Raw genomic sequence first — 63,573 nt, 5'->3', positions numbered from 1 at the left:
CATCATTTACGAAAGTTTGAGGAAGGAATGCTGCCTACTTATCTTGCTTGTTAACAGACCAAGGCCATGACTGGAACATCATTTCTCATCAGATCCCTCACATTTACATAGATGAGAGGCCCATTTGATCAGTAACCCGCTGAGTGTTACCTATGATTTTCCATTCTTGTCCCTGGGCAGCCTATAAAGGTTTTGGGGATGGGTTCTCTTCTGGGCCACATGAATCATTCAAGCGGTCCAGAACAGACCGTGGTCCTTTTTTCCTTTATCTTCATAAAACACTAATTATTATTATTTTTATAAATAAAATACAAATAAATAAATTTCTTGAAATTTTTATTTTTTTAAATTAAAAAAAAAATTTTGCTTATCTAAAAATTTTTTTTTTCTTTCTAAAATTGTTTAGAATCATAAATTACCGAACAACTTTCTTCTTATAAAACAATATACATAAAACAGTTTTTGTTCTCTGCGTTGAAAACAACCTCATGAAAATTAAAAAAACAAAGACACATAACCAAACTGGTCCCATGTTTTTTTAATCAAAGTCTTATACCCTGCCTGGACTTCTAAGCTATATAAAAAAATTGAAGGAAATTTTTTGGATAAATTTAACCTTGTAAACAATAATTAAAGGCAATTTTTTTACTGTTTCGTTAAAAATAAATATTAATTTTTTCATAATGTCTTATTGGTTTTGAATATTTTGTAATGTTATCTGGTTAATGCAATAAAAAAAAAAGTAAGTGAAAAAACTTTTAATATGATGAAACTTCCTTAAAAAAGTCAATTTCTAAATTTGCATAGTACTACCAAGTATTTCTAAATTTTAATTTTGACTTTTATTGTTTTTACAATTTATTTCTGCATTTACATTATTCATGGATATTGATTACTTGAAGTTTTGTTTTGTTTTGTTTTGTTTTTTTTGGTTGTTGTTGTTGTTAGTAGCCATGGATATAAAACTTTTTGATTATTTTTGGATCTTGTTTATTTTGTTTTTATTTTTAAATGTAATGTAATGATTCTTGATAACGTTTTAATTTATTTCCCACGACTCAATCACTGTATTTGCCGCTAAACTGTTCCATCACCAAAGATTCCTTTTTCTACAAAGAGCCCATATCTATTCTTCCTTTTTTTTTTTTTTAAGTAAAGAAATTGTACCATCACTTAAGTTACATTAAATTTCTTTTAATATTTCATATCGTTATTTTTACACTTTCAATAAATTTCGAAATTTCGTTCAATTATTTAATCAAAATATAATAAATAGGTTAGTAAAAATTAGTGGAAAAATAATACGAAAAGAAAAGAAAGGTAAGACCATGATTCAAATGTAAAGCCCACTAGGACGTGTATAACCACTTTTCCACCAAAAAAAAAAAAAAAAAGGGGGAGATGAAGAAAGATTTTAAACCGTAATCTATCATTAAAAAATAATTTGTTATTACAAATAGAGTTAAGACAAGAATCTTTACATAGAGGACTTTTTTATTTTTTATTTTAAGAAATTATATAGAGGACATAGACAAACAAAATTGATTATTCATAAACAGAGAATTATCATGAATGGATATGAAATAAATTTGTAATAATATTTAATAAATTATAGTATCTAAATAACTCTGTGAAGGGGAGAAATTCACAATTTTGGGTCATTTTTATTCAATAAAATTATATTTTTTTATGAATATTTTATTCTCTTTTTGGGAAATCCATAAATAGGACAAAAAAATACTTGATGAAAAAAAAAATATATATATATATATATAGAAAGAAAATTACGGAAGCTCTACATTTATATGTCCTGAATATATTTGATGGCTTGAAGATTTTACGCAAACTAGTGGAAATCTTCTGGCAACCACTTGGAAATACCATAAAAAGAAGAGTTAGATTACAATTCAAAAGTTGACATCAAGACGTTTCTATGGCTTTTTTCAAAATGTTAATAGTGTGATGTTGCTATTTTATTTATTTATTTATTTTTTCCACAAAAGTTGACATCGATAATTCTGGTAGATGTTGATATGCCATTGTGGTGGAGCTCCCACGCTTTGCCACTACAAATAATTGTACGTTTCTTCGTCAGAATGTCAATCATCTTCATCTTCTTCTTCTTTATTTATTTATTTATTTATATATATATATATATATACAGTCCGTGCGGACGGTCCTCAAAATATGTTTTGAATGACATTGTGACATCGTAATTTATTTTTATATTGACATAATCTTTTTAAAAGCATCTTTATTTATAAATGTTATTTTGTTATTATCATAAAAAAAAAAATTGACACAAATATGAACTCTCGTATAATAAAATATCAATTTCAATATTACATTCACTGCCCCTTAATTTACCAACTTATTCTCCGATATAATAAAGTGGGAACAGAGGAAAGGAGGAAGAAAATAAAATATCAGATGACCTTTTCTTGCATCAAGAAAAATATAGGATTGCCATGCCACCTACCATTTTAATGTAACAAATCAGAGTAAGCCACGACAAAACAACAATCTAACTTGCAGGCCACTAGATATAGTTCTTTAATTTTCTGCTTCCCCATTTTCCATTACCTTTCTTTCAGTCCGTAATTCCCTGCTGACATCGCTGTTGCAAATCAAGAAGAAAACATGGCTGGAGCATTGGTGGGTGGAGCTTTTCTCTCTGCTACTCTTCAGGTGCTGTTTGATAGGCTGGCTCACCATGAGGTCCTGGACTACCTTCGAGGAAAGGAATTCAACCAAAGGCTGCTCAGCAAGTTGGAGATGATGTTAGTATCTGTTAATGCGGTGCTGAATGATGCAGAGGAGAAGCAAATGACAGACCCGGCAGTGAAGAAATGGCTGGACAAGCTTGAAGATGCTGCTTATCGTGCAGACGATCTGTTGGATGAGATTGCAGCTGATGCTCTGCGGTACAAGTTGGAGGCTGAATCAACAACTGGCACAACCAGTAAGGTGAGAAAAATGGCCAATCTCATTTCTCACAATTCCTATGTTTCTGATATGGAGAACAGAATGAAGGAGATCCTTGAGGGGCTAGAATTTATTGCAAATCAGAAGGATCTCCTAGGTCTCAAAGTCAAAGAGGGTACTGTTGGTGAGAAACCAATACCAAGATCACAAACGACATCTTTGGTAGATGAATCTGAGGTCTTTGGTAGAGACAGGGATAAGAATGCTATAATCAAATTGTTGCTATCAGATGATGATCAGGAGTGCAGCAATAATCAGGTGTCCGTGATTCCAATAGTAGGCCTCGGAGGGGTTGGTAAAACCACTCTTGCTAAATTAGTGTACAATGATGCGAAAGTTGAGGAGCACTTTGATCTCAAATCATGGGTTTGTGTTTCTGAGGAGTTTGATATTTGCAAGGTAACAAAAACAATCCTTGCTAAATTAATTCCATCAGATTCTAATTATGATAGCATAGACTTGGATTCCCTTCAAACGAGGCTAAAAAAGGAGCTGGAAAGAAAGAAATTCTTGATTGTTTTGGATGACATTTGGAATGAAAATTACAATCGTTGGAAGGAACTGAGCATGCCTTTTAACTACGGGCCTGAAGGAAGCAAGATTATTGTAACCACACGCAACGAAAAAGTTGCAGCCATCGTGAGCACTGTTCCAACTTCTTATCGTCTTAAGCTCTTAAAAGATGAGGATTGTTGGAAGCTCTTTGCAAAGCATGCATCTGATAATATTAGAGACTGTAGTGCACATCATGTCCTGGTAAAATATCGTAAAGATATTGTCAAGAAATGCAGCGGACTACCCTTAGCTGCAAAAACACTTGGAGGCCTCTTGCGCTCAAACGAAGTCAGAGAATGGGAAAAAATATTGGAGAGTAAGATTTGGGATTTACGGGACAAAGAGAGCAAAATTCTACCAGTTTTGATGTTAAGTTACCACTACCTTCCCCCACACCTAAAGCGGTGCTTTGCTTTCTGTTCAATATTCCCAAAGGATTATGTGTTCCAAAAGGATGAATTGACCTTGTCGTGGATGGCAGAAAACCTTTTGCAGAAATCAAAAAATAAGAGAACGGAAGATGTTGGTGAGGAATATTTTAGTGAGTTGGTGTCCAGGTCGTTTTTTCAAGGATCAACTAGTGCAGAATATTCTCTTTTTGTCATGCATGACCTTGTTCATGATTTAGCCAGATATGTATCAAGGGGATATTGTTTTACAATAGATGATATCAACTCGGAGGAAGTTGTGATGAGGAAGGTGCGTCATCTATTAGTTCTAAATGATACTTGCCATGAGAGATTAGAATCTATCTTCGAAGCAAGACATTTGCGCACCTTTGTAGTAGGTAGATTTGGTCTTTCAGCCACTAACTTATCCAATGGATTATTGAATGGGGTAGTCATGAAGTTGAAGAGGTTGAGAGTATTACGCTTCTGTAGATGTTATAATTTGGTGGAGTTATCTGAATCAATTGGTGAACTAAAGCATCTTCGTTATCTTGACCTCTCTTGCACTAGGATTATAAGATTACCCGAATCTATAAGTACGTTGTACAACTTAGAGGTGTTAAATGTGTCATTTTGTTCTAAGCTGACAGAGTTGCCTAAAGATATGCATCATCTCGTTAGTTTGCGGCATCTTGATATCAGTTGTACTAATATAGTAGAGATACCAATAGATATATCTAAGTTGAAAAGTCTTCAGAGATTAAGTTATTTCATTGTGGGAAAAAAAAAAGGGACCAAGATAGTAGAGTTGGGGGAGCTTTCAAATCTTCGTGGTGGACTTGAAATTAAGAATTTAGAGAATGTTGCAAGTGCCAAGGATGCATTAGAAGCCAAGTTGATGGAGAAGAAGTATCTGGAAGGGCTGGTGATGCGTTGGAATGGTGATACTGATGATTCAAAACATGAAAAGGATGTACTTGATAAGCTATTTCCCCATACAAACTTGAAGAGGCTTTCCATCAAGGGATATGGAGGTACGGCATTTCCAAATTGGTTAGTAGATGGTTCATTCTGATTGTAAATTTTGCACTTGTTTGCCACCAATTGGACAACTACCCTCCCTTAAAAATCTTAAGATAGGAGGACTTGAAGGAGTAGTGAGTGTGGGTGCTGAGTTTTATTACGGAATGAATAATAATGGTTCTTGTATGAGAAATGCTTTTGAATCGTTAGAATTCTTGAGCTTTGAGAGGATGTCAAACTGGGAAGAATGGTGTAGAGTTGAGGTTGAAGGTGGAAAATTTTTCCCTAAGCTGCAACAACTCAAAATAAGAGATTGTGATAGGCTAGTTAGGATTGAATTGTCTCACAACTTTCCATCGTTAGAATTCTTGAGCTTTGAGAAGATGTCAAACTGGGAAGAGTGGTGTATAGTTGAGGCTGAAAATGGTGAAGTTTTCCCTAAGCTGCAGCGACTCGAAATAAGAGATTGTGATAGGCTAGTTGGGATTGAATTGTCTCATAACTTTCCATCTTTAACAGAGCTAATAATTGATGGGCATAACGTTGCTGTTTCGTCGCTCCCGGCGACCCCCGTCCTTCGTGAGTTGAGGTTAGGCGGCAGGTATGAGAAACTAAAGCTACAGGATCCGTTCCTGCCACAAACACTGAAAATTATTGCGATAGGAACCCCTGGAGTTAAGCCAAATTCGATAGTAATCCAAAATAATAAGAACGTAGAATTCCCATTGCCCGACTCACTCAGAAGGTCATCCATTGAAAAGGTTCGGATATGGAATAGTTGTGGTTCACTTGATTGCTTTCCTCTGGATTTCTTTTCCAATCTCAGGAACCTTTTAATTTCAAGGTGTGAAAATCTAGAATCACTGACGGTCACAGAGTCGTCGGATGACATAATCCCTCTGTCACGACTGTTTATACTTGATTGTCCCAATTTTATAAGTTTTCCACGTAACGGCAGATTGCACGCCCCCAATCTGACTCATCTCAAATTAGAAGGTTGCCAGAAATTAAAGAAGCTGCCAGAGCAAATGAGTAACCTCCTCCCATCTTTGAACTCCTTGATGATCTCTAATTGTCCAGAGGTGGAATCATTTCCTGAAGGCGGTCTTCCTTTTAATCTGTCTCTTCTTAAAGTTGGCTGCGAGAAATTGAAGGCATTTCCTGAAGTCGATCTACTTCCTAATCTGGCTAAACTGATAGTTTGGAAATGCATGAGATTAAAGGCACTACCAGAGCAAATGCGTAACCACCTCCCATCTTTGGACCTCTTTGAGATCTGTGATTGTCCAGAGGTGGAGTCATTTCCTGAAGGCGGTCTACCTTTGAATCTGCATACTCTTCGGGTATCCAACTGCTCTAAACTGTTTGCACAGCGAATGAAGTGGAATTTGCAAACACTCCCGGCTCTTACACGCTTTTCAATCGTAGATGAAGGTGGAATCATTTCGGAATCATTTCCGGAGGTGGGGTTGTTGCCTTCCACTCTTACCACTCTTAACATCATTGGACTTGGAAGCATTAAGATGCTGGGGGAAGGTCTTCAACATCTCACATCTCTCAAAGAATTGGTCATCGAGGGGTGCCCTCAATTGCAAGAGTTTCCAAAGCAAGGCTTGCCTACCTCTCTTGAAAGATTAATGATCGAAAAATGCCCTCAATTGCAAAAGTTGCCTCAACAAGGCTTGCCTATCTCTCTTACTTCTTTAGATATCTATGAATGTCCTATACTGGAAGAACGGTGCCAGCGGGAGCAAGGCCAAGACTGGAACAAAATTTCTCACATCCCCAACATTAGAATCCGTTAACTTATAGGAGAAAGCCTTGCATGTGCCTTGGTAACATATTTTCCTTACTTTTCAACGCTTTTTATTTTAACTTATTACCATTTCCATTGTTTATTATTATTAATAGTAATTTAAATATATTTTCTGTTTGTTTTCTGTTAATTTCTATTTGGATTTCTATCTCCCTCCATATTCTCCAGAATTTTGCCTCCTTTTATCCTGTATAAATTCTTGAACGGAACATCAAAAATATTTCAATGTCAAGGTGTCAACCAATTAATTAGAATTAGGCTATTTTCTTTGTCTTTTTTTGCCCTTTCCGATTTATATATGGAGGATAGTGGTGTGTGTTTGACTTGTATAAATGAATGTGATTGGGAACTAAAACTTGAATATGCATTTTGATATTCATTCGTCTCTATTTTTGTGTTGTGCAATGCTATGCGGAGCTGATTGGTTTAGTCCCTCATTTTCTTTTTCAATTTCTAACTATTTTAATGATGTGCATTTAATTTAGCAGGAGCTTGCTGATGTATAGATTGTGTTCACTATGTATTAATTGGTAGTGCTATTGTGGAGCCAAATTATTGCTGTCTGGTTAAATAAGAAATTTATTGGGAAAACAATCTTTAAAACTGCATATCAAACTAATAATAATAAAAGCGATGATTCTTGATTTAGTGTTCTTTGTTTAAAATAAATAAATAAATAAAAAGAAAAGAAAAGAAAAAGCCTGTCTTTTATGTTTGTCTCTTTAAAACTGCATATCAATGACGAATATAGTTTTTTCTTCCCCTTTATGTTAGGTTTGGCTTGCATTGGTTGTTTCTTAAGCGCAAAGTACCCTTGAGATATATATAAAAGCAATTTGAATTTGAAATTTGGCATTGTATTCTATTAGATTGTGCAGATAGTATTTTTATAGCCCATGTTTGGCCATGAAGAACAAAATCTAACTTTTCTAATTTTAAAACAATAAATTATCAAGAAATGTTGTTTTTAAAAAAAATGAAATTTTTTTTTTTTTTTTTTTTTTTAAGTTGATGGACGAATAAGCTCTTAGCTTTCTGTAGCCTATTTATTTGTTCAGAAAATCTGTTTGGTACCCATAATGGTACTTTCTTCTTGTTCAACCAAGCAAGGAAGTTGCTTTTATTTATTTATTTTTTTTTTGGCGTCCCTAACATATTATTCATATGACTCTTTGTTATCACATTTCATGTGATGTTAACAGTCCCTCATGTAAAATGTCAAACTTATGGATGCAGGGGATATCAAGATTTGGATGCGGATTTCACAACTGAGCTTTTCTGGACTTGCTTCCAATTTTCCTTGGCTTCATGGCTTCAGAGATCCTGCAAGATGGCAACAAATGCAAATAAATTTCTCTCATTTTCATTATTTTATTTGTTTTGGGATTTTTAATGTTTGTTTGTGCTTGCTAGCTGCCATGTATTTCTACATCTTACTTCTGTGTTGTATGGACAATGATTTTCTACATTTACATATATCATGGATTTTGATGGCTTAAAGATTTTAATTCATTACTTATCTTATTAGAAATGGATAAAAATTTTAAAACCTGGTTTTGTGTTAATTTCGATGTGCTTAACTTAAATTAATTTTTTAATGGTATGGAAATATTCACCTTCCAATAAAAAGTTGTATTCTCTTCTAAAATTGTACAAAACTGAAATAATTAATCATATTTTATATAGCCATTGAAATTGAATTACTGCCTTGCAAATCTTCTAGTAAAGCAATTTGAATCATTGGAAACCGTACAGTTGGTTCTCAATTGAAGTCAACGTTGATGATGTGCAGAATGTTCCCTAAGCTCCAATAACTCAACAACTTTTTCATGTGAGAGGTTAAATTCTGTTAACTTCCCTCTCAAGTCGCAACTTTCCATCTTTAGCAAAATAGGAATCTTGTTTAATTTTTTCACTTCCAAGGTCGACTCCAGAGAGCCTGAGAAGAACAGTTTCCAATTGCATCTGTGTGTTTTTTTTTTTCCTCTTCCGAAAAAAGGATTAACATTTTTATATTTTGCTCCAACATGACCGAAACAGTGTAGAGGAGGACAAAAATAAAAACTAGACAACGTTATTTTGCAACAAGGGATATAAGTACAACTTAAAAGTTGTACCATTAGAATAACTATGTTTTTCTTAAGGTTTGATAATTCATTTTGGTCGTCTGGTCCACCATAAAGACCAACCAATCAAATCCAATCTTCACCAACCCTTTGATGCAACAAATCAATGTGTGAGTCATAAATTCTGTAAGCAGTAATCAGCAAGGGAAGAAAAGACTCTATCCATTGACTTATACTGATCTTGAGCAAATCATGTGCTACTGGTTTTATCCATTGCCATTAGCTTTTTTTTTCTCAATCTCCAAACTCCCTGCTGTGCAAATTCTTAGAAAAACATGGCTGTAGAAATGGTGGGTGGAGCTTTTTTGATAGGCTTGCTGCACGTGAGGTGGTAGTCTCCCTGAGAGGAAACAAACTCAGATGAGCTGATCAACAATTTGAAGACTATACTATCAGCTGTTAATGCAGTACTCGATGATGTGGAGGAGAAGCAAATCACCAACCCAAACATCAAGCAGTGACTGAACGAGGTTGAAGATGATTCTATGATGCTGACTATCTTTGTGCGAGATTCCAACTCATACTCTCAAGTTGAAAGCTGGATCAGTAACTTCCTACACAAGTAAGTCAATGATTAACTTCTTTTACGTTGTTCTCATTAAACATGATCGAAGAGATACAAATAACAAGCCTGAAGAGATTCTTAAAAGGTTGAAATTTCTTCAAGAACAAATATATGTCCCTGGCCTCATTAAGGCTGCTGGTGAGAAACCATCACCAAGAAAAACAACCATATCTTTAATAGAAGAATCTGAGGTCTATGGTTGAGATGGGGATAAGGATGCTATAACCAAGTTGTTGTTAACAGATGATGACCATGAGAGCAGCAATGAGGTTTTTGTGATTCCAACAGTTACAAATCAAAAGTTAAATTAAAACATTGAAAAGGAGGAAGAAAATAAAATATAGGATGACTTTATCCTGCAAGAAATAGTTGCAAAGTTAAAAGTTGATCCATCAAATAATTAAATATATTAACAAATACCAACTTTGTTGATATGGAATCCAATTTTTTTTGGTTACAAGTCAATGTGAACCATGACACCGCAGACATGTGAAAAGCAACCAAAAAGTGGAGAAAAGAGAACACTCAACCAATAGTTACATCTAAAATAATAATCTTAGTTACAGGCTATAGTTCTTCCGCATTTGTCAATTTGTAAATTTTCAGTATCTAAACTCCCTGCTGTTGCATTTGAAGAATAAAATATGGCTAGAGCATTGGTGGGTGGAGCTTTTCTCTCTGCTATACTTCAGGAGCTGTTTGATAGGCTGGCTCATCATGAGGAAAGAAATTCAATCATGGCCTACTTAAAAGGCTGAAGATAATGTTATTATCAGTTAATGCAGTGCTCAATGATGCAGAGGAGAAGCAAACGATAGACCCAACAGTGAAGGACTGGCTAAATGAGCTTGAAGATGCTGCATATGATGCAGACGATCTATTGGATGAGATTGCAACTGGTGCTTTGCAGTATAAGTTGGAAGCAAAATCAAAAACTGGCACAAGCAAGGTAAGTAACATGGAGCTCGTTGTGTAGGGTGTAAAAATGTAGTATCTCTGACACTTATGATCATAAGGCATGGCATGTTGAGGATACAAGTATAACACCAAATCTATCACTATCACAACTGCTCATATGTGGCTGCCCCAAATGTACATGCTTCCCCAAAGGGGGATTGCATGCCTCCAATCTGAGTTGGCTTGTGATTGATGATTGCAAGAAATTAAAGAACCTGCATGGGAAAATGCATAACCTCTTCCCATCTTTGAAAGGCTCGAGTATCGTGGATTGTCCAGAGGTGGAGTCTTTTCCTGAAGGTGGTCTACACATAATCTTGCTCAACTGCTGTAAACTCATTGCGCGCGAATGAAGTGGAATTTGCATACACTCCAAGCTCTTACACACTTTACAATCAAAGATAAATATGGAATAGTTGTAGAATTGAGGGTTTGCTGCCTTCCAATCTTTCCTTTCTTGTGATCAATGGAATGGCAGGTCTTAAGAAGTTGGACATAGATGGCCTTCAACAACTCAGCTCCCTCAAAGTCCGACACATACGCATGCAGGTGTGCCCTCAATTACAAACTTTACCACATCAAGTACTACAGCTTCAAATAAAACTCAACTATGACTGCAATCCATATGGAAGCTCATGCCTAGACAGGTGTTCTGACTATATATGATCCATACGCTGTTCTGACCATATGCATCGTGGGTAAGATATTCTTCACCATTTTTATTGTCTTTGAATCTATATGATTATTTGCGTAGGATATCTCCTTTTATTCCATTAATACACCCTAACAGAGTTCACTGCCATCTTATACAATGTAGTGCTTTGGATTTTTTTTTTCCTTATTTAAAAAATCGGTGCCATGTGGTAGAAATATTGATAACATTTTTCTCTTGTATAGGGAAAGCATGGATGAGGATTTCACAATAGTGCTTTGCAGGTCTTGATTCCAATTTTTTCTTGGCTTCATGTTAGAGATCTTGAAGATGGTAACAAACCAAGTAAATTTTTCTCATTTTGACTTTGTTTTCTTTTTGACATTTCATAGTTGTATTTGCAAGCTAGGTACATCCATAGCAGAATATAAATTGTTCTATATCTTAGATTAGTTGAAGTTGCACAAAATATATGACAGTTTTTACGTCTTTATCTCACAGAATAATCCAGTATTTATGTACTGCATTCCAATATGAGACAGGATAAGTAAAAATTATACGCATACATAATCCAGTTTTATTGTCTGGCATGAAGAAATTTGCTAACAATTCAAAAGTTGTACTGACCAACCACCAGAATAGCAAGAGCTGTATCAGAAACAAAAGTAACAAGTGAAAGATTCCAATTGCCATTAGCTTTCTTTCAGTCTCTCCCTTCTGAGCTAACTGCCAATTGCTAATATTGGCCGCAGAATTTGGTGGGTGAAGCTAGCTCTTCTCTCTGCTTTATTCCAATTTCACGCACACTTTTATGTTCTTTCAATTTTATTTCAATCTCATCACCATATTTTTATTAACTTTATTTCAAATATAATAAAGTGAGTGAAGCAGAGGAAATGAGGAAGAAAATGAGATATTATATGAAAAGGAGGAACACCATTTCTCAGTTTCCTTCCATCCGTATCAATGATGAGCAAACTTGACTATCAAATCTATTAATTCCATTGTTTATTTTTTCTTTCCAAATTTTAAATAGATGTCATTTAGCATTCATTTTCTCCTTTCCTTCATGCAGTACCACTTTGGATGTTAAATTAAACTTCTTCTAATACAATTGAGGATTTAATAGTATATTTGTAACATCTTTTTTTTGAACATCTTCTTGGGTTTTATTGTGATAGATGTGGTTTTCTTCTTGTTCATTAGTTTCCCTTTTCTGATTTTAGTATGGAGGATTGTGATGATATGTTTGCCATGTGTTAGAGTTTGTGACCCGAATTCTTGTTGACCCGACCCGAAAAGCTCGCGGTGCGACCCATTTGGTGAAACTAAATTTTGGAGAAAAAATTGGGGCTGTTCAATTTTAGGGTTTCTTCTGTACTATATATATTTCTGTATTTTTTGTTCGGCCGTCATTGGGGTTTTTTAGGGTATCTCAAAATTTGGCTCACCTTGTACAAATCTTTCGATATTGGATTTGCTTCTCCCTGCCCGTGGTTTTTCCCGTCAAGGGTTTCCACGTTAATTGTGTGTTTGTTCTTCGATTTCTTTGTTTCTGTTGCCATTTGTTTTTTCTCCCAATTCCGTAACAAGTGGTATCAGAGCCGCGTCGATCTATTTGGGAATTTTTTTTTTTCTTTGTCTTTCGATCATGGCAACAAAGTTCGACATTGAGAAATTTGAGCGCAACATGAGTTTCTCCATGTGGCAAGTCAAGATGAAGGCGATTTTGACACAGAACGGTTTACACAAGGCGTTGGTTGGCAAGGAGCAGATGCCGTCTTCGTGGGATGCCGAAAAGAAAGCCGAGGTTGATGAGCGTGCCCTATCCACCATTCAGCTATGCTTGTCCAATGAAGTTTTGAGGGAGGTCCTTGATCAGAAGACAACAAAGGACTTATGGGACAAGTTGGAATCTTTGTACATCACAAAGAATCTCACAACGAAACTGATTGCGAAGCACCGTTTATACACCCTTTCTATGGTTGAAGGTACATCTATTAAAACACACATAGATGATTTTTCTACTATTTTGTTGGATCTGGCGAACATGGACATTAAATATGATGATGAAGATCAGGCCCTAATGCTACTGCGTTCCTTACCTCCATCGTATAAAAATTTTAGGGAGACTTTGATTTACAGTAATAAAACCCTAAAATTGGAGGACGTGAAAGCTTCCTTATATTCTAAGGAGTTGTTTGATAAGGAGTTGACCAGCAGTTCGGATAACAATAATTTTGGGAGTTCCGGAGGAGAGGGTTTGATTGTTAGAGGTAGAACATCATCTAGAGATCAAAATAACAATGGTGGTAGTCGGCCAAGATCGAAGTCAAGGTTCAAAAACCTTATTTGTCACTACTGTAAGAAAAAGGGGCACATCAAAACTGAATGTCATAAGCTTCAGAATAAAAATAATGAAAAGAGTAAGGAACATGCCGAAGCCAGTGTCGCACATGAGGAAATTGAAGATGGAGATGTTTATTCAGTGACTGAGGATAGTTCGGGCAAGCAGGGATGGATTTTGGATTCAGCCTGTTCGTTTCACATCTGTCTCCATAGGGATTGGTTCTCTTCTTATGTTCCGGTGGATAAAGGTGTTGTGCTGATGGGAGATGATCATCCTTGCTATGTCATCGGCATTGGAACTGTAAGGGTGAAGATGCATGATGGAATTATCAGAACACTATCTGAGGTACGTCACGTTCCAGATATGTCTAAAAATTTAATTTCTTTATCTGCTTTGGACAAGTCTGGTTGTTCTTTTGCTGGTGGAGGTGGAGTTTTGAGGGTTCTGAAGGGTGCTTTGGTGGTGATGAAAGCTAGCCTGGTTGGTACATTATACAGGCTACAGGGTTCTGTGGTAATGGGGTCGGCTGCTGTTTCAGTGTCCATGTCAGATTCGGATGTTACTCGTTTGTGGCATGTGAGATTGGGCCATATGAGTGAGAAAGGTTTGGCGATGTTGAGCAAACGGAGTTTGCTTGGTGATCGGAGTATCTCGAAGTTGGAGTTTTGTGAACATTGTGTGTTTGGGAAGCAGAAGAGAGTTAGCTTCAGTACTGGAATTCACAAAACCAAAGGTACTCTAGACTACATTCATTCAGATCTTTGGGGACCCGCACGTACTGCTTCTAAGGGTGGTGGCAGATATATGTTGACCTTCATTGATGATTTCTCCAGGAAGGTCTGGGTATATTTTTTGAAGCACAAGAATGACGTATTTGCTATCTTCAAGCAATGGAAAGCTTTGGTAGAGAAGCAGACAGAAAGAAGGGTGAAGCGCCTTCGTACAGATAATGGATTGGAGTTCTGTGATGGTGTTTTCAATGAGTTTTGTAGAAATGAAGGGATCGTTAGACATCTCACAGTTAGAGGAACTCCGCAGCAAAATGGTGTGGCTGAGCGGATGAACAGAACTCTTATGGAGAAAGTCCGATGCATGCTGTCGAATTCTGGGTTAGCACAGGACTTTTGGGCAGAAGCAGCTGCTACAGCTTGCTACTTGGTGAATCGTTCTCCATCAGCAGCAATCGATTGCAAGACTCCTGAAGAGGTATGGTCTGGAAAACCTGCTAATTATCTAGATTTGAAGGTATTTGGATGCCCTGCCTATGTTCATGTTAATGATGGTAAGCTTGAGCCTAGATCGAAGAAGGGCATATTTCTTGGTTACCCGCAGGGTGTAAAAGGATATAGAGTTTGGCTTCCTGATCCAAAGTCATCTAAGGTTGTGATTAGCAGGGATGTTGTGTTTGATGAGATGCCAATGCTGCATCCAAAAAGGGAGCCCGTTGTTTCAGACAGTGTGCCAAAGCAGGTGGAGTTTAGGGTGGAGGAAGTAAGTACTTCACAGAATGGTTCAGTTTCAGGCCCATTTGAGACACCCACTCATATGGAAGAAGAGAGAATTGAGGAGGTGCAGGAGCATTCGATTGCCAAGGATAGACCTCGCAGGGAGATCAAGAAGCCCTCTAGTTTAGCTGACTATGTCACTTTTGCTTGTGTTGCAGCACAGGAGATCGAGAGTCCCAGTGATCCTCGCAACTATTATGAAGCCATTTCATGTGAGGATTCTGCAAAGTGGTTAATTGCTATGCAGGAAGAGGTGGAGTCGCTTTATAAGAACCACACTTGGGAGTTAGCATTACCTCGAGAGGGTAAGAAGATTGTGGGATGCAAGTGGGTCTACAAAAAGAAAGAAGGCATCCCTGGTGTTGAAGATTCGAGGTACAAAGCACGTTTAGTAGCGAAGGGGTATTCGCAGGTACAGGGAGTTGATTTTAATGATATATTTTCCCCTGTCGTTAAACATACTTCTATTCGTGCTTTGTTAGCGCTAGTTGCTATGCATGATTTAGAGTTGGAGCAACTAGATGTGAAGACCGCTTTCTTGCATGGTGAGCTTGAGGAGACAATTTATATGCAGCAACCCGAAGGTTTCGAGGTTGAAGGAAAAGAGGATCATGTGTGTTTGTTGAAAAGGTCCTTGTATGGTTTGAAGCAATCCCCTCGTCAGTGGTACAAGCGGTTTGATGGGTTTATGTTTAGCCATGGCTATTCTAGAAGCCAATATGATAGCTGTGTGTATTTTAGGAAGTTGGAAGATGGCTCATTTATCTATTTGTTGCTTTATGTTGATGATATGCTGATAGTGGCCAAGAAGAAATCCGATATCAACAGATTGAAAGCATAATTGAGTGGTGAATTTGAGATGAAAGATTTGGGAGCGGCAAAGAAGATTCTTGGTATGGAGATTGAGAGAGATAGATCTGCAGGTAAACTTTTCTTGACTCAAAGATCTTTTGTTGAGAAAGTTCTGGAGCGTTTTGGAATGAAGAACGCTAAACCTGTAAGTACTCCATTAGCTACTCATTTTAGATTGTCTGCTGATATGTCACCACAGTCGGATAGAGATATTGAGTATATGTCACATGTTCCTTATTCTAGTGCTGTTGGTAGTTTGATGTATGCTATGGTGTGTACCCGTCCTGACATTGCACATGCTGTTAGTGTTGTGAGCCGGTATATGGCTAATCCTGGCAAACAACACTGGCAAGCTGTCAAGTGGATTCTAAGGTACTTGAGAGGCACTACTAACACTTGTTTAGAGTTTGGTGGAAGTAAGGAGGGTGTACGTGGATATGTTGATGCAGATTTTGCTGGGGACCTTGATAGAAGGAGGTCCACTACTGGTTATGTATTTACTCTTGGAGATACTTCTATCAGTTGGAAGTCTATTTTGCAAGCAACAGTTGCACTATCAACTACAGAAGCTGAATATATGGCTATAGCTGAAGCGGTGAAAGAAGCTATTTGGTTAAGGGGGTTGATAGGTGAGTTGAGCTCTGAGCAGGAGAGTACGGTTATCAATTGTGATAGTCAGAGTGCTATCTATCTGACTAAGGATCAGATGTTTCACGAGAGGACAAAACATATAGATGTTCGGTATCATTTTGTACGTGATGTTATTGCTCGTGGAGATATTGTTGTCAGCAAGGTGAGTACTCATGATAATCCTGCTGACATGATGACTAAGGCACTTCCAGTAGCCAAGTTTGAGCATTGCTTGGACTTGGTTGGTGTTTGTTGTTGAGCTTTGCCTTTAGGGGCTTTTGTGGAAGAGGATGGCAACTTTTATCGAAGATTGGAGTTTTGTATGTTTTTCATTCCTTATATGGAATTCGTGTCAAGGTGGAGATTGTTAGAGTTTGTGACCCGAATTCTTGTTGACCCGACCCGAAAAGCTCGCGGTGCGACCCATTTGGTGAAACTAAATTTTGGAGAAAAAATTGGGGCTCAGTGGTGGAAGCGGAGGTCTCGGGTTCTTCTGTACTATATATATTTCTGTATTTTTTGTTCGGCCGTCATTGGGGTTTTTTAGGGTATCTCGAAATTTGGCTCACCTTGTACAAATCTTTCGATATTGGATTTGCTTCTCCCTGCCCATGGTTTTTCCCGTCAAGGGTTTCCACGTTAATTGTGTGTTTGTTCTTCGATTTCTTTGTTTCTGTTGCCATTTGTTTTTTCTCCCAATTCCGTAACACCATGTATAAATGAAAGTGAGTAATTTTTGTTTCCAAACAACATGTTAATCTTCTTTCCTCTGTATTTTTGCGTAAGGGAGAACTTTTACTCTGTTTTCTGTGTTCTGCCGAGCTGATTGGTTTGGTTTCCTATTCTAATGGTTTGCATTTATCTAGCACGGGCATGCTGCTATATAGATTGTGTTGGTTATGTACTAATTGGTATGCTATTGTAGAACCGATATCTAATAGTTCCTCAGATATGCTAAATATTGTCTCTTTTTAAATAAGGAATTTTGGTTTTCTAGTACGATGTTCTTATGTTTAGAGATAATTACTTGCTAATTTAGTTTAAAAAAAATTACTGACTAATTTAGTCTACTTTAATTTGTTTTTAAAAAAACCTAAAAAAACAAAAAAATTACAAACAAACAAACAAACAGAGCGTTGTTTTCTTTGCTTGTCTTTTCAAAACTGCGTATGAATGAAGAATATTGTTTTTTTTTTTTTTTCATACTTTGTAACGTTAATCTTTGCTTGCATTAGTTGTTTTTTAGTACAAAGTACCACTGAGATAAATATAAAAGTGATTTGTATTTGGAGTTTGGCATCATATTATCTAGATTGTGCAGATGGTACTTCTAGAGCCCTTGTTTGGCCATTAAGATCAAAAACTATTTTCTCAGTTTAAAAACAATAAATTATCAATAAATCTTGTTTTTAAAACTTGAACATTATTTTTTTTTATGTTCATGGACAAAGATAAGGTCTTAGCTTTTCTGCAGCTTATTTATTTGCTCAGAAAATCTCTTTCGAACCCACTGCATGGTACTTTCTTCCTGTTCAAGAAAGCATGGGTGACGGTTTCACAAATGAGATTTTTCTGGTCTTTGCTTCCAATTTTTCATTGCTTTAGAGATCATGCAAGATGGCAACGTTTGCAAATAAAATTTTCTAATTTTCATTCTTTTTTTTTTTGGGAATTATCAATATTTGTTTATGCTTGCTAGCTAAATATCATATTCAAGATGAGGCTTTTTTGAAATTTTCCTTTAATTTTCTATTTTATGGACCGTCGTATCTACATTTATACATATATACTCATGGATTTGATGGCATGTAGATTCTTAATTCATTCTTACATTATTAGACATTGATGTTAATTTTTTTAAATTTACTCCAATTTACCTTATCTATGTTAATTTTGTCATGGTACCCAATGATTGTTGACCCTAATTTGTATACTCCTTCCAACAAAAAAGTTGGATTCTTGGCAAGAAGTTATACAGAACTGAAATAATACGTTTTTTGGCCACTTTATTAGCATGTGTTTCCTAATCTGACTTGGGCCTTCCTCCTCTGTACTTTCCAACATTGTTTTCCATTATTATTTTTATTTTTTTACTCCATAAAAATGTTAAACATCAAGTGGATACTTTTTCCTCTTTGTCGTTTCAAAGCTTATAGCTTCGTCGTTTCAACTCTGCTACTTTTGTAACCGTTGGTTGCCGAGTTTAAATCTGATTGGCTAATAAATGTAAATGTAAAGAAACAACTGTCGTGTAGTTGGTTTTGTTGCCCGGTTTGGTTTGGTCCTTGAATCTCTAGTAATACGGTGCGTTTAGTTTAATAAACATTTGGGAGGGCTGACGTGGTTTAGTTGGTTGAGTGAAGCTGTGCGTTTCAGACACAGTAGACACCATGTGGCTCAGTTAGTCAAGCAGGCTATACGTGGTTTTGTTTTTAAAATGTAGAGAATGAGTGCTTTAATTAGCTTTGAATATTATAGAGGATATAAAAGCAAGTCTCACATTGGTTTTGTTCGATAATGCTTAATTGCAATATTCTCCTTTTGTCTTCTAGGAACTGCAGTAAGTTTCCTCATTATCCTTTAAAGCATTACTCTGCAGTGTTTTGACCGGTTGAAAATCATAACTTATTATCCTCCTAAAATTTGGATAACTAGTATATACCATCTTATAGGTTGGTTTTTGTTAAAAATAATTTATGAAAAATCTAATTTTATTTTTACATTTCAAAATAAATATTGCATTAATCTAGCATTTATTTTATAATAGTATATGTTATACCTAAACAAGTCTCCCCATTCTCTTTTTTGTTTCTTCATTTATTGTATCATTCTTTATCATTTGTTCACATTAGCTATTCACAATTCACATGCTGGGTCTTCTTATTCTTTTCCACATCCATGACACCTTTGGAAGTATTCGCTAAAAATTTAAAAAGACTCCTTTGGAAGTCAACTTTATACACACAACCCGTTGACTCTTACCAGACGTGTCCTTCGGTCGATCGGTTTCTATTCCAAAATGGCAGGCTTGCAAATTTATTGTTTGTGGATGTGTACGGACCAAATTGCCCTTATCCTGCTGTATGACCGCTTTGCCCTGAATTGGTGGCTTACGTGTCTTACCTTTATTGGGCCCGTAAATATGGGTGATAACATTGTGTGTGTGTGTGTGTGTGTGTGTGTGTGTGTGCATATCTATATATATATATATATATATATTTTTTTTTTTTTGGCTATGCTCCAGGCATCCCTTGTCCTCGGATAGACTCGAATCCCGATCAGCAGTTTTGAATGATGATGCTCGTGCCAACTGAGGTATCACACTGGTCAGATAACATTATATCATTTATGCTATAATTTTCATTATGTATAATGACAAACAATATAGTTAAAAAATAATAAGCAAATTTTTCTTAATTAATGTAATCTTTTTATTTCAAAAAAAAAAAATTAAAATTTTTGATATATGTTATTATATAAAAACATCATATAATAAGGATTCGATTTTTATTTTTAAAACTAAAGGACAAAATAGATTTTTCACAAATGGATTTACTCAAAAATCACTTTACGATGAAAAATAATAATTTTTCCAAATCCTTTAAATGTGAATAATGATTTTTTAGATCTTAGGGATGTAAATAAATTTTTATGTATACTTGAAGAGCGTTGATGAAATTTTTCCTAAAATAAAAATACAATAGTAAGAGAAAAGAAAGAAAGCAAACAAAAGTGAGAGCTAAGTATGAAAATCTTGAAAGCTTCCATCTAGAAATCGTTTTTCTTTTTCTTCTCTGAAGTCTTATCCTATAAAAGCCAGTGTATGCTTAATCAATCAACTAAATCCAACGTCCACGATGATTAACCAATTCGTTGACTTGCAGCAAAACAAACCAAGCTCTGGATTTGTTGTCCCCATTTTCATAAACTAGAGATATAGAAAATCCATTTTTATGGACGTAGTTGTTACTGGCTAGTTCAACAAATTGATTACTAGCATTTTCATTTTTTTTTTTTTTTTCGGATAGCAAGTTCATAATTTTGTACTAGGACCAACTTAAATGATGGAGAAGAACCGAGAAATAAATAAATAAAAGAACGTTAATTTATAGCTCAAAGGTAATTAATTTCAGGTTAAGTGGATGTATAAATGTATCACAATTCAAGTTAGCTGCGTTCACCATATATATATATATATATATATATCTTTAGATAATAACGGAGGGAAGAAGGGGCAAGAATAATCTCTTTCATACATTACTCTGATTGACTTGTATAGATTTAAATAGTAAGGAAGAAAAGATCAGTTTTTGAGAATGAGAAAGGAAACAAACATAAAATCAGAGAATCAGTGGTAAGAATTGATATCCCTTTATTTTAGGGACAGATTAAGCTAAAATAAGCGAATTATTACAGCTAAATCCAGTTAATAATTAATAATTAAATTCCTAAAAATCAGACTGTAAATCACACTCATTCACTGACACTCCCCCTCAAGTTGGTGCAAAGATGTCTCTCATGCTGCCTAACTTGCTAACTGGGAGTTCAAAGGGCTGTCTCAACAAGTCTTTGGTTGGAATATATCTACAACCTGCAGTGTTGTTGGAACAAATGGTGTACAGATGACCCCTCCTTCAAGTTTTTATTTTATAAAGATCTGTCAATCTCAACATGTTTTCGTCCTGTCATGTAAAATTGGATTATTGGCAATGTTGGTAGCTGCTTAATTATCAGAGTACAACTTCATAGGAAGACTAACTAGCCTCTTAAGATCTTCTAATACCCTTTTAAGCCAAAGTACCTCACAAATCCCGAGCCATTAACCTATACTCAGCTTCATCACTACTTCTAGCAAAACACTCCTGTTTTTGCTTCTCTAAGTGACTAAATTACCCTATATGAACGTACATTATCCTGATGTTGATCTTCTATCGAACCTGCCCAATCTGCATGGGTATACACCTCTATTCCTCTCTTCTCATTCTTTTTGAAGAACAATCCTTTCCTTGGTGTGCCCTTTAGATATTGAAGAATTCGATACATACAGCTTCAAGATATTTCTCATATAGGGAATGCATAAATTGACTCACCATCCTCACAGCGAAAGAAAATATATGGTCTAGTGTGGGATAAGTAAATTAACCTCCCAACCAGCCTTTGATATCTATCCGTGTCAACTGGAACACCATCTTTTACCTTTCCAAGCTTAGCATTAACTTCTACTGGAGTCTTAGATGGTTTGCGTCCACCAATTCAAGTTTCTTTCAAGATGTCTAAGATATGCTTCCGTTGTGACACTACAATACCCTTCTTTGTTCTTGCAACCTCTATTTCAAGAAAATATCATAACTGGCCCAAATCTTTAATCTCAAACTTCTTGGCCAGACTTTGCTTTAATTTACTCATCTCTTCTACATTATTTGCAGTCTAAATTATATGATTTACGTAGACAATCAAAATTGAGATATTGTCTTTAGCATAATTCTTTGTGAAAAGAATACGATCAGATTGTCCTTGACTATAGCCTTAGCTCTTAATAAACTTTGTGAATCTCTCAAACCAAGATCATAAAATAAGTTTTGATTTTTATTTTAAAACTAAAGGACAAAATAGAGCTTTAACAAATGAATTTACTCAAAAATCAACATTTCCGTGAAAATGATGATTTTTCCAAATCCTTTAAGTGTAAATATTGATTTTTTAGATCTTAGGGGTGTAAATAAATGTTTATCTATACACGACGTTGAATTCTCTTAAAATTGCACGTTGTGAGAACCTGAAGAATCTGCCGGAGCAAATGCATAACCTTCTCCCACGTTTGGAACACTTGTGGATCAGTGAATGTCCAAAGGTGGAGTCATTTCCTAAACGAGGTCTGCCCTCTAATCTGAAAGGACTTTCGGTTGATAAATGCAGCAAACTGACTGCAAAGCGAATGGAGTGGAATCTGAAAACACTCCCTGCTCTTGAATGCTTTGAAATCAAATATGCAAATATGGAGTTGTTTCCGGACAAGGGTTTGCTGCCTTCCACTCTTACCTGTCCATCGGTCCACTCCCAAATCTTAAGAGACTGGATAAGGAGGAGCTTCAACAACTCAGCTCTCTCAAATCCTTAATCATCAAGGAGTACCCCAACTTAAAGAAGCTGCCGCAATTACCTGCCTCCCTTACTTGTTTAACTATCAATGAATGTCCTGCCCTCAAAGCAAGGTGCCACAGGAAGAAAGAGAAAGACTGTGAAAATATCTTGAAAGCTTCCATCTAGAAATTGTTTTTGTTCTTCTTTTATGAAGCCTTTTCCTATAATAGCCAGGGTATGATTAATCAACCAATTAAATCCAAAGTCACACGATGATTAACCCATTCGTATATTTGATGGCTTGAAGGTTTTACGCAAACTACTGGAAATCTTCTGGCCACCATTTGGAAATGCCATAAAAAGAAGAGTTAGATGCTTTATTATTTTGGATGAAGAAATTTGGTTACAATTCAAAAGTTGACATCAATAATTGTACGTTTCTATGGCTTTTTAAAAAAATTTATAGTGTGATGTTGCTATTTTATATTTTTTACAAAAGTTGACATCAATAATTGTGGTATATGGTATGCCATTGTGGTGGACCTCACACGCTTCGCCACTACAAACAATTGTACATTTCTTCGTCACGATGTCATTCATATATGTTTTAAATATGTTTTGAATGACATTGTGATATTGTGATTTTTAAAATTTTATATTGGATAATCTTTTTAAAAGCATCTTCATTAATAAATGTTATTTTGACATTGTTATAAAAAAAATAGACATTTACATGAACTCTTACATAATAAAATATCAATACCAATATAAAATTTTAACAAACTTTAATGATAAACGTTAAAAAAATAACAATGTCAAATTTTAAATTTTATTTAATAGTAATTGGGCTTGCTTTTTGATTAACCTTTACAAAAATAACAATGTCAAATTTTATTCAATTTTGGTTTGAGACTTTTAGAATTTGTTTATGCTCAAGCAGAGTCTCAGTTAATTATTTTCATTCACTGCCCCTCAATTTTATTTCAATCTTTTTTATTATAGTTGTACCAACTTATTCTCGGTTATAATAAAGCGGGACAGAGGAAACGAGGAAGAAAATAAATTATTTGATGACCTTTTCTTGCATCAAGAAATAAATAGGAATCCGATGCCACCGACCATTTTAATGTAACAAACCAGAGTAAGCCACGACAAAACAACCTCTGGCAATTAAGCAATGGAGCTATAGCTCTTTACTTTTCTGCTTCCCCATTTTCCATTACCTTTCTTTCATTCTGTATTCCCTGCTGACATCGCTGTTGCAAACCAAGAAGAAAACATGGCTGGAGCATTGGTAGGTGGAGCTTTTCTCTCTGCTACCCTTTAGGTGCTGTTTGATAGGATGGCTCACCGTGAGGTCCTGGACAACCTTCGAGGAAAGAAATTCGACCAAGTGCTGCTCAAAAGGTTGAAGATAATGTTAGTATCTGTTAATGCGGTGCCGAATGATGCAGAGAAGAAGCAAATGACAAACCCAGCAGCGAAGGAATGTCTAGACGAGCTTGAAGATGCTGCATATCATGCAGACGATCTGTTGGGTGAGATTGCAGCGGATGCTCTGCGGTACAAGTTGGAAGCTGAATCAACAACTGGCACAAGTAGTAAGGTGAGTAACGTGGACCTCATTTCTCACAATTCCTATGTTTCTGATATGGAGAACAGAATGAAGGAGATCCTTGGGGAGCTAGAGTTTATTGCAAATCAGTAGGATCTCCTAGGTCTCAAAGTCAAAGAGGGTACTGTTGCTGAGAAACCAACATCAAGATCACAAACGACATCTTTGGTAGATGAATCTGAGATCTTTGGTAGAGATGGGGATAAGAATGCTATAATCAAATTGTTGCTTTCAGATGATGCTCACCAGGGTAGCAAAAAGGTGTCTGTGATTCCAATAATAGTCCTGGAAGGGGTTGGTAAAACCACTCTTGCTAAATTAGTGTACAATGATGACAAAGTTGAGAAGCACTTTATGCTAAAGTCATGGATTTGTGTTTCTGAGAAGTTTGATATTCGTAAGGTAACAAAAACAATCCTTGCTGAATTAATTCCATCAGATTCTAATTATGATGGCACAAACTTGGATTCCCTTCAAAGGATGTTAAAAAAGGAGCTGGCAGGAAAGAAATTCTTGATTGTTTTAGATGAAATTTGGAATGAGAATTACAATGATTGGAAGGAACTGAGCTTGCCTTTTAACCACGGGGCTCAAGGAAGCAAGATTATTGTAACTACATGCAATGAAAAAGTTGCAGCCATCATGAGCACTTTTCTAACTCCTTATCGTCTTAAGCTCTTAGAAAATGAAGATTGTTGGAAGCTCTTTGCTAAGCATGCATCTGACAATACTAGAGACTATAGTGCGTATCACGTCCTGGTAAAATATCATGAAGATATTGTCAAGAAATGAAGTGGACTGCCTTAGCTGCGAAAACACTTGGAGGCCTCTTGCGCTCAAACGAAGTCAGGGAATGAGAAAAAATATTGGAGAGTAAGATTTGGGATTTGTGCAGATAAAGAGAGCAAAATTCTAGCAGTTTTGGATGTTATGTCAGGACCCATCCAAGATCCTTCATCGAAACTCTAGACAAGTCTCGATCCCAGAAAAATCCTATCGGATCCTCCAATGGAAAATCTAGCAGAACCTCCCATAAGGGTTGAACTTACCATAAATTCCTGCACTGAATACACACTTCTATATGCACTATCTTATTCCTCCCACCTTACTATAATTTAATTCCACAAATTTACAGCACTTTAAATAAATAACAAGGAATCAGTGCATAACTAATTAAGCAATATATCCAATATAGTATACAGAGCATTAATAAAATTCTAAGTGTGATAATTAATACAAACAGAGTAAAAAGAATTACATAATAAGAAATGAAGAAAATGAGATTTCTTGGTCTTTTAGAAATGATCAAGTTGTTGAGCTCACCCCAATCGAACAATATCTACCACATGAGCCTACGGGAACAAAATTTAAAAATATGAGGTGCTAATCATCTCAGTGAGTGATCCATTCTACTATATAAAGAATATAATAATATAATATAATATAATAATTGAAAATAAGTTTTCTCTTAAAACCCTTACAGTCACTCAGTTGGAAATGTTCTCTTTTTAAAACATTTCCACAAAATCTGATGTTTTATGCCCCAAGATTCAGAAAATAATTAGTCAAATAATTTACAAATGAAACACAACAATTTAAAAATCCAAAGTTATAATGGAAATAATAATAATAGAAATGAAAATAAACTTTTATAACAATTACTAAAAGCTTAATAACATATCATAAACAAACAATACAAAAATATCAATGAAATGCATATTAAGACAATTCAGGAAATAATTAAATAATTGGAATAAATCAATTAATCGAATAATTAAGTAAAGGAATAATTAAATCAAATTAAAACATCTATTTAAAATAAATGGTAAGAATAAAATAAAATAAAATAAATATAATATAATAGAATTGATTTTAAAATACCAAAACAATTTGAATAACAAATTCGTAACAACATTTTCATAAAAAGTGTGTAAAACTTTAAATTTAAATAAATAATAAAACACTGTTAAATATATTTTTTTATTAAAATAAGATTTTAAAGTATTTCATATTTGAAAATCATGTTGTGAAAACCATTTGATGCACCAACTATATACCAGTGGGGCCAACGGTACCCAACATCTCAAGCATTGCCAGACAAGGAGGTTAAAGAGAAAAACCAGCATACGGTCACGTGGCGTCCTATCGCATCGCTGCTAACAGGTGTCCTGGCCATGGAGGGGGGTGGCTACGGCCGATATCAACTTGCCTACTTTCGGTCTGATGGCACCCACAAGACAAATCCATAAATCACCTGTGCGCTAATCATATTTGTGTGCGCACTAATCATATCCATATATATACAGAATACCAGTACGTGTATGGTGCATCTAAAAACTCGTAAATCATAAAATCAACATTTATGTAAAATACTATCGGATTTATTCCATCCATTTAACCCGTAATTTTCCACAATTTGTTTTCTAAATCATCATTATAAATCCATCACGTTAAATCCATAAATCTCAAATCCATTAACTTTTCAATCCACAATATTCAAATGCATAAATATGTATTCTTAAGCATAATTTTCAAAACAATTTCCTTAAATCCTTAAAATTCAAGATAAGCATAATTTCATTAAAATCACATAAAAATTCCAAAATTCGTAAATCCATATAAATGCATTTTTATTGCTTGAAATAAACTCACAAATAAATTCCATAATAATAAAATAATATTAAATTCACAATTCCTTTAAATATCAAATTCTCATAAAATCTAGATTTCCCATAATTTGTCAAAAATCATACATTTCAATTTATTCAAATATTGGCATCAAAATTTAATTTACAATTTATCACATAATTAACATGAAATAAACATTCAAATATTAAAATATAACGAAATATAATTAATTTGACATCTGAAATTAATTTAGAAGGTAGGTCACTCACCTCGAGCACGCGTATCAATCAAGATCCTCCACAGGATCCGTCTCACGACCCACACGTGCTCCTAAAATATCAATATTACATAAGATCAAATATATTAATATTTTATTTTATTCGAATAAACAATATACAGTACACGGGGGAGCTAACACAAATGGTGACTAAAATTCATGAATAATATATCAAAACGAAGCTTAGGGAATGAAGATCACGGATTGGGTCTTAACTTCCGGAGATCAGACCCGAGTTAGTCGGAATCTCATCGAAAATGTCTCGGGTTTTGGACCAACGGGTCTCACAAACCGCTGCGATTTGGAGGAAACCAACATCGGATTTGGGTTCAGGGGGTCAAAATTAATGGAAAAGGGTGGGCGGTGTGACTGGGAACTAGCCGACATTGGGGTTTCCGAAGAGCCACCGTGGTCACCGAAAACCGTCACCCCCAGCGGCACGTCCAGTGGCTACTGGATGATATTTTTGGAAGAAAGGTAGATCGAAGGACGGGTGCATGGATGGGACCAGCGGTGAGGCAAATGGAGCTCAGGATAGGGAGAAATCTACAGTGGAAGGTTTCGGCACTGTCGCTGGAAAATGCCCCGATCTGGGCACGTTGATGGTCGGCTGGTTGTGGGATTTGGTGGGCTGGCTGGAAATTGAGGAGTGAAGATGGTGGCTAAGTACGTGTATGGAGAAGGAGGCCGGATGGTGGCCAAACGGTGTTGGCGGTCTCCCCTCTCTCTCTCCCTCTCTCTCTCTCTCTCTCTCTCTCTTCTCCCCCCTCACATGCAAGTTTGGCCAATAAGAAGCCATCCCGTGGGTGCCACTGTGCACTCACGGGAGTGGCTATGAGCACGACACATGGCACACATTGTGCACACATTTTACACACACTTGAAATAATAATAAAATAATACAATTTTCTGAAAACTTTACAGGTCCATAACTTTTCAATCAAATGTCCAAATTAGGCGTGTCACTAGTCTATGGACTTGTATCGATGAGTACTTTACAATACAAGAGTCAAATCAAATTCTACATAAATAAAAAGTCAAACGTGGCACCCTCGGACAGTTTAGACTCGACTTGTCTTGCTCCTAACTTTCGAACGGTCGCTCCGATTTTGACGTGCTACTAGTCTATGAACTCGGGATGACATGTACTCCGCAATGGTGCCCTAGTCAACCCAGAATTCTTGCCAAGTTAAAAGGCAAAGTTTGACCTTTATCGATCAATGACGGTCAAATCTAGTCAACTTCGATCAACATGAAAGAAATTCCGATGCACTTCGGAATGGGGTGTTACATGTTAAGTTACCACTATCTTTCCCCACACCTAAAGCGGTGCTTTGCTTTCTGTTCAATATTCCCAAAGGATTATAAGTTCATAAAGCATGAATTGACCTTATGGTGGATGGCAGAAATTAGAAAATAAGAGAATGGAAGATCTTGGTGAGGAATGTTTTAGTGAGTTGGTGTCCAGGTCATTTTTTCAAAGGTCAACTAGTGCAAAACATTCTAGTTTTGTCATGCATGATCTTGTTCATGATTTAGCTTGATATCTATCAAGGGGATATTGTTTTACAATAGATTATATCAACTCAGGGGAATTTGTGAAGACGAAGGTGCGTCATCTATTTGTTGAAAATGCTACTTCTTTAGAATCTATTTTAAAAGCAAGCCATTTGAGCACCTTTGTAGATCTATATTATGGTCTTCCAGTCAATAAATTAACTAATGAATTATTGAATGGGGTAGTCATGAAGTTGAAGAGGTTGAGAGTATTAAGCTTCCGCTTATGTCGTAATTTTATGGAATTGTCTAAATCAATTGGTGAACTAAAGCATCTTCGTTATCTTGACCTCTCTCACACTGCGATTATAAGATTGCCTGAATCTATAACAAATTTGTACAACTTAGCGGCATTAAATGTGTCATTTTGTTATAAGCTAACAGAGTTGCCTAAAGATATGTATCATCTCGTTAGCTTGCAGCTTCTTGTTATACTTTATACCAATATAGTAGAGATGTCAATAGGTATATCTAAGTTGAAAAGTCTTCAGACATTGAGTACTTTCATTGTGGGAAAAAAAATGGGACCAAGATAGTAGAGTTGAAAGAGCTTTCAAATCTTCATGGTAGACTTGAAATTAAGAATTTATGGAATGTTGAAGGGGCCAACGATGCATTAGAAGCCAAGTTGATGGAGAAGAAGTATCTGGAAGAGCTGGTGTTGTGTTGGAATCGTGATACTAATGATTCAAAGCATGAAAAAAATGTACTTGATAAGCTATTTCCTAGTACAAACTTGGAGAGGCTTTCCATCAACGAATATGGAGGTACGACATTTCCAAATTGGTTAAGAGATGGTTCAGTACTGTGCAACATATTAGTTTTAAACCTTTCTAGTTGTGAATTTTGCACTTGTTTGCCTCCAATTGGACAACTAGCCTCCCTTAAAAAATCTTAAGATAGGAGGACTTGAAGGAGTAGTGAGTCTGGATGCTGAGTTCTATTACGGAATCGAGAATAATGGTTCTTCTATGGGAAAGGTTTTTGCATTGTTAGAATTTTTTAGCTTTGAGAAGATTTCAAACTGGGGAGAATGGTGTATAGATGAGGTCAAAGATGGTGAAGTTTTCCCTAAGCTGCAACAGCTCGAAATAAGAGATTGTGATAGGCTTGAATTGTCTCACAACTTTCCATCTTTAACAGAGCTAATAATCGATGGAGATGAGGTTGTTATTTCTTCATTCCCAAGGACTCCAATCCTTTGTGAGTTGAGGTTAGGTGGTTGGTGTGAAAAACTAAAGCTACAGGATCTGTTCCTGCCACAAACACTGGAAACTATTGCAATAGGAATTCGTTATTGGGTTGTTGAAATTGGCCCAAATTTGATAGCAATCAGGAATTGTGAGAAAGTAGAATTCCCATTGCACCATTCACTCAGGTCATCCATTGAAACGGTTGAGATAATGAATAGTTGTGGTTCACTTGAATGCTTTCCTCTGGATTTCTTTTTCAATCTCAGGGAACTCATAATTGAAGGGTGTAAAAATCTAGAATCATTGATGCTCACAAAGTCATTGGATGACATAATCCCTCTGTCTCCTAACGGTAGATTGCACGCCCCCAATATGACTCATCTCACAATAGGAGGTTGCCAGAAACTAAAGAAGCTGCCGTAGCAAATGAGTAACCTCCTCCCATCTTTGAACTCCTTGGAGATCTCTTATTGTCTAGAGGTGGAGTCATTTCCTGAAGGCGGTCTACCTTTGAATCTGCATCGACTTTGTTTATTCGACTGGTCTAAACTGTTTGCACAATGAATGAAGTGGAATTTGCAAACACTCCTGGCTCTTAAAAGCTTTGAAATCGCAAATGAAGGAGGCATCGTTTGGGAATCATTTCCGGAGGAGGGGTTGTTGCCTTCCACTCTTACTGAGCTTTACATCCTTGGAATTGGAAGCCTTAAGAGGCTGGGGGAAGGTCTTCAACAACTCACGTTTCTCAAAAAATTGGTAATCGAGTGGTGCCCTCAATTGCAAGAGTTGCCACAACAAGGCTTGCCTATCTCTCTTACTTCTTATATATCGTTGGATGTCCTATACTGAAGGAACGGTGCCAGTGGGAGCAAGGCCGAGACTGGGACAAAATTTCTCACATCCCCAATATTAAAATCTATTAACTTATAGGAGAAAGCTTTGCATATGCCTTGGTAACATATTTTCCTTTCTTTTTAACGCTTTTTAGTTTAACTCTTATTACCATCTCCATTGTTTATTATTATTAATAGTAATTTAAAATATATTTTCTGTTTGTTTTCTGTTATTCGCTATTTGGATTCTATCTCCCTCCATATTCTCCATAATTTCGACTCCTTTTGTCCTGTATAAATTCTTGAACAGAATGACAATGATATTTCTTCACCCAAAAAAAAAAAAAAAAAAAATTGACAATGATATTTCAATGTCGTTTTTTGCCCTTTCCCATTTTTATATGAAGGATAGTGGTGTGTGTTTGGCATATACAAATGAATGTGATTGGGAACTAAAACTTGAATATGCATACGGATATTCATTCCTCTCAATTTTTGTGCTGCGCTGTGCTCTAATGAGCTGATTGGTTTTGTTTCGAATTTTCTTTTTCAATATCTAACTATTTTAATCGTTTGCATGTAGTTTAGCTGGAGCTTGCTGGTATATAGATCGTGTTCACTTTGTACCAATTGGTGTACTATTGCGAGCCAAATGTCTCAGTTTTCTTTGATATGCTAAATATTGTCTCCTTAAATAAGAAATTTATCATTTTTTAGCATGATATTCTTATGCTTTAGGGTACTTACTTGCTAATATAGCAAAATAATAATAAAAATGATGTTTATTGATTTAGTCTTCTTTCTTGGGCCAACCCAAAAAAAAAAAAAAAAAAAAAAAAAACCTGTCTTCTTTATTTGTTTTTTCAAAACTGCATATCAATGAAGAACATAGTTTTTTCTTCTTCTTTATGTTAAGTGTGGCTTGCATGGGTTGTTTCTTAAGTACAAAGCACCATGGGATAAATATAGAAGAAATTTGAGTTTGAAGTTTGGCATTGTACATATTGTATTGTTACAGCCCATGTTTGGCCATGAAGAACGAAAATGAATTTTCTTATTTTAAAACAACAAATTATCATGAAATGTTGTTTTGAAAAAAGGAAAACTTTTTTCTTTTTGGTTTTTTTTTTTTTTTTTCTTTTTTTACGTTGATGGACGAATAAGCTCTTAGCTTTTCTGAAGCTCATTTATTTGTTCACAATATCTATTTGGTACCCATAATGGTACTTTCCTCTTGTTCAAGCAAGCATGAGAGTTGATTTTTTTTTTTTTTTTTTTCACTTTCCCAACGTATTATTCATTTGACTGTTGCTTAGAAAGCTGTTTGTTATTACATCTCATATGATGTTAACAGTCCCTCACCTCAAGTATTATTCAAACTTATGGATGCAGGATGGATTAAGGTTTGGATGAGGATTCAACAAACGAGCTTTTATGGTCTTGCTTCCAATTTTTCTTGGCTTCATGGCTTTAGAGATCCTGCAAGACAACAAATGCAAATAAATTTCTCTCATTTTCCGTTATTTTATTGTTTTAGGATATTTAATATTTATTTGTGCTTGCTAGCTAGCTGCATCAAAACCATGTATTTCTACATTTTACTTCTCTGTTGTATGGACAATTATTTCTACATTTACATATTTCAGGGATATTGATGGCTTGAAGATTTTAATTCATTCTTTATCTTATTAGAAATGGATAAAAAAATTTAAAATTTGGTTTTGTGTTAATTCCGATGTGCTTAATTTAAATTAATTTTTTCATGGTATGGAATGACTGTTGACCCTAAAGTGTATTCACCTTCCAATAAAAAGTTGTATTATCTTCTAAAATTGTGCAAAACTGAAATAATTTAATCATATTTATGCAGCCACTGAAATTGAAGTACTACCTCACAACTTCTGGTAAAGCAATTTGAATCATTGGAAACCTTACAGTTGGTTCTCAATTGAAGTTGATGTTGATGATGTGCAGAATTATCCCTAAGCTCCAATAACTAACCAATCTTTTCATGTGGAGGTTAAATTCTGTTAACTTCCCTCCCAAGTCGCAATCTTCCATCTTTAACAGAGCTTATACAAAAAATAGGAATCTTGTTCTTCTTGGGTTTTTTTTTTTTTTTTTTTTGGTTGAGAAAAAGGATTAACACTTTTATATTTTACTCCAACATGACCGAAATGTTTCAATTATTTCCTGCATTAGTTCCTTTAATTTGCTTCTAGTCTTCAAGTTCCTTAATTTCAATCTCAAACCATTTAAATTTCATATCCTCTACTTAAACAACAATATATAATATAAAGCTTAGTTACTTCCAACTTATTAGTGAAAACACAATCACCCTCTTCATTTTCCTTCAGTTGATGGTTTTATTCACATGTTTTCACTAAAGAAGGAAATTAAGCTCTTGGACTGAAATATGACTTGTGCTTTTAAAAAATCAAACGGATGAATGACAAAAGAAGAGGATGATGATCACCATAATATATAAACTTCTTTTCAGATTTAAAAAAAAAAAAAAAAAAGTGAAACAGTGTAGAGGAGGACAAAAATAAAAATTAGACAATTTTATTTTGAAGTACAGCTTAAAAGTTGTTCCATCAGAATAACTGTGTTTTTCTTAAACTTTGATATCCATTTTGGCCGCGTCTGGTCCACCATAAAGACCAACCAATCAAATCCAATCTTCACCAACCCTTTGACGCAACAGATCTATATGTGAGTCATAAAGTCTGTAAGCAGTAATCAACAAGTGGAGAAAAGACTCAATCCATTGACTTATACAGATCTTAAGCAAATCAAGTGCTAGTGGTTCTATCCATTGGCATTAGCTTTCTTTTTGTCAATCACAATTCTGAGGAAAACATGGCTGCAGAAATGGTGGGTGGAGCTTTTTTGATAGGATCGCTACACGTGAGGTGGTAGACTCCCTGAGAGGAAACAAACTCCGCGATAAGTTTCTCAACAGTTTGAAGACTATACTATCAGTTATTAATGCAGTACTTGATGACATGGAGGAGAAGCAAATCACCAACCCGAATATCAAGCAGTGGCTGAACGAGCTTGAAGATGATTCCTATGATGCTGACGATTTTTGTATGAGATTCCAACTCATACTCTGCAAGTAAGCTGGATTAGTAACTTCCTACACAAGTAAGTCAATGATTAGTAACTTCCTACACAACTTAAAAGGTAGAGATTTCTTCAGGAACATTAAGGCCGTTGATAAGAAACCATCACCAAGACCACTGAACATATCTTTAACAGAAGAATCCAAAGTCTATGGTAGAGATGAGGATAAGGATGCTATAATCAAGTTGTTGCTAACAGATGATGATCATGAGAGTAGCAATGGGGTTTTTGTGATTCCAACAGTCACAAAGTTAAAAGTTAAATTAAAACATTGAAAAGGAGGAAGAAAATAAAATATCGGATGACTTAATTTTGCAAGAAGCAGTTACAAAGTTAAAAGTTAATCCATCAAATAATTAAATATATCAACAAATATCAACTTTGTTGATATGGAACCCAATTTTTTTGGTTACAAATCAAAGTGAACCATGACACCACAACCTTGTGAAAAGCAACCAACAAGTGGAGAAAAGAGAAGACTCAACCTATAGTTACATCTAAAATAATAACCTAAGTATTGGTTACTGGCTATAGTTCTTCTGCATTTGTCAATTTGTGATTTTTCAGTATCTAAACCCTTGTTGTTGCATTTTAAGAAGAAAATATGGATGGAGCATTAGTGGGTGGAGCTTTTCCTACATTTCAGGCGCTGTTTCATAGGCTGGCTCATCATGGGGAAAGAAATTCAATCATGGCCTACTTAAAAGGCTGAAGATAATGTTATTATATGTTAATGCAGTGCTCAATGATGCAGAGGAGAAGCAAATCATAGCCCCATTAGTGAAGGAATGGCTAAATGAGCTTGAAGATGCTGCGTATGATGCAGATGATAGATTGGATGAGATTGCAACTGATGCTTTGGAGTATAAGTTGGAAGCTGAATCAAAAACTGGCGCAAGGAAAATAAGTAACATGGATCTCATTGTGAAGGGTGTAAAAATGTAGCATTTCTGACACTCATGATCAGAATGCATGGCATGGTCAGGATACAAGTATAACCCCAAATCTATTAATATTACAATTGCTCATATGTGGCTGCCCCATATTTATTTGGCCTGTGTTTGATGATTGCAAGAAATTAAAGAAGCTGCATGGGCAAATACATAACCTCCTCCCATCTTTGAAAGGCCTGAGTATCGTGGATTGTCCAGAGCTGGAGTCTTTTCTTGAAGGCGGTCTACACATAATCTAGCTCAATGCTGCTTTTAACTGCTGTGAACTCATTGCACAGTGAATGAAGTGGAATTTGCATGCACTCCAAGCTCTTTTACACTTTACAATCAATGATAAATATGGAATCGTTGTAGAATTGAGGGTTTGATGCCTTTCAATCTTTCCTTTCTTGTGATCAATGGAATGGCCAGTCCTAAGAAGCTGGACATAAATGGCCTTCAACAACTCAGCTCCCTCAAAGTCCTACTCATGTGCATGCAGGTGGCCCTCACTCATAAACGTTACCTTATCAAGCACTATGGCTTCAAATAAAACTCAACTATGACTGCAATCCATATGGAAGCTCATGCCTAGACAGGTGTTCTAACTATATATGGTCCATACGCTGTTCTAACCATATGCATTGTGGGTAAGAAATTCTTCACCATTTTTATTGTCTTGAATCTGTATAATTATTTGCATTGGGTATATCTTTTTATTCAGTAAATACATCCTAACAGTGTTCACTACCATCTATACAATGTAGTGCTTTAGATTTTATTTTTTTTGTTTGTTTAAAAAATCTGTGCCATGTGGTAGAAATATCGATAACACCTTTCTCTTGTATAGGGAAAGCATGGGTGAGGATTTCACAATAGAGCTTTTCAGGTCTTGCTTCCAAATTTTTCTTGGATTCATGTTAGAGATCCTGAAGATGGTAGCAAACCAAATAAAATTTTCTCAATTTGACTTCATTTTCTTTTTGACATTTAATAGTTGTATATGCAAGCTAGGTACGTTTATAGTAGAATATAAATTGTACTATATCTTAGATTAGTTGAAGTTGCACAAAACATATGACAGAGTTTTACATCTTTATTCCAATATAGTCTTTATCTTACAGAATAATCCAGTTTTTATGTACAGCATTCCAATATGAGACAGGATAAGTAAAAATTATACATATACGTATCCAGTTTATTGCTTGGCATGAAGAAATTTGGTAACAAATCAAAAGTTGTACTGACCAACCACCAGAATAGCAATAGCTGTATCAGAAACAAAAATAGCAAGTGAAAGATTCCAATTGCCATTAGCTTTGTTTCAGTCTCTCCATTCTGAGCTAACTGCCAATTGCCAATATCGGCTGCAGAATTGGTGGGTAAAGCTATCTCTTCTCTCTGCTTTATTCCAATTTCAAGCACACTTTTATATTATTTCATTTTTTTTTTCAATCTCATCACCATATTTTTATTCACTTTATTCTCGAATATAATAGAGTGAGTGAAACAGAGGAAATGAGGAAGAAAATGAAATACCAGATGAATAGGAGGAACATCATTTCTCAGTTTCCTTCCATCTGTATCAATGATGAGCAAACTTGATATAAATCTATTAATTCCATTGTTTATTTTTTCTCTCCAAATTTTAAATAGATGCTATTTAGCATTCATTTTCTCATTTCTTTCATGCAGTACCAATTCGGATGTTAAATTAAACTTCTTCTAATACAATTGAGAATTTAATAGTATATTTGTGGCATCTTTTTTTTAACATCTTCTTGGATTTTATTGTAATAGATGTGGTTTTCTTCTTTTTCATTAGTTTCCCTTTTCTGATTTTAATATGGAGGATTGTGGTGGTATGTTTGACATGTTTAAATAAATGTGAGTAATTTTTGTTTCCCAATAACATGTTGATCTTCTTTTTCTGTATTTTTACGTAAGGGAGATCTTTTACTCTGTTTTCTGTGCTCTGCCGAGCTGATTGGTTTGGTTTCCTATTCCAATGGTTTGCATTTATCTAGCAGGGGCATGCTGCCATATAGATTGTGTTTGTTATGTACTATTTGGTATGCTATTGTGGAACCAATATCTCATAGTTCTCTCGGATATGCTAAATATTGTCTCTTTTTTAGTAAGGAATTTTCTTTTTTTTAGTGTGATGTTCTTATGCTTAAAGATATTTACTTGCTAATTTTGTTTAAAAAAAATTACTGACTAATTTAGTCTACTTTACTACGTTATAAAAAAAACAAAAAAATACAAACAAACAAACAAACAAACCGTCGTTGTTTTCTTCGCTTGTCTTTTCAAAACTGCATATGAATGAAGAACATTGTTTTTTTCTTACTTTTTAATGTTAATTTTGGCTTGCATTAGTTGTTTTTTAGTACAAAGTACCACTGAGATAAATATAAAAACGATTTGTGTTTGTAGTTTGGCATCATATTATATGGATTGTACAGATGGTACTTCTATAGCCCTTGTTTGGCCATCAAGATCAAAAACTATTTTCTCAGTTTAAACACAATAAATGTTGTTTTTAAAACCTGAATTTTTTTTTTTTCCCAGTTCATGGGCAGATAAGATCTTAGCTTTTCTGCAACTTATTTATTTGCTCAGAAAATCTGTTTCGTACCGACTGCATTGCACTTTCTTCTTGTTCAAGAAAGCATGGAAGTTGGCTTTTTTTTTTTTTTTTTTGGCTCCCCAACATATCATTTCTATGACTGCACCCTTTAGGATGCTTAATAAACTGTTTGTTATAGCAATACATATGGTGCTTAGAGTCCCTCAAGTAAAATGTCAAAAGCTAATCCATTTGTGGAGACACTGATAAAATTGATGCACACATGCAGGAGATATCTGTTGTGGGAAAATAATGACTTATATCATATTAAATGACTTTTACAAAACTTTTACATACATATATAAAAATATAAAACATAAGATACTCATACATTCAATGGGACCCATATACATAATAACCTATAAAACACTCTTAACACCTAAACACCTGACACTACTAACTTGGACATGATAGCTCTTTTTCTAGGAGCCTCCTCTACTCACTATAATACGTACACCACTTACACACATTAGACTCTACCAAAACTTGCGTTCACTCACACAAACCGAGAGCCTTCTTGGAGCTCACCTGGGTAGCTCACATTACATGGCAGCCCATCTTCTCTTTATTATATAGCTTGCCTATATCGGTTTAACAACTTACTCAAAGCTTTCGGATTTCTCCTCAGGGCCGGTGCTCCACATTGCAAGCTTGGATATTTTCTTCACCAATTCCAAAACTGTACTTACTGTTCAACTATAGATAATTCTAGAAACTCAAGTCAATGTTGAATATCCTTCAATATCAAATGTCATTATGGATATGGATGAGGGTTTCACAACTGAGAATTTCTGGTCTAAATATCATTGTGGTATAATATTTTCTTTATGTGTGGTGTGGGTTGGGGGGTGTGGATTATTGATATTTGTTTATGCTTGCTGGCTAAATATCATATTCAAGGTCAGGTTTTCCTGAATTTTTCCTTTAATTTTCTGTTTTATAAACTGTCATCTTTCCTTTAATTTTCTGTTTTATGTGTCATCTCTACATTTACATATATTCATGGATTTTGATGGCTTTTAGATTTTTAATTCATTCTTACACTATTTGACATTGATATCAAGTGTTTAAATTTACTCCGAAGTACCTTAGTTATGTTAATTTTGTCATGGTATGTAATGATTGTTGACTCTAATGTGTATGCTCCTTCCAAGAAAATACTTGTATTCTTGGCTAGAAGTCATACAGAACTGAAATAATACCTTTTTGCTATTTCATTGACATGTGTTTTCCAATCTGATTTGGGCTTTCTTCCGCTGTACTTTCCAACATTGTTTCTTTATTATTATCTTTATTTTTTTACTCCATAAAAATGTTAAACATCAATGGATACTTTTTCCCCTATGTCGTTTCAACTCTGCTAGTTTTGTCACCGTTGGTTGCTGAGTTTAAATCTAATTGGCTAATAAATGTAAATGTAAAGAAACAACTGTCGTTTAGTTTGTTATGTTGCCTAGTTTGGTTTGGTCCTTTGAATCGTTACTAATACGGTGCGTTTAGCTTAATAAACATTTGGGAGTGCTGACGTGGTTTAGTTGGTTGAGTGAAGCTGTGCGTTTCATGCACAGTAGACACCACGTGGCACAGTTAGTAGAGCAAGCTATACGTGGTTTTGTTTGAAAAATGCATGAGACCAGGTGCTTTAATTAGCTTCGAATATCACAGAGGATTTAAGGCAAGTCTCCATTGGTTTTATTCGATAATGTTAAATTGCAAAATTCTTCTTTTATCTTCCAGGAACTGCAACAAGTTTGCCCATTATCCTTTAAAGCATTACCTTGCAGTGTTTTGACCGGTTGAAAAACATTTTTCATATATATATATATATATATATATATATATCAAGGGGAAACTTGTATTTACATTTTATAAGATCTGACAAAAATTCATTAATATTTTTTAGGTTTGAAAAATCATAACTTATTGTTCTAAAATTTGGATGATTAATATTTACCACTTTATGAATTGATGTTTGATAAAATTAATTAATAAAAGGTTTATTTTATCTTTACATTTCAAAATAAATATTGCATTATTAGCATCATTCCATTATTTATTCTATAATAGTATATGTTAGACCCAAAAAAGTCTCCCCTTTCTATTTATTTATTTATTTTTTTTCCATTTATTTGTATCCTTCTCTATCATTTGCCCACATTAGCTATCCACAAGTCACGTGCTGGGTATATTACCAAAAAATAAAAAAATAAAAAAAAATATTACCCAAAAAATAAAAAATAAAAAGTCACATGCTGGGTCTTCTGGTTCTTTTCCCCATCCATGACAGCACATGACTCCTTTGGAAGTATTCACCAAAAAAAAAAAAAAAAAAAAAAGACTCCTTTGGAAGTATTCAACTATATACATACAACCCCCATTGATTCTCTTTTGCCGGAGTTGTCCTTCAGTCGATCGGTTCCTATTCCAATATGGCAGACTTGCATATTTATTATTCATGGATCGATATGTAGCTTTATGATCGATTTGCCTTGAGTTGGTGGCTTACGTGTCTTATCTTTATTGGGGGTGTAAATATGAGGAGTGACAGTATTATAATTTTCATTTTGTATAATGATAGACAATATAATTAAAAAAATAATAAATATATTATCATTTTAATATATATTATTATATAAAAATCATAAAATAAAGTTTTAATTTTTATTTTGAAACTAAAGGACAAAATTCAAAAATCAACTTTAAGGTGAAAAATGGTGATTTTTTCAAAATTGTTAAGCGTAAATAATGATTTTTTAGATTGTCAATAAATTTTCATCTATACTTGGAGAGTGTTGATGAAATTTTTCCTGAAATAAAACTACAATAGAAAGAGAAAAGAAAGAAAGCCAAAAAAAGTGAGAGCTCGTTATGAAAATCTTGAAAGCTTCCATCCAGAAATTGTTTTTGTTTTCCTTTGTGAAGCCTTCTCCTATAATAGACAGTGTATGATTAATCAACCACGATGATTAACCGATTCGTTGACTTGCAGCAAAACAAATCAATTGCAGGATTTGGTGTCCCCATTTTCCTAAACTGAGACATAGCGGTTACTGATTACTTCTGCAAATTGATTACTAACAGTTTTTTTTATTATTATTATTTTTTTGGGCAGCAAGTTCATAGATTTTATATTAAGACCGAGTTAAATGATGGACAAGAACCGAGAAATAAATAAATCAAACAACGTTAATTTATAGCTCCAAGGTAATTAATTTAAGGTGCAAGTGGATGTATAAATTTATCGCACTTCAAGTTAGATCTGACCCATGCATATAAACATATCCAAGTTAGCCGTTATATATATATATATATATATAAAATTAATTGTGCAAAATCCAAAAATATGGTCATCGACATGTATAATTCATGTCATGTAATCTAAAGACAATGACAGTCGTAATTTAATATTTTATTATGATATTCTCCGATGTCAACCTCTAGTTACAACAACTCTAAAATCAAATTTTAGCTACTGGCTATAGCTATAGTTCTTCCCCATTTTGCATTACACCTCTCTTTCAGTTTCTGATTCCCTGCTGTTGTAAATCAAGAAGAAAACATGGCTTTGGAAATGGTGGCTGGAGCTTTTCTCTCTGCTTCCCTCCAGGTGCTGTTTGATAGGCTGGCTCGTCCTGAGGTCGTGGACTTCCTGCTTCGACGAAAGGAATTCAATCATGTGCTGCTAAAGAAGTTGAAGATACAGTTAATATCCGTGAATGCATTGCTTAACGATGCGGAGGAGAAGCAAATCACAGACCCAACAGTGAAGGAATGGCTGGAGGAGCTTGAAGATGCTGCATATTATGCAGACGATCTGTTGGATGAGATTGCAACCGATGCTTTGCTGGACAAGTTAGAAGCTGATGAATCTTCAGGAAGTGGCACAAGGGGCAAGGTAAGCAAGAATTCAAAGAAAAATGTTTCTGGTATAGAGAAGAGGATGAAGGAGATCCTTGAAATGGTTGAGTTTATTGCAAATCAGAAGGATCTCCTTGAGCTCAAAGTCAAAGAGAGTGTGGCATCACCAAGACAACCAACCACATCTTTGGTACATGTTTCTGGGTATGGTAGAGACGAGGATAAGGTGAAGGTACTCAAGATGTTGCGGGAGGAGCATGATGATAGCAGTAACCTACATGTGATCGCAATAGTGGGCATGGGAGGGATTGGTAAAACCACCCTTGCTCAGTTATTGTACAACGATGACAGAGTTGAGAAGCACTTCGATCACAAATCATGGGTCTACATTTCTGAAAGATTTGATATTTCTATGGCTACAAAAATAGTCCTTACAGCAGTAACTGACGATTATCCTGCATCCCAGTCTTCTTGTTATGATAACAAGGACTTGGATTGGCTTCAAAACAAGTTGAAGAAGGTTCTGACGGGAAAAAAAATCTTGCTTGTTTTAGACAACATGTGGAATGGGATTTGGGAGCACATGAGTCCACCTTTCAAACATGTGGCACGAGGAAGCAGGATTCTTATAACAACACGCCATGATGACGTTACGAAAATGATGGGCACTACTTCAACTCCTTATCATCTTGGGCAATTGAACAATGATGCTTGTTGGCAACTGTTTGCGAAGCATGCATTTGATGATCATACAGTTCCTGATGTACGCCAAAAATTGGAAGAAAAATTTAAAGATATGATTGTCAAGAAATGCGGAGGACTGCCCTTAGCTGCAGAAACACTGGGAGGACTTTTGCACTACAAAGAAACTGAAGAGGAATGGGAAAGGATATTAGACAGTGAGATTCTGGATTTCTCACATGAAGATAGCAAAATTCGATCAGTTCTGATGTTAAGTTACAGCTACCTTCCATTGCACCTAAAACGGTGCTTTGTTTTTTGTTCAATATTTCCAAAGGGTTATGAATTTCACAAGCACCAGCTGGTGTTATTGTGGATGGTGGCAAATCTTCTGCAGAAACCCAAGAGAAATTCCATAACAATGGAAGAGATAGGTTATAAATATTTCAACGAGCTAGTATCGAGGTCATTTTTCCAAAAATCAAGAGGCGGAGGAGAAGAATCTTACTTTGCCATGCATGATCTTATTCATGAATTAGCCCAGTACGTGTCCAGAGGACACTATTTTACATTAGAAGATGGCAACTCAAAGCAAGTTACAATGAAGGTGCGTCATCTAGTTGTTGCATCGCATGTATCCGATAAGACATTGGATTCTGTTTTCCAAACAACTCAATTACGCACCCTTTTGCCATCATCTAGTAATTCATTCGACTACTTGTCCAATGAAGCAGTAAATCAACTGGTGTCGGGTCTGAAGATTTTGAGAGTACTAAGTTTGTCTTGGTGCGAAAATTTTAAGGAGTTGCCTGAGACAATTGGTGATTTAAAGTATCTTCTCTATCTTGACCTCTCTAACACTTTGGTCGAAACATTGCCTGAATCAGTGGCTCGTTTGTACAATTTACAAATATTAAAATTATCAAGGTGTCGAAAACTCACCCAGCTGCCCAACAATATGCATCGTCTCCTCAACTTGTGGCATCTTGATATTGGTGGGTCCGACAACATAAAAGAGATGCCAAAACAAATAGGCAGACTGAAAAATCTCCAAATATTGACTGGTTTCGTTGTGGGAAAAGATGGAGCCAAGATAGGAGAGTTAGGGGAGCTTTCAGAGCTCAGAGGAAACGTTGGCCTCAAGAAGTTAGAGAATGTTGCAAATGGTGAAGATGCATCAAAAGCCAGGTTGGCAAACAAGAAGAAGCTAGAAGAGTTGACGTTTTCTTGGAGCGATGATACTAAAGATCAAGAACAAGCCACTGACATGGGTGTTCTTGAGGAGCTATTGTCTGGCACAGAGTTGAAAAGGCTTAATATCATTGGGTACAGAGGTATGAAATTCCCAAATTGTTTTCGGAATCCTAATACCATTAGCAGCATAGTATCTATAAAACTTGAAAGATGTAGACATTGCCAATCTTTGCCAGCGCTAGGAGAACTGCCCTCCCTCAAAACTCTTTACATCAAACAACTTGATGGTGTTGTAAGGGTGAATGAAGAGTTTTACGGAACTAACGGTAAATTTGCATCGTTGGAATCCTTAAGTTTCTCTTCAATGTCAGCGTGGGAAGAATGGAATTCAACTGGGGTTGGAGTTCAAGATGGTGAAATTTTTCCTAGGCTCCGAGAGCTCTTAATAAGTGATTGTGATAGTCTAATTACCGTGCATTTGCCTCAGAACCTTCCATCTTTAACAAAACTTGTAATTCCATCACCACTCTTAACATCTACGGCTTCCGCAATCGGCTTCGCTGCAGAGTTTCTCCCCACTTCCCTCACACACGTAGAGATCAAGAATTGCCAGAACCTAGAATCCTTTCCCCTGCATTCGCTTCCCAACCTCGCGCATCTCGATTTTGTAGCGTGTGGAAGTCTAAAAGAGATCAAAGATGCCGGAAAATCATTATCTCTTAGTAGTTTGTTCATCAAAGATTGCCCGAACTTTATATCTTTCAACGAAGGCAGATTGAAAGCCCCTAATCTGAATTCTCTTACAGTTGAAGGTTGTGAGAGACTGACCAAGCTGCCTGGACAAATGCCTTATTTGCTCCCATCTTTGAAAAAACTGTGGATCATCAACTGTCCTCAGGTGGAGTCATTTCCTGCAGGAGGTCTGCCCTCTAACCTGAATGGACTTTTGGTTGACAAGTGCAGTAGACTGACTGCAAACCGAACGGAGTGGAGTCTGCAAACACTCTCAGCTTTTGAATACTTTGATATCAGAGATGAATCAGATGCAAATATCGAGTCGTTTCCAGAGATGGGTTTGCTGCCTTCCTGCCTTACCTCGCTTCGCATTGGCCCACTTGCAAGTCTTACGGAACTGGACATGATGCAGCTTCAACAACTCCCCTCTCTCCAATCTTTGGACATCCAGTGCTGCCCCAGACTAACCACTCTAAAAGTTGACGGAGCCTTGGAGGCCCCAACATTACCAAAACTACGTAGTTTGTCCATCGAAGATTGCCAGGATTTCACATCTTTCACCGAAGGTGGACTGAATGCCCCGTATCTGAATTCTATTAGAGTTGAACGTTGCCAGAAACTGACGAAGTTGCCTGGGCGAATGCATGACCTCCTCCCATCTTTGGAACGCCTGTGGATCATTGATTGTCCAAATATGGAGTCATTTCCTGAAGGAGGTCTGCCTTCTAAACTGAAAGGACTTTTGGTTTCCAAGTGCACCTCACTGATTAAAAACCGAAATGACTGGAATTTGCGAGCACTACAAGCTCTTGAATTCTTTGATTTCAGAGATGATGCAAATGTGAAATCGTTTCCGGGCAAGGATTTGCTGCCTCCCACTCTTACCTGGCTTAGCATTGGTCCACTTGCAAGTCTTAAGAGACTGGACATGAAGGAGCTTCAACAACTCACCTCTCTCAAATCCTTAATCATCAAGGAGTGCCCCAAGTTAAAGAAACTGCCGCGATTGCCTGCCTCTCTTACTTGCTTAACTATTAATGAATGTCCTGCTCTCAAAAAAAGGTGCCAAAGGGAGAAAGGGAAAGACTGGAACATAATTTCTCACATCCCCAGAATTCATATCGACCATGAGCCCGTTTAATATGGAGAGAGTAGTGGTGTATGTTTGACATGTATAAATGAATGTGAGTAATTTTTGTCTTCAAACAACAGATTGATCTTTTTTTCTCTGTACTTGGGTAAAGGAGATCTTTTACTCTGTTTTCTGTTCTCTGCTAAGCTGATTAGTTTGGTTTCGCTGTTTCTTTGCAGTTGCTAACTATTCTAATGGTGTGCATTTATTTAGCAGGGGCTTGATAGTTTCTTTCATACATTTCAATGTTAATTTTGGGCTTCTGGCTTGCATTGGTTGTTTTTAAGTTCAAAGCACCACTTAAATAAATATACAGTTCGTACAGATGGTATTTCTATAGCCCTTGTTTGACCATGTAGAGAAAAAAACCTCTTTTTTTTTGTGTTGGGGGGGAGCGGAAAAAAACTGTTTTTAAAATTCTTGGACAAATGAGATCCTAGCTTTTTTGTGGCTTATTTATTTGTTCCGAAAGTCCGTTTCGCACCCACTGCATGGCACTTTACCCTTGTCCAATAAAGCATTTATTTGGTTCCACACTATATCATTTCTATGACTGCACACATTAAGTTGCTTAGGAAACTGTTTGTTATTACAAATCATTTGGTGCTTGGAGTCCTTCAAGAAAAATGTCGAAAGGTCATAGTTTTTGAGGTAATTGTGGAGATACTCATTCAATTTATGCCTGCAATGGCAGGGGATATCAAATGCCATTGGAGATATGCATGAGGATTTTACAACTGAGCTTTTTTGGTCTTGGCTTCCTATTTTTCTTTGCTTCCTTGGTTTTAGATATCCTGAAAGATGGCAACAGATGCAAATCAAATAGGCTTTGCTAGCTACGTACACAAGACCAGTTATTTCTAAATTTTTCTTTTAGATTTGTGATGTATGAATTGTTATTTCTACATTTACATATTTTCAGGGATTTTGGTGGCTTGAAGATTTTAAATCACTCTTATCTTATTGGACATGTCCTGTTAATTCTTCGATGTACCTTATTCATGTTAACTTTGTCATGGTATGGAATGATTGTTGACCCTCATTTGTATACTTTTGCAATGAAAAGTTTGATTCATTGTTAAAATTATACCGAAGTGATATATTTCTAGTTAAGTGAACCAATCCAGAAAATTCACCGACATCTTCTTTTACTCGGTTTTCTTTTTGATTCCTTACCGTTCAAAGTGTATTTATCAAACATATCAGGGGGTTGCAGGTGTATAGATTGTGTTTGTAACTAACTGGTATAGGTTATTGTAGCTATTGTTGAATCACAGTCTCAATGTTCTTATTGGCGTGCTAAATACTGTATCTTTCAATAAAAAAATTGATGGTTCTTTAAGCTTGAGTTATATCGAACAATGTCTTCTTCCTATCTTAGTCCTTTGTTTGAATCTTTAAAAGTGCATGTTAATGAAGAATATGGGTTTTCTTCTTTTGATGTTATTTTTGTAAGGAGTATGTGTTATTGTATTCTAAGAGGATTAACGATGGTATTTTCGTTTATGCAGTGGTTTAGCCCTTATGGCAATGGAAAAACAAAAACGATTTTCTAGTTTTCAAAAACAGCAAAGATTGTCAACAAATGTTGTTTCTAAAAAAAAGAAAACTGCCTTTTAGTTCAAGGACAAATAAGCTCTCAGCTTTTCTGCAGTTATTTATGTGCTTAGAAAATCTGTTTTGTCTCAATATTATGTGTTACGGAATTGGGAGAAAAACAAATGGCAACAGAAACAAAGAAATCGAAGAACAAACACACAATTAACGTGGAAACCCTTGACGGGAAAAACCACGGGCAGGGAGAAGCAAATCCAATATCGAAAGATTTGTACAAGGTGAGCCAAATTTTGAGATACCCTAAAAAACCCCAATGACGGCCGAACAAAAATACAGATATATATATAGTACAGAAGAAACCCCAATGTGCTTAGTGGTGGGCTACGGTCTCGGGCCTATCGGCCCGAGACCTCCGCTTCCACCACAGAGCCCCAAATTTTTCTCCAAAATTTAGTTTCACCAAATAGGTCGCACCGCAAGCTTTTCGGATCGGGTCAAAAAGAATTCGGGTCACAAACTCTAACAATCTCCACCTTGACACGAATTCCATATAAGGAATGAAAAACATACAAAACTCCAATCGATAAAAGTTGCCATCCTCTTCCACAAAAGCCCCTAAAGTCAAAGCTCAACAACAAACACCAACCAAGTCCAAGCAATGCTCAAACTTGGCTACTGGAAGTGCCTTAGTCATCATGTCAGCAGGATTATCATGGGTACTCACCTTGCTGACAACAATATCTCCACGAGTAATAACATCACGTACAAAATGATACCGAACATCTATATGTTTTGTCCTCTCGTGAAACATCTGATCCTTAGTCAGATAGATAGCACTCTGACTATCACAATTGATAACCGTACTCTCCTACTCAGAGCTCAACTCACCTATCAACCCCCTTAACCAAATAGCTTCTTTCACCGCTTCAGCTATAGCCACATATTCAGCTTCTGTAGTTGATAGTGCAACTGTTGCTTGCAAAATAGACTTCCAACTGGTAGAAGTATCTCCAAGAGTAAATACATAACCAGTAGTGGACCTCCTTCTATCAAGGTCCCCAGCAAAATCTGCATCAACATATCCACGTACACCCTCCTTACTTCCACCAAACTCTAAACAAGTGTTAGTAGTGCCTCTCAAGTACCTTAGAATCCACTTGACAGCTTGCCAATGTTGTTTGCCAGGATTAGCCATATACCGGCTCACAACACTAACAGCATGTGCAATGTCAGGACGGGTACACACCATAGCATACATCAAACTACCAACAGCACTAGAATAAGGAACATGTGACATATACTCAATATCTCTATCCGACTGTGGTGACATATCAGCAGACAATCTAAAATGAGTAGCTAATGGAGTACTTACAAGTTTAGCGTTCTTCATTCCAAAACGCTCTAGAACTTTCTCAACAAAAGATCTTTGAGTCAAGAAAAGTTTACCTGCAGATCTATCTCTCTCAATCTCCATACCAAGAATCTTCTTTGCCGCTCCCAAATCTTTCATCTCAAATTCACCACTCAATTCTGCTTTCAATCTGTTGATATCAGATTTCTTCTTGGCCACTATCAGCATATCATCAACATAAAGCAACAAATAGATAAATGAGCCATCTTCCAACTTCCTAAAATACACACAGCTATCATATTGGCTTCTAGAATAGCCATGGCTAAACATAAACCCATCAAACCGCTTGTACCACTGACGAGGGGATTGCTTCAAACCATACAAGGACCTTTTCAACAAACACACATGATCCTCTTTTCCTTCAACCTCGAAACCTTCGGGTTGCTGCATATAAATTGTCTCCTCAAGCTCACCATGCAAGAAAGCGGTCTTCACATCTAGTTGCTCCAACTCTAAATCATGCATAGCAACTAGCGCTAACAAAGCACGAATAGAAGTATGTTTAACGACAGGGGAAAATATATCATTAAAATCAACTCCCTGTACCTGTGAATACCCCTTCGCTACTAAACGTGCTTTGTACCTCGCATCTTCAACACCAGGGATGCCTTCTTTCTTTTTGTAGACCCACTTGCATCCCACAATCTTCTTACCCTCTGGAGGTAATGCTAACTCCCAAGTGTGGTTCTTATGAAGCGACTCCACCTCTTCCTGCATAGCAATTAACCACTTTGCAGAATCCTCACATGAAATGGCTTCATGATAGTTGCAAGGATCACTGGGACTCTCGATCTCCTGTGCTGCAACACAAGCAAAAGTGACATAGTCTGCTAAACTAGAGGGCTTCTTGATCTCCCTGCGAGGTCTATCCTTGGCAATCGAATGCTCCTGCACCTCCTCAATTCTCTCTTCTTCCACATGAGTGGGTGTCTCAAATGGGCTTGAAACTGAACCATTCTGTGAAGTACTTACTTCCTCCACCCTAAACTCCACCTGCTTTGGCACACTATCTGAAACAACGAGCTCCTTTTTCGGATGCAGCATTGCCATCTCATCAAACACAACATCCCTGCTAATCACAACCTTAGATGACTTTGGATCAGGAAGCCAAACTCTATATCCTTTTACACCCTGCGGGTAACCAAGAAATATGCCCTTCTTCGATCTAGGCTCAAGCTTACCATCATTAACATGAACATAGGCAGGGCATCCAAATACCTTCAAATCTAGATAATTAGCAGGTTTTCCAGACCATACCTCTTCAGGAGTCTTGCAATCGATTGCTGCCGATGGAGAACGATTCACCAAGTAGCAAGCTGTAGCAGCTGCTTCTGCCCAAAAGTCCTGTGCTAACCCAGAATTCGACAGCATGCATCGGACTTTCTCCATAAGAGTTCTGTTCATCCGCTCAGCCACACCATTTTGCTGTGGAGTTCCTCTAACTGTGAGATGTCTAACGATCCCTTCGTTTCTACAAAACTCATTGAAAACACCATCACAAAACTCCAATCCATTATCTATACGAAGGCGCTTCACCCTTCTTTCCGTCTGCTTCTCTACCAAAGCTTTCCATTGCTTGAAGATAGCAAATACGTCATTCTTGTGCTTCGAAAAATATACCCAGACCTTCCTGGAGAAATCATTAGTGAAGGTCAACATATATCTGCCACCACCCTTAGAAGCAGTACGTGCGGGTCCCCAAAGATCTGAATGAATGTAGTCTAGAGTACCTTTGGTTTTGTGAATTCCAGTACTGAAGCTAACTCTCTTCTGCTTCCCAAACACACAATGTTCACAAAACTCCAACTTCGAGATACTCCGATCACCAAGCAAACTCCGTTTGCTCAACATCGCCAAACCTTTCTCACTCATATGGCCCAATCTCATATGCCACAAACGAGTAACATCCGAATCTGACATGGACACTGAAACAGCAGCCGACCCCATTACCACAGAACCCTGTAGCCTGTATAATGTACCAACCAGGCTAGCTTTCATCACCACCAAAGCACCCTTCAGAACCCTCAAAACTCCACCTCCACCAGCAAAAGAACAACCAGACTTGTCCAAAGCAGATAAAGAAATTAAATTTTTAGACATATCTGGAATGTGACGTACCTCAGATAGTGTTCTGATAATTCCATCATGCATCTTCACCCTTACAGTTCCAATGCCGATGACACAGCAAGGATGATCATCTCCCATCAGCACAACACCTTTATCCACCGGAACATAAGAAGAGAACCAATCCCTATGGAGACAGATGTGAAACGAACAGGCTGAATCCAAAATCCATCCCTGCTTGCCCGAACTATCCTCAGTCACTGAATAAACATCTCCATCTTCAATTTCCTCATGTGCGACACTGGCTTCGGCATGTTCCTTACTCTTTTCATTATTTTTATTCTGAAGCTTACGACATTCAGTTTTGATGTGCCCCTTTTTCTTACGGTAGTGACAAATAAGGTTTCTGAACCTTGACTTCGATCTTGGCCGACTACCACCATTGTTATTTTGATCTCTAGATGATGTTCTACCTCTAACAATCAAACTCTCTCCTCCGGAACTCCCAAAATTATTGTTATCCGAACTGCTGGTCAACTCCTTATCAAACAACTCCTTAGAATATAAGGAAGCTTTCACGTCCTCCAATTTTAGGGTTTTATTACTGTAAATCAAAGTCTCCCTAAAATTTTTATACGATGGAGGTAAGGAACGCAGTAGCATTAGGGCCTGATCTTCATCATCATATTTAATGTCCATGTTCGCCAGATCCAACAAAATAGTAGAAAAATCATCTATGTGTGTTTTAATAGATGTACCTTCAACCATAGAAAGGGTGTATAGACGGTGCTTCACAATCAGTTTCGTTGTGAGATTCTTTGTGATGTACAAAGATTCCAACTTGTCCCATAAGTCCTTTGTTGTCTTCTGATCAAGGACCTCCCTCAAAACTTCATTGGACAAGCATAGCTGAATGGTGGATAGGGCACGCTCATCAACCTCGGCTTTCTTTTCGGCATCCCACGAAGACGGCATCTGCTCCTTGCCAACCAATGCCTTATGTAAACCGTTCTGTGTCAAAATCGCCTTCATCTTGACTTGCCACATGGAGAAACTCATGTTGCGCTCAAATTTCTCAATGTCGAACTTTGTTGCCATGATCGAAAGACAAAGAAAAGAAAAAAAAAATTCCCAAATAGATCGACGCGGCTCTGATACCACTTGTTACGGAATTGGGAGAAAAACAAATGGCAACAGAAACAAAGAAATCGAAGAACAAACACACAATTAACGTGGAAACCCTTGACGGGAAAAACCACGGGCAGGGAGAAGCAAATCCAATATCGAAAGATTTGTACAAGGTGAGCCAAATTTCGAGATACCCTAAAAAACCCCAATGACGGCCGAACAAAAATACAGATATATATATAGTACAGAAGAAACCCTAAAATTGAACAGACCTCCGCTTCCACCACAGAGCCCCAAATTTTTCTCCAAAATTTAGTTTCACCAAATGGGTCGCACCGCAAGCTTTTCGGATCGGGTCAAAAAGAATTCGGGTCACAAACTCTAACATTATGGAGTGCCGTCAATTACATAAGTTGCCTGATTTAAGCTCAGCCACAATCTATCTTGCTTCAACAACTCACCACTATTGCTGGTTGAGTTCTCTGCTTTTCGCTTTTCTCTTCCTTCTTTATTTTTATTTTCTTTTTGCTGTTATGTTAACTTCTATTTCCTAATCTGAATGAGGCTTTCTTTTTTTTTTTTTCCCCCTCTGTATTACTCTAATGGCTTAACAATTTGTTGCTTCAACTGCTTGTCTGTTGAATCTTCAATGGTGAATGCATATTCTCATTCATTGATTAAGCAATTTTTTATTGTTCAATTACTTATTTCTTGGCATTATCTATGTTGTTGGACTGTCAAATTCCAAGTTTTATCGTTCGTTTCCCCGTTATTTGAATGCATGCTTAATATGAAAGTTGGATGAACTTGTTTCTTGAATGCATGCTTATACGCACCACTGAACCTTCATATAGTCGTGTGGCTGGTATCTCTATAGCATAGTACTCAAGTTAAATTTGATCTTCTTCTTCCTCTTCTTACTAATTTTGATTAAATATTACGTTTAATCCAATGATCATCTTAATATCAGTTACTCTCAAATTCAATGCAGATGATAAACTATTTATACTAGGAAAGCAAAGAAATAAAAGTAAAAGATGGAAAGTAAAATAAAACAAATTAAAAACTTTATTCAATTTGAATCCATAAATTAATACAAGTATCAAATTTCCATCTTAAAATAAAATAAAAATACAAAATAACGAGTGGGTGGTGTTAGGCAGAAAACCTTGCTCCACGTCAAGGTCGTGTGCTATATATATATATATGTATACGTATGTATATATTAATAAGTCATATATTTATATTTATATTTGATATATATATTTTATACTTAATTATACATTTATATTATAAATATGACTATATTTTACGAATATTTAATTAATTTTGTATTTATTTTATAGTGGGAATATAGACAATTTGAAGCGTTCCATTTATTTGTTATGGAATCACTACCTTACGGTAGTATATATTTATGGGCCATAGAGGGATTCGGACCAAGTCACCCTGCCCCACTCCCTTGCCATTCATACAAGGTGTTGTTTTTAGATTTCAAAATATATTTAGAGTTTGGTGATGAATTGCATTATATGTAATATGGTATAAGGAATTTTATACCCTAATGGTTAAGTTTAGTGGCATTCAACTAACCGCAAAGGTTTTGTTGATAAATTTGAAAACATTACGAGAGAATTAATTTGATAAATTACGAAACAAAATTAAGAAATTTGATGGGGGTGGGCAGATATCATAATCAAAACGGGCAATCATATTGATGCAAACAAAACTACATGTAATAGTAATACAATGTAGCTTGGTCCTTAAGATTCCTAACTAGTCATGGTGCATAATTATAGCTCGAAGTCTTGGATGTTAATCAAACAGTGTGAATGAGATTTTTCTACTTTTTTGGGGTTCTATAAATATTTTTAAGGTTAATACTCTGTACTATACAGCTTATACATTGAGCTTTAGAATTTAAATTGTTTTAAATATTGCCTTCATTAATTTACAATTTATTTTATAGTAATCAAATTTCCAAATTAATTTTAAAATTGACTAACATAAAGTTTAAAAATTAAAAAAAAAAAACTAATATTTTCGTTAATCAATTAATAAAAAAAATATATTGCTAATCTGGTTTGTAAATTGATATGCGATCACAAAAACACAGAAAACTAATCTCATACCCATGGGTCAACTAGGTTGGATCTTTTATCTTCCAGAAGCTATTGTTGACCGGACTAAAAGGGTCTGGGATCTGGTGTCAAATTGGTGAAGACAGATGGACAACAAAACAAAAAAACAAAAAAATAAAACCAAACGTAGCCTTGCTTCATTAGGCCCAATTCACTTCATGGCCTGAAACTCTGGAATCTGTGAATGGACAATAGCCAAATGAGGAAATTTGGCCCAATATCCCTCTTTAAAGATAGTTAAGGATATTTATCCATACTTTCTGGATTTTTTTATTTTATCTTTTAATACTCATTCTCACCTTTAAAAAATTATAAATGACTTTCATATCCTTATTTTACTTCCCCGTGCATCCTGTATTCCACTAAATAAAAAAGAAAGATACCTTAGCGGCTTCCCATTTCTTAGAAATTGCAGAGATTCTCAATGAGTTTCTTTTCGAGCCTATCCACAGCAAACAAGCTAGTCAAACATAAATGATAAGTAAACCAAAAATTATAAGGCAATAATTTTCAAGTGCTTATTACCAAATAATAATTGCTGGTTAGAGAAAGAAGGAGAGTTGGGTTTGCATATTAAAGGTCTTGGAAGTGAGATGAAAGTGGACACCATTGAAGAATCTCAGAGATAAACAGAGAGAAAATGCCAAAGCAAAGCCAATAGCAAGTTTGACAACTCTTGTAGAAGGAAGAGCAAAAGAAGAGTGTGTATAGAGTAGGGTTGCGTGGGATAAGGAAGCATGTGCCGCACTTGCCTATATTAACCTAGGAGTTCTAGAAACTTCCAATATCTCGTCTTCTTCTTGTTCTTCACCATGTGAGCCTCTGTTTTTACAAAGCTGACAGCTAAAAATAATTGGGGCAAAGCTGTTAAACTAAAGGGTTACTGATAAGAGAAAGAGGAAAATTGGATTTGAAGTGTGGGAGGTGGGACATTGGTTAGAGAGAGAAAAGTTGTAAGTGGTTAATTAAGGAGTCTCCACATTTGCACAAATTTCTATCATCAACTTTTGACAGTCAATCCTAGAATTTTCCTCCATCCGGACCACCATATGGCCTACCACCATTCAATTCATTAGTCCATCCACCAGACAATACCATTTGTAGAGAGTTTACAGCCTTTGCCCAAGCACACTTATCTTGGTCCAAGAAAGGTTTCAATCCAAAACCAATTAATTTTATATTGAAATCTCACTTGAGCCTGGGCAAATGGGCTTGGCAGAGGCTCAACACTCTATACAAGATATATATATATATATCTTTGTGTCTCATTAGATCAAACAATGTTAGGCCACTTTTTGTGCCAATTTGAGAACTTTTTCAGAACTTTTAGGGTTTTTTCTCCTTAGGATTATTGAAGAATGTATATTTTCCATGTTGTTGCATTTCAAACACATTAGGGGACTTGTGGGGGCCAAAAAATTGATAAAATATGATAACTATAGGGGTTTCGGTAATTACCGATGAAACCTACGGTAATTTTTCCAGCAACTACAAATTGATTACTGTAGGTTTCATCGGTAATTACAGAAGGCCCTATGGTAATCAAATTTTTGTGCCAATTTGAGAATTTTTTTAGAACTTTTGGGGTTTTTTCTCCTTAGAATCATTGAAGAATGTATATTTTGCATGTTGTTGCATTTAACATACATTAGGGGACTTGTGGGGGCCAAAAAATTGGTAAAATGTGATAACTATAGGGGTTTCGGTAATTACCGATGAAACCTACAGTAATTTTTCCAGCAACTACAAATTGATTACCATAGGTTTTATCAGTAATTATCGAAGGCCCTACGGTAATCAAATTGTTGTACCAATTTGACAACTTTTTCAGGACCTTTGGGGTTTTTTTCTCTTTAGGGTCATTGAAAAATGTAAATTTTGCATGTTTTTGCATTTAACACACATTAGGGGACTTGTGGGGGCCAAAAAATTGATAAAATGTGATTACTATAGAGATTTCGGTAATTATCGATGAAACCTACAGTAATTTTTCCAGCAACTACAAATTGATGACTGTAGGTTTCATCGGTAATTACCGAAGACCCTATGGAATCAAATTTTTATGCCAATTTGAGAACTTTTTCAGAACTTTTGAGGTTTTTTATCTTTAGGATCATTGAAGAATGTATATTTTGCATGTTTTTCATATAACACACATTAGGGGACTTGTGGGGGCCAAAAAATTGGTAAAATGTGATTACCATAGGGGTTTCGGTAATTACCGATGAAACCTACGGTAATCAATTTGTCCTTACTTGAAAAATTACCGTATGTTTCATCGGTAATTACCGAAACCCCTATGGTAATCACATTTTACCAATTTTTTGGCCCCCATAAGTCCCCTAATGTGTTATATGAAAAACATGCAAATTACCGTATGTTTCATTGATAATTACCGAAGGCCTTATAGTAATCAAATTTTCATGCCAATTTGAGAACTTTTTCAGAATTTTTGAGGTTTTTTCTGCTTAGGATAATTGAAGAATATATATTTTGCATGTTTTTGCATTTAACACACATTAGGGGACTTATGAGGCCAAAAAATTAGTCAAATGTGATAACCATAGAGGTTTCGGTAATTACTGATGAAACCTACAGTAATTTTTCCAGCAACTATAAATTGAATGCTTTCACTTATTAATGTTGTTTTTTCTCTTAGCTTGTCAACAGTTATCATTAATAAAGCTACATTTAGCATGTTCTTACTGGAAACACACATGATTGAAGTCATCAGATGGAATTGTGGTGATTCTTTTATGACGGTGGACAAATGTCAATTACCGACGATGCATCAATAATTACCATTAAGTGGTAATAGTATCTGTGAAACAGTAAGAAACCTACAAAAAACTGAACACAGAATGATATTTTAAAAACACAATATGATAGATGACTTTGCCAACAAAACAACACATAAAACCAATGTCTATTATACCAAAACATATGTTAGCGGTTGGGCTACTAATTGCATTCCTTACTACATTGCATAACACAAGCATACCGCATAACATGCCCCTATTGTCTTTATATAGCGTAGAGCAATTTATGGTCCTTCGGTTGAATGGTGCTATTGGTTGGTAGTGCTATTAAGAGGTATGGTGGCCGAGCATGATCGGTTGCTGTGACCAATCTGTTTGCATCTCCCGCATCTATATTGAAGATGCTCCTCTCCTTGAGATTGAATCCTCTTCTTTCTTGGTTTTCCTAGCTGTTTGCCAATCTTAGGTGGAAGTACAAGCTGGTTTATGACATCATCTCGAGCATGCCACTGACATTTATCTCCAAGTGGATATATGGTTTCTGAATATGCGTCACGAAATGAGTCAACTGAGTAATGCACCGAGCAAAGGATATATGGAGAAATATGTCGATGCTTACATGCTGCAATTGCATGGACACAAGGAAATCCATCAATGTCAAATTCCTTGCATGAGCATGTCTTATTTTCTAAGTTGACTACTCCAACGAACACGCCATAGCCAGCAATTTGAAACTCATATAAGTTCAATGGAATAACACGTAAGCCTCTACCATTATTTAAGCACTCTAACATGATATTTTCCAACCAATTAGTAACAGGAGTTTGCATTGCAGCTGCGTTATTTTGACATTCATACCCCTTGTTGATTAATTCTTCAATCATGCCTGTAAATAGAACGGCTCAAAAACATTACAAACTCTAGCATTGCCCTTCCTCCTCATGATAATTATAGTAAACCATGCCTTCTAATGCAAGGAAAAAAAATTGCTAAATGATAACAAAACCAATATAATATTAAACACAGTAATCACATAATAAAAGCATTAAAAGTTAACTAAAGACTATAACTGTGGATATTTAGATATCACAAAACATCAACAGCATGTAGACTTCTCATATAAAACATTTAATATGTCCCCAAGAAGATAATAATCATCAAATGCAGCTCCTACCATGAACCTACCAATAATTCAAACCACAACAGCTGTGGTCCTTGTGGTCCTTAAAATTTTGAATAGAAACATAAAGTGAAAGAGCTTCATCATATCATAATATGCTGACAACATAAATACAATTGAGTGAATAATCTTGCACCAATTACTTTCACCCTAAAGAGAAAAAAGTTCATCCCACATAACTCCTGACAGACATAGTGGATCAAGTAGAATAAGATGTCAAGTTTGGGACACATGTGCTAAATCGTAACATAACATTAGCTTGAATGAATGCAATGTTGACATTTTGGTGATTTGTGGATTATTTTGTTCACGATCATAAATATAGTTACGTTTAGCATGTCCTTCGTATACAATAACATTATCAAAGTTGTCAAATTCGATTGAGGTGGTTTGCTTTCAAAAAATGGAAAAATTAAAATACCGACGGAATGTCGGTAATTACCGATGGAACCACCGTTAAATTTTCCAACAAGCAAGTGTTTTATAATTACCGATGGACCGTATGTAACGAATAAAGGTTGTCGTTTGCAAATGGAAATTTCCGAACCATTTATGGATTGTTGTATATAAAATCAAACCAACATATAACTTGCACTTTTATATCATGTCAAAATGTGACAAATAATGAATCCAATATAAGGGGAAAATATACACGTATATGTACATATATATATATATACATACCAAAAATCTTTACCTCTGCTGCGCACAAACGTATACTTTAATTACACATTTTTGAAGTTTATGGGCTCCACAATGAAGATTTTCAGTCTTTTTGTTATCACAAAAGCTTGGGGGTATGCAGGGAGATTGAACTGCACTGAAGGTGGTATTGTATTTTCTGCACTGGTTGGTAAGTGTGAAGAAAGGCTGAAAGGTAGGTAACCAACAAAAGAGAAGGAGATAGGGAGACACATTGGATTCATTGAATGTGGTAGCAGGGAGAGGAAGAGAGAGGGATAGAAGTTAATGAGGGTAGATGAGAAATGGGAGATGGTAAAACAATTTGTTTAAATATTTTCCACTTTATTCGACAGTTAATGAGAAATCAGGGTAGATGAGAAATGAGAGATGGTTCCATTTATTCGACACTTTCATATCAATTTATTTAAATATTTTCCACAACTGCACAATTAATTCCTCCTGACTACTCTCTTATGGACATACTGCCATGGAGCCGCATTTTAAAAGAGATTGGAAGAATCTTTCAAGCTCAGAATAGTGCTCGCTTAAGTGATGCGAAGCTTCTTGTATATCTGCACAAAAAACTGCTTGTGTAGATTTTCAGATTCGTCATCTGTCATGTTCATTGCATTTGCATACAAACACCAGTAAAATAAAGGTTAAAGGTAATTAAGATAAAGTAGCTTATTATGAAATTTGGCTTCTCTACATTAATTCTTTCGTGTTTAAGCATAGCCACTATGTACAAAACAACAAAAAGAAACTTGAGCTTGAGCATAAAGAAACTGCACAATTTAGATTTCCAACTATAAATTATCATATTCTATACCTTCAAGCCTTTGGAGAAGGGAAGCAGGGGAACCAAACCTCAACATTTCTTCCTTTTGTCTATCAAGCTCATGTAGCTTCTCCTCTGTAGTAGTCAACTCTGTTGTTCTCATAATTCTGCACTGTGTACCATACAAACAGGAGAAAATGTTTCACAATCAATACAATAATTTCGACACCACCTAAAGAAAGCAAGATAAATATTACCTGATTTCTGAGCTCCATAATGCACGGCTCCTTTTCCAAGTTCTACCTATGATTTTAAATAAATTCAGGATCTGTTTCTCCATGCATAATTCAATTGTGCTCGACTGATATATATATATATATAATTAAAAAAAATATCTAGTAGATATCTCCATACATAATCCAATTGTGCATGACTAATATAGCAAAAACTATTAGATAACAAGAAAAGAATAACTCGCTAGCTGCAGTCTCTTTTTGCGAATTTCATCTCTAAGCTGATAATTGTCAAGTTGCAAAAAAATATCTAGGGAAAATAATCAGAACATAGATTCAAGTATCACAATAGCGAAACTACTATATATTAGGAAGATATAAACCACCATGTTGATTAATAAACCATATAAATCAAGCACAAAAGTCATTGTATTAGCACAATACCCAATATTCACTAACAAGCGTTTTAAAAAAGGGTTTAATGCATGCACTTTATACACTTAAGTACGACAAATGGATTCCCAACTGAGAGAAAAAGCTTATGTACATACATTATTTTGAATTTTAACTTGATCAAGCGAAAGTAAAAATTGATGGTATGCATCCTTGTCAGACAAAATCTTCCTTAACTCGTCAACACTAAAATATATCCAATGTAAAACAAGAGAATGATAAATATTAATCAATAATGTTTAACCCAACTACAAAATAACATATCAAAATGAAACAAGAGAATGATAAATATTAATCAATAATGTCTAGCCCAACTGCAAAATAACATATCAAAGCGTAAAACGTAACAATAATCAAATTAAATATGAAGTTTATGACTTTTACAAAGATAATTAATATTTTCACAAATAGCAAAACAGATTATTTGTTAACTAGGCTTTAGAAAAATAAAATTAAATGATGTAACAAATGTGTAAGTAGAAATTAGTTTTCTTTTAATAATAGAAAGAGAAGGGAATAAGCAAGTGATGATGATACTATTAGAACAGTTTGATAGAATACATGGTTGTCTAAAGATTAATTAACGTAGTTCCATAAAGTTATATGAGTAATAAATATAAAATTTAGTTATAAGCATGACCAACCTTACTTCTTATCCTTCAAAACAGCAATTACACCTGCTGCTTTAGCAATTACACCAACAAACCATACAATAGATGGTTTGACTAACAAAAAAATTTATATTATCATAATTACCAAAAATTTATATTATCATAATTTCTACACAAAATCACCAATAAACCCACTTCCTTTCTACACAAAATGACTAATAGAATATATTTGTATTGTATTCTATTTTCGCTCTATTACCTTCAATGCCCATCAAAAAGACCTCAAATTTTCTTCTCGTTGAAGCAAGCAACCAAAGAAGCAAGGCATACCATAATTATTCATTCCAACCCATATCCCAAGTGGCATATCAACTGCAGTCAAGCAATGAGTGGTATCAAGCAACACTGCATCACCAAATATCTTATATGACTTGATAGAAGATGCATATGACCAGACAATGTTCTATAGTTGCTTGTATCCTACCAGCAAGCACATATACATATATATATATAAAAACATATATGATCATTTAGAAAAACTTTTACAACTTCATTTAAACACAGACGTCGAAGCAAAATTACAAAGACCTTTACCTGATTCTAAATTGGTTCACTAGGAGGTCCAATGATTGTGGTTTCGCTGTTCTTTTTGCTGCGTATGTCTTGGTCCCCTAGGCTTAAAATAACATATGGATCGATCTTGCCTAGAAAGAAAGTTCAAAACTAAAACTTCAAGAGGAACCAACAAGAGATACATAAATATCAATGCAATCCAGTCAAGAATAATATGATGTAAAATTTCGAACAAACGACAAATCAGCTAAAAATCTAAAAGGAGCAAACATATCAATGACTAAAAGTAGCTAAATTTCACTAATACATAAAGCATAATGGAATTATCTTGTCAAATACATCTAGATAAAAGCATATAGTTGTTACCATAGAAGAAAAAATATGAAATGGTTTTCGGTTTTGATCTCCTAAATGTAGGGTGGAAGCATAAAAACGAAAAAGAAATAGATGCAACTGTTGTCCATTATCCTCATGGGAAAGAGAAAAACAATATGATCCCACAAAATGGTTAAAAAAGAACCTTCATTCTTGCAAATTAGCATTTCCATAATTTTGCAAGACATATAATAGCAAATGTAATAGATCAGCAAAATGTCTATTAAAGAGAGGACTTGCATATGATAATTTCAATTCAAAAATGCACATTCCACTATCTGGGAAAGAAAATTTTCAACCGAACTGTTAAGAATAGTCTAAATGAACAAATATATAAAAAAAATAAAAATAAAAACACATAATTTAATTCCTATTTATAGCAATCGAATACTCATTTCCAATCAAGGGAAAATAAACACAAAAAAACAAAACAAAAACAAAAGCAAGAACATTTGGCAATTTATTGGAAGCAAAAAAAAAAAAAAAAAAAGTCTTACCCACCAGACGCAAGCCAGATGAAAGTTGCTTCAGGAATACAACTCTCTTCCCTTTAAATCTCCCAGCCAACACAATTAACACTGTCCCCGGTATAATACTCATCCTGAAAAGTTCACAGACCCAATTAACAAAACAATGAAAGCCAAATAACATGTAGCCAAAACGCATTAAATACATTATTAAAAAAAAAAAAAAACCTTTTCGGAATTGAACCTGAGCTTGGTGGGCTTGTGCTTGTGCTTGTTGACAAGTAGTTTCTTGACGTCATCAGCGGGGTAGAACTTGGGAGGTTTCTATTTTTTCTTTCTTTTCTTCACCTGACCTTTCTCTTCTCCTTCATCACCCTTCCCCCAAAGCTGGGCAAAAGGGCAACTAAGTGAAGAAAGCTTGATGAATGAGAAGAGATGAGCCAGCTTTGAGGGAAGGGTGATGAAGGAGAAGAGAAAAGTCGGGTGAAGAAAGGAAAGAAAAAACAAAAATAAAAAAGTAAAAATATTTAATTTAGATATAAGGGTATTTTGGGATTATTAAAAATTGAAAGGGTAGAAGAAAAAAAGATACCATATGAAGGGGTAAAAATCGTTAAGCTCATCCCTATGAGGGCATTGGGCCAAATTCCCCTAGCCCAATGTCAGGCATGAACAGATCCATGAGCCCATAACTGGTAAGCTAGTGCAAACAGAACAGAAGCTTCCACAAAAGGTGGAAGTGTAGGTAACCTCACCATCCCTGTCACTGTCAGCTCAGAACCATGAACAGGACCAGAATGGAAGCTGAGTCTTCTTTGCAGGTAACGAAGCGGAATCTCCATCAATAACATCAAAGTTGAGGCAGAAGCATTGGCTCCCAGGCAGAAACACAAAGACATCATTCAAAGTTATTCAGCCTTTGGATTTTCACTGATTTTGCTTGATTTTAACAATTTTCCATCAAACTAAAAGAACAGGTTTAGTCTTCTTCATTCCATTCGAAAATGATTATTGAGATTAGAGCATATTCCTGAATGGACTGTATGTTAGTTGAATTGTTCTTTTTTTTTTTTAATTATGAAATGGCTATGTTTTTATTTGTGCAGGGAGTAAGAATATAATCAAGTGTGAATGTGTACAGAATGAAGTGTAGGTATAAGAAAATTTAATGTGGTTTAGAACCACTTATTTCAAAATATTAGAGGTGGTTAGTGATGAAATTGTATTGTTGGCAGTACGTGTAAGGGACTACTATACCTTTAATGGTTAAATTTAATGGCATTGAAGGTGTTGTTGATAGATTTAAAAATATTATATGAGAGACTAGTGATGATTTGTTGAAAATGTAAGCAAAAAAATAAATAAAAATTGTAATTATGTCAAATCCAAAGAGTTTAAAATGAAATTTGTCTATGGACATAGTATGATGCCCCCTTTGGGAACATTCTGCATGTAGGAGGATTAATTTAACAGATAGGGAAATAGAATTAAGAAACTTGATGAGGGTGGGTAAAGATAAAATAATCAAGACTGATAGGCAAATTAATTGATGCAAACCAAATCACTGACACACATATATATAGCTAATAATTCTCAACCATATTGTACCATGGCGAATGGGGAATTAAGTTTCCTACCTGGAAGAATCCTCAAACATTTTATTCACATTAATTTTCACTCTCTTGAGACCATCTAATTAATTCGTTTACAGATATATCAATGCTCAACGTGCTGTGTGTTGTATTAATTATATATACAGTTCTAATGTGAGTGAGATATTTTGATGTTATTCTGTTTTTTTCTACTTTGGTGGGTCTTCATTCATTAATTTGCTGATAGTTAAAGTCTAATTAATCTTATCCATACTCCTTCATGGATATCATGTGAACATGACCCACTGAAATAATTAACATGTACTACAACGTACAGACCATAGACCGAAGACGGCCAGAGTGTTAGCTACTAGCTATAGTTCTTCCCCTGCTTTCACGATCATTATTTCAGTCTCTAATTCCCTGCTGTTGCAATTTAAGAAGGAAACATGGCTGGAACATTGGTGGATGGAGCTTTTCTTTCTGCTACACTTCAGGTGCTGTTTGATAGGCTTGCTCAACGTGAGGTCCTAAACTACCTGCGAGGAAACAAAATTCAATCAAGGGCTGCTCAAGAAGTTGAAGATAATGTTAGTATTTGTTAATGCATTGCTGAATGATGCAGAGGAGAGGCAAATCACAAACTCGGCAGTGAAGGAATGGCTGGAGGAGCTTGAAGATGCTG

The 63,573-nt window shown here is 35.7% G+C and overlaps 6 protein-coding genes and 1 long non-coding RNA gene across 7 annotated transcripts; 6 read left to right on the top strand and 1 right to left on the bottom strand.

Moving 5' to 3' along the window:
• The first annotated feature begins 2,216 nt into the window (after positions 1–2,216).
• LOC107428199 (putative disease resistance RPP13-like protein 1) lies at positions 2,217–8,268 on the top strand. The gene is made up of 2 exons (XM_025078499.3): positions 2,217–6,787; positions 8,005–8,268. Exon 1 carries the CDS (start codon positions 2,641–2,643, stop codon positions 5,002–5,004), a length of 2,364 nt encoding a protein of 787 aa, XP_024934267.3. The 5' UTR covers positions 2,217–2,640; the 3' UTR covers positions 5,005–6,787; positions 8,005–8,268.
• Positions 5,117–6,757, top strand: LOC132800234 (putative disease resistance protein RGA4). Its single transcript, XM_060813492.1, has one exon. It carries the CDS (start codon positions 5,117–5,119, stop codon positions 6,755–6,757), a length of 1,641 nt encoding a protein of 546 aa, XP_060669475.1.
• A 15,560-nt stretch (positions 8,269–23,828) lies between the features above and the next one.
• Positions 23,829–24,893, top strand: LOC132800233 (putative disease resistance RPP13-like protein 1). The gene is made up of 2 exons (XM_060813491.1): positions 23,829–24,092; positions 24,195–24,893. The coding sequence occupies exons 1-2, from the start codon at positions 23,829–23,831 to the stop codon at positions 24,891–24,893; spliced, it is 963 nt and encodes a 320-aa protein (XP_060669474.1).
• Positions 24,894–27,196: 2,303 nt separating this feature from the next.
• On the top strand, positions 27,197–34,663 carry LOC107428166 (putative disease resistance RPP13-like protein 1). The gene is made up of 9 exons (XM_016038641.3): positions 27,197–27,483; positions 28,546–28,616; positions 28,750–29,028; positions 29,166–29,365; positions 29,463–30,108; positions 30,379–30,496; positions 33,462–33,682; positions 33,779–33,931; positions 34,458–34,663. The coding sequence occupies exons 1-9, from the start codon at positions 27,197–27,199 to the stop codon at positions 34,661–34,663; spliced, it is 2,181 nt and encodes a 726-aa protein (XP_015894127.3).
• A 6,178-nt stretch (positions 34,664–40,841) lies between these two features.
• LOC107428165 (putative disease resistance RPP13-like protein 1) lies at positions 40,842–41,902 on the top strand. The gene is made up of 2 exons (XM_060813490.1): positions 40,842–41,833; positions 41,896–41,902. Exons 1-2 carry the CDS (start codon positions 40,842–40,844, stop codon positions 41,900–41,902), a joined length of 999 nt encoding a protein of 332 aa, XP_060669473.1.
• A 34-nt stretch (positions 41,903–41,936) lies between these two features.
• Positions 41,937–44,891, top strand: LOC125418629 (putative disease resistance RPP13-like protein 1). Its single transcript, XM_048462651.2, has one exon. The coding sequence runs from the start codon at positions 41,937–41,939 to the stop codon at positions 44,889–44,891; it is 2,955 nt and encodes a 984-aa protein (XP_048318608.2).
• A 12,898-nt stretch (positions 44,892–57,789) lies between these two features.
• Positions 57,790–61,759, bottom strand: LOC132799363 (uncharacterized). The gene is made up of 5 exons (XR_009635245.1): positions 61,525–61,759; positions 61,327–61,430; positions 60,476–60,585; positions 60,141–60,361; positions 57,790–58,887 (listed from the first exon to the last, which is right to left on the bottom strand). It is a non-coding gene; the product is annotated as an uncharacterized LOC132799363 (long non-coding RNA).
• Between the last annotated feature and the right edge of the window lie 1,814 nt (positions 61,760–63,573).

Source organism: Ziziphus jujuba, chromosome 12 (assembly GCF_031755915.1).
Source record: "Ziziphus jujuba cultivar Dongzao chromosome 12, ASM3175591v1".
Lineage (NCBI taxonomy): Eukaryota > Viridiplantae > Streptophyta > Magnoliopsida > Rosales > Rhamnaceae > Ziziphus > Ziziphus jujuba.
The sequence above is the reverse complement of the archived record's forward strand: the minus strand, read 5'-3'. Positions and strand labels throughout refer to the sequence as shown.

Excerpts from the sequence above, each read along its gene's own strand:
- LOC132800234 (XM_060813492.1), top strand. The coding sequence starts at position 5,117 with ATGAATAATAATGGTTCTTGTATGAGAAATGCTTTTGAATCGTTAGAA.
- LOC107428199 (XM_025078499.3), top strand. The coding sequence starts at position 2,641 with ATGGCTGGAGCATTGGTGGGTGGAGCTTTTCTCTCTGCTACTCTTCAG.
- LOC107428165 (XM_060813490.1), top strand. The coding sequence starts at position 40,842 with ATGGCTTTGGAAATGGTGGCTGGAGCTTTTCTCTCTGCTTCCCTCCAG.
- LOC107428166 (XM_016038641.3), top strand. The coding sequence starts at position 27,197 with ATGAAGATCACGGATTGGGTCTTAACTTCCGGAGATCAGACCCGAGTT. Across the intron at positions 28,617-28,749 it reads GGGAATTTGTGAAGACGAAG|TCATGAAGTTGAAGAGGTTG; the intron begins GTGCGTCATCTA and ends TGAATGGGGTAG. Across the intron at positions 29,366-29,462 it reads ATTGGTTAAGAGATGGTTCA|ATAGGAGGACTTGAAGGAGT; the intron begins GTACTGTGCAAC and ends AAAAATCTTAAG.
- LOC132800233 (XM_060813491.1), top strand. The coding sequence starts at position 23,829 with ATGGCTCACCGTGAGGTCCTGGACAACCTTCGAGGAAAGAAATTCGAC. Across the intron at positions 24,093-24,194 it reads CAACTGGCACAAGTAGTAAG|GATCTCCTAGGTCTCAAAGT; the intron begins GTGAGTAACGTG and ends GCAAATCAGTAG.
- LOC125418629 (XM_048462651.2), top strand. The coding sequence starts at position 41,937 with ATGATTGTCAAGAAATGCGGAGGACTGCCCTTAGCTGCAGAAACACTG.